Source organism: Pinus tabuliformis, chromosome J (assembly GCF_031772625.1).
Source record: "Pinus tabuliformis cultivar Carrire ecotype Pingquan chromosome J, CPIR1, whole genome shotgun sequence".
Classification (NCBI taxonomy): domain Eukaryota; kingdom Viridiplantae; phylum Streptophyta; class Pinopsida; order Pinales; family Pinaceae; genus Pinus; species Pinus tabuliformis.
The window spans coordinates 399,580,937-399,653,025 of record NC_142295.1 but is presented as its reverse complement, the minus strand read 5'-3'; the positions used below and the strand labels follow the sequence as shown (position 1 = coordinate 399,653,025).

Here is a 72,089-nt window from a genome sequence, read left to right as displayed (position 1 = left end):
TTTTCCTCATCTTAAGCAGTCACGTTTCTACATCTTTTGCTTTCTTCAACTCACCATAAAAAATAGGGGGCTTGGCTTTCTTGAACTCCTATAGCAAATGCCCACTCCTCCTATTGCTATGATATATGATCTTAGACAATTATTAAGGTATTACAGACTCATGTGCTTGGATATGCCTATGTTACTTTATGCAATGGATCGATAAGATTTCAAAATACATAGACAATGAAGCAGTTAAAGAACATAATAGACAATACACATAAACACAGCAAGTTTAATAGTGAGTTCACCCAACACTCTTGGGCTACATCTCTTGGTCCAGCGTTCAGTGGTGACCTCTCTATTATGCCTTCAAAAATAGAGTTTTACAACAGTGAGCTCAATTTGAGCCTCACACAACAGATACATAACAATAAGGCTTTACTTTGATCCCCTAAGTCTCTTTTGAGTACACAGACTCTCTTCACTGACTCTCTGTCTTTATTGCTCTGTCTCAGCACTGCCTGCCTTTGTTTGCTCTCTGCCTGTGGCTTTTAAAGCAATTCTGCACTATCTATCCACTTCACCTTCCCGGGCTCTCTGGCTTCTTGACCTCTGTCCACTCAGATCCTTTTTTGAGCGTTAGCAATCATTACTAAATGCTTCCAGGGTTGGTGGCCACCTGTTCTGTAACGGAATGGGTCATCGGGCCTTTGAAATCCCAAAATTGGTCGTTTTCTGTTTACACAGAGAAACACTACAAAACATGGAAAAAGTCTCCAAACACCGTTCATCAGACTTCAAATATTATGAATCTGCCTTATAACTCCTATCGGGTCCGCTTGTACACCAACATCGCATCTCCACCATTGATCTGGGAGATCTAGATCCAATGACTGTGGTTCATTTCAGGCGGCCCTTTCGTACAGGGTTTAACCACCCGATGAGGGTGGTTTTCTCTCTCCTCAGCCTGGACACGTGGCAGCCATTATATGGGATCGGACGAAGCTTGACCTAAACCATTTACTGCCCACAACTTACCGAAATCCTGCTTGTTTCCTTTGTATTAAAAAATACATTAAACGCTGAAATCCCACTCATATCGGACTTGAAATAGTATTCAACAACGTTAATAAACCATTTCGGTCCATAATATCGCATCAGCGCTCGAGTGCATAATATCGCATCGGCGCATTTTCTTTGGTTTCTCATTTATTTAACGAAAATGCAGTTTACAAAGGAAAACCCTGTTTTCCAGATCTCAAATCATATCAAACATCGTTTATAATCTTTATCGGGTCCGGCTATCAACCCCGCTCCATTATAATATTCTGATGCGATATTGCGATGCGACCGATCGTAATCGCATATTGCACATGCCCCCGGCTGATTGTAATAGCTCCTTTGTATTTGCCAATTGCGATATCGCGCATTAACATGGGCCGTCGATCTGCGCGCTTGATCAACGGTCCTCGTTGATCCGTGCTGATCGCAATCGCAATTGTCATGTGATAGTCCCCAATTGCCTCCGCCTGCCATCGCTGATTGCGATATGTCGATCGGATCTGGACCATTGATCGGCCAGATCCGAAGGCTACGATTCAAAGTTTCTTTAAACCGCTGATAAGCCTGTTTTCACTGATTTCTTCATGTTTTTGCCTCTTGATAGTGTTATCCAACTTTTTAAGAGTTTATCCTCATGCGATAGTTTTGATCTTTTGAAATATTTTGAAGACTTGGAGGATTTTTGGATCCATTTTGGATCATGCTGTTGGAAATAATACTGAGAGGGGGGGTGAATCAGTATTATCAGATCAATCAAACTTTTTCTATTTCATACTCAGAAACATATACGCTACTTCAATTAAGTGAACCCGCGTGTACACGCCACTGTGTCTAATGAAACTCGCGTATATCTAGAGATCTTATAATTCAGTTATCTTAATCTTCAGTAAATGCATCAGATCATTATTAAGCATATTAACAGTAAACAGGTGCAGAATAACAGAACAGAACATCACACAAGAGCCACACACATGAACACCATGATATAAGGTGGAAACCCAATGTGGGTGAAAACCACCTGCTGCAATTCGTCTCTTTCTTCTTTAATAAGAAACTTCTTTTACAATGCACTGGTGCAGTCATTTACCAGCACGCAGGCTGCAACCTGCAGAGGGCTACAACCCTCATAGCTCTTGTACTAGCCGATCCATTTACTAGTACGTAGGTGCCAACCCTACAGAAGGCTACAACCTTCACTCGTTTTCCAGCTGCTCCTGGAAGGGAGCTACAACCCCCCTTGGCTCTTGTACTGGCTGATATGTTTACCAGTACGTAGGTGCCGGCCTACGATCTTCCCGGGACCACGTTTCATACATTTTCATACTGGATCCATGAAACAATCACCATTGTAGAACAACCTGCATCATCAATCACTGAAACACCCAATTCTGAATCACTGTAACCCTGTCAACAACAACCAGACAACATAACAACAACCAGATCCAACTTCATCTTCAAATATCATACTTCACATTGTATACGCTACTTGGATGAACCCAACCTGCGTGTATACGCTCTTTTACCAAAGCCAACCCGCGTACAGATCTGCAAATTCTAACTTATAACTCTGTAGCTATATCAGACATCAAAACATACCCAGATCATAATAATAAACATGCGTCAGTAGATCTGATCTATCCACAGTCAAACCATATGAAGATAATCATTCCAAACCTTGAGATCTCGTTCCATCATTCATCATCCTCCACATGAGTGAAACCTTGGTTCAGATCACCAACCCATAACCAGCACTTGGATCTCACACTTCCTCAGATCTTCATCACTCACACACACTCTTGCACCTTGCCCTCATTCATTTGCCTAATGATCTTCTCCTTATATAGCCTTAGGCCCTTTACAATACCACGGTCCAAAACCATAGTAACACAATACCATCAACTTCAAAACTAGGGATCAACACGTCCGTCGAGACGCCATGGTCCAAAACCGTAGGCACAACTTCCAAGGACTAACCGCCATGGACCAAAGGTACGTTTTCACATACACGCTCTTTTATTGAAGCCAACCTGCGTGTACACGCGACTTGGGCTTAACGAACCTGCGTGTATGAACTGTCTTGGCCTGCTATACTCAGATCTGTCCTCTGATTAAGTTGCCATCACCTGTACCAACCTCTGAGTATCTGTACCAACCTCTGAGTGAGTTGCCATCAAGGACAACACTTGAATCATAATGCCAACAATCTCCCCCTTTGGACTTGATGGCAACCACCACACCAAGTCACTCTCCCCCTTTGACATCAAGGGCAAAGGGCGGACCAAGATATTCTCTTCTTTGGTATACCTTCTGCTGTCCATACTCCCCCTGAGTACCTGCTGCAATCTCCAAATGTGCTCCCCCTTTGTGTATGCCAAAGTGTACCAATCTATCCATCCTACTCTTGCTGAATTGTGCTGTTCATGCTCCCTTTGACTGTAGGCAAGATCTGCAAAAGATGTTCTTCAAGAAGAACAAAGACTTATACACCATAGAAGACCTTCCTATCACCAAAAGACTCAATACATACATTCATCACCCAAACTAGTGGGGATATACCAATATTGACTCATCCACCTAACCATGTGGAGATACATTAAGAGTTTACTCATGATAAGACATGAACATTACATCATTCATCCCAGGCATAGTGGGGAAACCAACATAGGCCGTTACATGACCTTGACACCATAAAAGAGATATCACAACAGAGATACATGCTGAAGTTTCTGAATGGGCTCCAAGTTGTATCAATCCATCCATGCTCCCCCTGAGTAGATGCAAGTTCTAGGACCAGCAATTCATTCAATACCATGACTATCATTCATCATATATGATCTGTACCATCAGCCTGCAATGCCATTCCTTTGATCAAACAACAAGATGTATCATTTAGCTTCATAGACTTTATCAACAACTTCTAACCATAATGCCAACAATGCATTATTTGAAGTATTATGCTCCCCCTGAGCCTGTGCCATCTGTAGTTAGATCTGATCATGCATACATCAGTAATAAGCATCAAGATCTCATCATCATCAAGTTAGGATTAAACACTTCTAACATCTTACAAGTATCAAAACATTTCCAAACATCCTCAGCAGACTGTAACTGTTAACCAATAGAGCATATATTGGACTGGATCATATCAGACCCCTTTTTCTGAGTCTGTCCCCACTGCTTTTTCACAAACTGACATATACGCGACTTTGCAGTGTGAAACTCGCGTATATACGCGGATTTGCTTCATGAAACTTGCGTATGAGAATTAGAACACTGAAGTTCTATGCCTTCAGCTCCCCCTGAGTCTCTTATGTCTGTGCTGTGCTGAGTACCCTGTGCTGTGCCGCATCTTTCTGACTGAACTTCCTTCTTCTTCCATATCTTGAGGTATGTTGATGATTTCTTCTTATCATGAGCTTTGTTCCTGCAATCCTTTGCTCTATGTCCAAACTTTTTACATGCATAGCATCTTACATGTTTCATATTCCTCCTATAGCAATCAGCAGCTTTGTGGCCAAACATATTGCAAGAAAAGCAATATCCATTAAAGTACCTTGAATGTGATGATCTTTCTGCATGATGGTCTTGAAACCTTCTTCTTCTACATATGGCTGCAACATGTCCAAGATTATGACATACATAATATTCAACATTATTCATGGGAGGAGTAAAAGATTTTCTTTGAGGAGTCTCTTTCCTTGATTGTTGATGAGATTGTCCTTTCATCTCCTTGTAGAGCCTTTCAGATTTTGCATTAGAGATTCTTGTCTTACTTTGTGAACCAGATTCACCTTCAATAGACTCATGAAAACCAAGACCAGTTCTGATAGTAGGGGACCTTTGACTACTAAGAATATCATCCAAGATCTTAGTACTATCTTGAAATCGTAATAGTTTATCCTTTTCTTCTAATTTACTTTTCAAGATATTTACCTCAACTTGATGTTGTTCTTCTTTGTCTAGACATTGCTTCTTCAAGGTCTCTTCAGCTTTCCTTACTTCATCCAACTGATGCCTTAGTTTGAGGATCTCGTTTTCTTGCTCTTTATTCAGTGCTAGCAGCATTTGTCGAGTTCTGGAGGCACATTCCAACAGATCTTCTAATTTGATGATTTCTTCTTTGAGGGCATTCTCCTTTTTGCTAGGTAGATCTTGCTGATCTATGGTTTGATCTGATGCTTCATTTGTTTGTCCATCTTCATTCTGAGGTGATTCAGGATCTGAATTCAACGGCAGGTTGTCATTGTTCCTTTGAGCTGCCTTCTTCTTCTGACGTGCTTTCTTCCCCATTGTTCTACGAATCTCCTTCAAGCGATCAAGCTTCTCTGAAGGACCTGCTCTGATACCAATTGTTGGAAATAATACTGAGAGGGGGGGTGAATCAGTATTATCAGATCAATCAAACTTTTTCTATTTCATACTCAGAAACATATACGCTACTTCAATTAAGTGAACCCGCGTGTACACGCCACTGTGTCTAATGAAACTCGCGTATATCCAGAGATCTTATAATTCAGTTATCTTAATCTTCAGTAAATGCATCAGATCATTATTAAGCATATTAACAGTAAACAGGTGCAGAATAACAGAACAGAACATCACACAAGAGCCACACACATGAACACCATGATATAAGGTGGAAACCCAATGTGGGTGAAAACCACCTGCTGCAATTCGTCTCTTTCTTCTTTAATAAGAAACTTCTTTTACAATGCACTGGTGCAGTCATTTACCAGCACGCAGGCTGCAACCTGCAGAGGGCTACAACCCTCATAGCTCTTGTACTAGCCGATCCATTTACTAGTACGTAGGTGCCAACCCTACAGAAGGCTACAACCTTCACTCGTTTTCCAGCTGCTCCTGGAAGGGAGCTACAACCCCCCTTGGCTCTTGTACTGGCTGATATGTTTACCAGTACGTAGGTGCCAGCCTACGATCTTCCCGGGACCACGTTTCATACATTTTCATACTGGATCCATGAAACAATCACCATTGTAGAACAACCTGCATCATCAATCACTGAAACACCCAATTCTGAATCACTGTAACCCTGTCAACAACAACCAGACAACATAACAACAACCAAATCCAACTTCATCTTCAAATATCATACTTCACATTGTATACGCTACTTGGATGAACCCAACCTGCGTGTATACGCTCTTTTACCAAAGCCAACCCGCGTACAGATCTGCAAATTCTAACTTATAACTCTGTAGCTATATCAGACATCAAAACATACCCAGATCATAATAATAAACATGCGTCAGTAGATCTGATCTATCCACAGTCAAACCATATGAAGATAATCATTCCAAGCCTTGAGATCTCGTTCCATCATTCATCATCCTCCACATGAGTGAAACCTTGGTTCAGATCACCAACCCATAACCAGCACTTGGATCTCACACTTCCTCAGATCTTCATCACTCACACACACTCTTGCACCTTGCCCTCATTCATTTGCCTGATGATCTTCTCCTTATATAGCCTTAGGCCCTTTACAATACCACGGTCCAAAACCATAGTAACACAATACCATCAACTTCAAAACTAGGGATCAACACGTCCGTCGAGACGCCATGGTCCAAAACCGTAGGCACAACTTCCAAGGACTAACCGCCATGGACCAAAGGTACGTTTTCACATACACGCTCTTTTATTGAAGCCAACCTGCGTGTACACGCGACTTGGGCTTAACGAACCTGCGTGTATGAACTGTCTTGGCCTGCTATACTCAGATCTGTCCTCTGATTAAGTTGCCATCACCTGTACCAACCTCTGAGTATCTGTACCAACCTCTGAGTGAGTTGCCATCAAGGACAACACTTGAATCATAATGCCAACACATGCGTTCCCACTGAAAAAGCTTTTGGACCACGAAAAGTTGGTTTTTAAGCATCAATCAAGTGAGGATACAACTTCCTCGCTTGTCCAATCTCTATCCATCTTGCACTGCTTGGTTTTGAACCTTTGAGTCCAATTCTGAGGTACTCAACATCCCTTCTATGCGTAGTTCTCACCTTCCTGTCCAGAACTGTATCTTCCTGTAACTCATTGAGATCTTTAGGCAGTAGATCATCAATAGAAGGCAATTGACTTTTCTCTTCGGGATCTTCAATCAATGAAGGTTCAAATAGTCTCAAGTTCTTTGCATTAACCACTAAATAGATGTGTATGTAAGTTGGAAAATCAAGGCGAAAAGCATTCTCACCAATTTTCTCAAGTATCTTGAAAGGCCCATACCTTATTAGCTTCAATTTCTTACCTTCACCTTGCATTCTTTGCTGATGTACAACCAGACTTGATCACCAACTTGGAAGCTATGCTGAATTCGATGCTTATCATGCCTTGCCTTGTACTTGGCTTGGCTCATTTCCAGCTGTTCCTGCATTGCCTGGTGAATTTCTTGGATCTGTTCAATGAACTTGGTTGCTTTGTCCACATCACTATGTCCATCAACTGTTATGTCTTTACTAAAGACAAAATCCAAGGGAGACCTTGGTATAAAACCAAAACAAGTCTCAAAAGGAGATCTTTGTGTAGAAGAATGTTTATCATGGTTGTAAGCATGTTGCACATAACATAAATGTTCATCCCAAAGCTTGGAATGCTTGCTGTAATAGACCCTGAGCAACTGGATCACTGTCCTATTGACCACCTCTGTTTGACCATCTTTTTGTGGATGAAATGTTGTGCTCTTCTTCAATTTGGTGTCCATTAACTCCCATAGACTTGACCAAAACTTCCCAACAAATCAGGAATCTTGATCAGAGACAATAGAAGCGGGTAACCCAAAATGAACCCATACATGCTGAAAGAACAAATTTGTTGTTTGTTCAACTGTAATCTACTTGTTACAAGGTATTAAAATACACATTTTGCTGAACCTATCCACAATAACATATAAAGAGTCATGACCTTTTCTAGATTTTGGCAATCCCCCAACAAAGTCCATGGAAACACTTTCCCAAGGATGTTAAGAAACTGGAAGTGGAGTGTACAAGCCTAGTTTTCTATTGCTGGGCTTGCTTTTAGCACACATGGTACACCCTTTAATATATCTAGAAACGGTTTCATGCATTCTTGACCAATAACAAAATCTTTGCAGCTGTGCAATTGTTTTACTCACACCAAACTGACCTGATATTAGAGAAGTATGTGCTTCTTGTATTATTTTACTCTTTCAATTTGAGGAATGCATAACTTTCCCAAATGATAGAAGAGTTGGTCCTTAACATGATAATCCAATTCTTCTACTTGTTTTCCATGACTTAAAGTTGCATATACATCTTTAAAATCGACATCTTGAGCATATTGTTCAATGTAGTTTTAATGCAATACTAAATTATGCTTAAGTATAGTAGATGCATTTATGATTGGTCTGGATAACATATCTGCAACCTTATTGTGTATGCCTTTCTTATATCTGATGACAAGATGAAACTGTTGTAGAAAACCCATCCACCTATAGTGTCTTGATTGCTGCATTTAGTTTGTGAGTGCAAATATTAAAGTGGTCGATGATCAGTATGTATAATTGTTTCTTTGCCTAATAGGTAATGTTTCCACTTTTTCACACTCTGCACTAATGCATACAATTCTTTATCATATGTGGGATAATTAACTACTACAGAATTAAATGTCTCAGAATGATAACATATGGGTTTACCATGTTGCATCAACACTGCTCCCATGGCATAGTCACTGGCATCTCTTTCAATCTCAAATGGTCTTTGAAGATTTGGCAATGCTAGTACTGGTGTTGTACTAATATTTTCTTTCAAGGTGTCGAAGGCTTTCTATTGTTTGGCTCCCCACTGAAACACCTTGTTCAATCCTGTCAAAGAATGTAAGGGAGCTCCAATCAAGGAAACGTTAGCAATTAACTTTCTCCAATGTTGTGCTGCTCCTAGGAAGCTCCTAACTTCTGTACCAGATTTGGGTTTAAACCAGTTCACAATGACTTCAACCTTAGAGGGATCTATCTTCAATTCACCACCCCCTACAATATGACCCAAATAATTCAAAGATGTTTTTCCAAATTCACATTTTGATAATTTAACATAGAGATTTTATTTTTTCAAAACATCTAGAGTCTGCTTTACATGCTTTAAATGTTCTTCCCATGTTTTACTGAAAATAAGAATGTCATCTAAATATACAATTACAAAATCATCAATAAAAGCCCTGAGTACATCATTCATTACTCTCATGAAAGTGGCAGGATCATTAATTAAGCCAAAAGGCATAATTAGCCACTCATACAGCCCTTGCTTTGTTTTGAAAGCAGTCTTCCATGCATTTTGTTCTGCAACTCTGACCTAATGATAGCCACTAAGCAACTCCAACTTGGAAAAGTAAACAACTTCTTTCAGTTGATCTTATAGATCATCTATGCGAGGAAGAGGATAATGATTCTTGATCGTTATTTTATTCAGTGCTCTGTAATCAATGCACATCCTCCACGAACCATCTTTCTTTCTCACCAATACGATTGGAGATCCGCATGGTGATGTGCTTGGCCTTATGAACACTTTGTTGAGCAGCTCTTGTACCTGCTTTTGATCTCTGCATTCTCTAAAGCGGATAACCTGTACTGCTAATATTAGGCAATGGAGCATCTTGCTACAAATGAATATCATGTACAATTTCCCTTTTGGGTGGCAGACCTTTAGGTTCTTGAAATAGGATATCATATTCTGAAACAACTTTTTCTAAATCAGCTTTTTTGTTTAGCATAACTGCCTTCAAATATATTGGTTTTATCAGGGGTCTTTCCTTTACAACCATTAGTAAAAATTGCTTGCATGAATTTAAAATACTTTTCATCTGCCCTGAATTAATGAGAGTGTAGTTATTTTTGAGTTGATGAGCTCTTACAATATATTCTATTCCATCTTTTGTGAGTTGATACTTATTTTCAGCTCTATAGAAGATGGCTTTTCTATCATACAAGTAAGGACTTCCTAGAGCAATACCACATATATCCAAAGGAACTATATCTAACTCAACCTCATCTACAAAAGTTGACCCAAAAGCAAACATAAGTTTACATTATCTAGTCACTTGTAGCTTTGCTTTATCACATACCCAACCTAATGGATATGGCTTCTTGTGAGGTGTGGTTGGTAGTCCCAACTTCTTTACAATTGCTTCAGAAATCAAGTTTACTTGTGAACCACTATCAAATAAAGTATCAATCTTTTGATACTTGGAAATAACTCTAATATGAAAAATCTCATGCATTTTCCTCTCATTTTCTTCATTATCAATAGATTGTGCAAAATTACTAGTAGATGCTTCAAAAATTTTATCTTTTATGTCTGCGGCTATGACTGTTGTTTCATCACCTGAGTCTGACCCCAAATCTTTTTGAATAGCAGCAACAGTCTTCTTCTTCTTGCCATCAAACTTCTTAGGTTTCAGTGCTGGATGCAAATACCAACAATGTTCATCATCATGTCCAACCTTCTTGCAATGAGTGCATGAAGGTTTGTCTTTCTGTACAGTGTTTGTCTTCCTCTCTTTCCATTTCTGCTTCCTATTTTCCTTGTTCTTTCTTGCAGTGGGTTTTGATGATCCCCCAATCTCTGGGTTCACATTCTTACCTCTATCCACATGATGTGTAGCCTGAACAGATACCTCATCTATGATAGTAGGGTTAAACATGAGAATGGTGTGCCTCAAATAGCTGTGTAAACCACCCATATACTTCAACAAAGTTTCAGGTGAGTTTAAAGAAGTGCTTAGAATTAATGCTCTTTTTCTAAATTCCTAGGTATAGCTTTGTACACTTTGCCCTTTTAGCTAGTGAAGAGTTTGCCAACTCATCATTGCTTGCTGCATATAAGCTAGTGGATAGAATTGTTTTTTAATGGCAAAAACAAATTCACTCCAGGTAGAAAGAATTTTACCATGCTTCTTCAAATCAGCTTGTGTCCTGCCTTCCCACCACACTAGGGCAGTTGCTCCAAGGCGAAGACTGACCAGCTGAATCTTTCTCCTTTCTGAATCGATGTTCTGCACCTTACAATATACATCAATCTGTCTAATCCAGTTATCTATCTTTTCTGCATTTAATTCTCCATCATATATTGGCAAATCAAATTTTACATCTAATTTAATCAAAGGGCTAGAAGGAGGTGTTGATAGAGGAGGCTATTTTCCTTTCCCTTTGCCTTCTGAATGGCCATTTAGAAGAGGTTCCTCTTTTCCTTTGTCTTGTTTGGAGGTGGAAGTATCTTCACCTCGACCTTTCTTAAATTCTCTATACATCTTTTCTACCATGGCTCTCATGGTCATGAAACTGTCCATGAACTAAGAGTCTGATTCCAAGGGAATTTCTTCAGCATTTTCCTCCTAGGATAGACTCTTCCTATTTCTGGGTTAGTCTCAACCAGTTCTCCCTCTCCTAATTTGAGCTTTGACCTAGTTAGCATTCAACAATCCAACACAAGCTTGTCTAACCTTAGCAAACCTAAAACTCTGATACTACTTGATCTGATATATGATCTTAGACAATTATTAAGGTATTACAGACTCATGTGCTTGGATATGCCTATGTTACTTTGTGCAATGGATCGATAAGATTGCGAAATACAGACAATCAAGCAGTTAAAGAACTTAATAGACAGAACACATAAACACAGCAAGTTTAATAAGGAGTTCACCCAACACTCCAGGGCTACATCTCTTGGTCCAGCCTTCAGTGGTGACCTCTCTATTATGTCTTCAAAAATAGAGTTTTACAACAGTGAGCTCAATTTGAGCCTCACACAACAGATACATAACAATAAGGCTTTACTTGGATCCCCCAAGTCTCTTCTGAGTACACAAACTCTCCTCACTGACTCTCTATCTCTGTTGCTCTGTCTCAGCACTGCCTGCCTCCGTTTTCTCTTTATCGGTGGCTTTTAAAGCCAATCTGCAATGTCTGTTCACTTCACCTTCTCGAGCTCTCTAGCTTCTCGACCTCTATCCGCTCAGATCCATTTCTAAGCATTAGCAATCATTGTTAAACGCTTCCAGGGTTGGTGGCCACCTATTCTGTAACAGAATGGGTCATCGGTGTTGGGTTGTGTTATATTCTTTCCATGACTAGCCCATGTAGTTAACCGGGGGGTTAGAGGGGGGGCAGAGCCCCCCTTCGTTGAGACGATTGTGTAGCGGGAGCGGTGGGGGGGGGGGGGGTCAAATGGGGTTTGAGGCATACTAGTAACCTCACTTTATGGGGTCCGGGGCAACGCCCAGGAAAATTTTGGTTTTGGACCCTATGTTAGATTGGGTGGACCCACCTATGGTTTTATGCATGATTTTCACACATGTTTTTTTTGGACACAATGGTTTTCGGTCCATGGTTTTGGACGCGATGGTTTTCGGTCCATGGTATTGGATTCTTCGGCACATATAAATATGTATTGTAACATTGAAAGGAACATAATGAAAAATCAAGCTGGTAGTCCCGGTTTTGGGATCCAAGGGAAATCTCTGTGTATATGTGTTTTATGTGTTATGCTCTCGCATTTTTTATTTTCTGTGTTTTATAATTTGTATGCAGGTAATTTCTATACGGGGTTAAAAGCTACATTTCGTATCAAAGTTGTTTTGGCTTCAAGGGGACGCCTTTGTTGCTGAGGGGTTTCGCTCGGGTCTGTGGTAGACCCTGTTCAGTGGGAGATCTACAAGATCGATTCTGGTGGTGAGAGAAGATGGCGAGCAGTGGAAAGATAGAGATTGAGAAATTTAATGGTCAAAGTTTTGAGTTGTGGAAACTCAAGATGGAGGATCTGTTGGTGGATAAAGATTAGTGGATCGCGGTAGATCCGAGTACTAAACCAACGAGAGTGTCCGATAAAGAATGGACGAAGTTGGGTCGGAAGGAAAAGAGCACAATACGATTGTGTGTCTTAGATTCAGTATTGCTGAATGTATCAGGGAAAGCTACGACGAAGGCTTTGTGGGACAAGTTAGGGACTTTGTACCAATCTAAGTCTCTGGTGAATAAACTGTTCTTATGGAAAAAGCTATATAACTTGAGGATGAAAGATGTAGACTCGGTGATAGAGCATCTGAATGCATTTAATACTGTGGTAAGTCAGTTAGCATCTGTTGATATTAAAATTTCAGATGAAGATAAGTGCATCAGTTTGTTGTGTTCTCTACCAGATTCGTGAGATAGTCTAGTTATTGCAATAGGTAGCAATGCAACTGCCTTGCATTTTGATGAAATAGTCTCATCTTTGCTGACGGAAGAGATGATATGGAAAAATACGGAGAGCTAGAATGGTAATGCCTTATCTGTACGAGGACGGTCACAGAACAGAAACAAAAATAAGTCATAGAGTGGGAGATCTAAATTTAGAGGGAGATCTAAATTTCCAAGAAAACCTGTAAAGGTGGTGAGCTGGAAATGCGGAAAGGAAGGCCACTTCAAAAGGGACTATAAATCTAAAGCTCCTGACAAAGGAAAGGGATCTGATGATGCTCCTTCTGCAGAGGCGAAAACCACCTCAGATGAAGGTGGAGATGTGTACTTGGATTCTTCAAGTACACATGTAGATCATGAGGCATGGTTGATTGACTCAAGTGCATCCTTTCACTCCACTTCCCATAGAGAGTGGTTCTGCGAGTATGAGAAATATGATGGCGGTGATGTCTTCTTGGGGGATGATAGGAAGGCTAGAATCATTGGTCGTGGAAAAGTAAAGTTGAAGCTGCAAGGTGGAAGGGTTAGAACACTTTCGGGTGTTCTGCATATTCCTGCATTAGCCAGAAATCTGATTTCTATTAGCAAGTTGGATGATGCAGGTGTAAAAACAATGTTCAAGAAGGATACCTGCAAGATGGTTCGGGGGGCACTGGTATTGAAGTAGGGAGTTCGGATTGGAACTCTGTACAAGCTGCAAGGTAACACGGTTGTTGATGGGTACAACCGTTTTGTGGTTCCTGAAAGCGGAGTAGAAAGTCTAGTGGTCTCTGGAGAGAAGACCATGCTGTGGCATCAAAGGCTTGGACATATTGGAGAGAAGGGCCTTCGAATACTTCATGGTAAAGGTATGGTAGAAGGTATGAGTAATAGCTCTCTGGATTTTTATTTTTGTGAAAATTGTGTATATGGGAAGCAGAATCGGGTGAGTTTCCCCTCTGGTAGTAAGAGGGCGAAACAGATATTAGAACTTGTGCACAGTGATGTCTTTGGACCTGTGAAGGTTCCATCACTGGGTAAGTCTGTGTACTATGTATCATTTATAGATGACTTCTCAAGGAATACATGGATATATTTCCTTAAGAAGAAATTTTAAGCCTTTGAAAAGTTTAAAGAATTTAAGGATCTCGTGGAAAATCAGACAGAGAAGAAGATAAAGGTGTTGAGGACAGATAATGGTGGAGAGTTTTGCAACAAGGAATTTGAAGAATTCTGTAAGAAGTGTGGTATAGCACGACAGAAGACTACTCCATATACACCTCAGCAAAATGGAGTTGCAGAAAGAATGAATAAGACGTTGATGGAAAGGGCAAGAAGCATGCTTAGTGGTGCCGAGTTAGGACATGATTTCTGGGCAGAGGCAGTGGATACTACATGTTACTTGGTCAACAGGTCACCTTCATTAATGTTGGAGGATAAGACTCCACAAGTATGGATTGGTAAGAAACCCTCTCTTTCACATCTGAGGGTATTTGGATGTGATGCATATGAACATGTTCAAAAGGAGAAACGAACCAAGTTGGATAGTAAATCTGAAAAGTGAATCTTTATTGGCTATAAGGATGGTTTAAAGGGTTATAAGCTTTGGAACCCAGTCACACGGAAGGTTGTGTACAACCAAGATGTGGTGTTCAGAGAGGTAAAAGATGTTATTAAACATGAATTCCAACCAAAGGAACCTAAGAAGATAGGGTTTGAGCTTAAGGAGGAAGAATCAGACTCTACAACAGAGGAGGAATAAGAAGATGAAGAGCCACAAACTTCGAGTGTAAGAAGATCAGTTCGAGAAAGAAGGCAGCCAGAAAGGTATAGTCCTTCTACTTTTTGTTCACATTTTGCTTTATCTATTACTGATAATGATCCCATAACTGTGAAGGAAGCAGTAGATTCAGAGGATGGAAAACTCTGGAAAGAGGCCATGGTTGATGAAATGGCATCTTTGCACAAAAATGAGGTTTGGGATCTGGTGGAGTTGCCGGCTGGAAGGAAACCCATTGGCAACAAATGGGTGTTCAAGAAGAAGACAAATGCAGAAGGAAAGGTGGAGAAATATAAAGCTCGGTTGGTAGCACAAGGTTATTCCCAGGTGCTGGGAATTGATTTTGGTGATATTTTTTCTCCTGTTGCCAAGGTAACTTCTATTAGATTAGTTTTATCTGTTGCTTCTGCTTTTGATTTTGAGGTAGAACAGATGGATGTGAAGACAACATTCTTCACAGGGATCTGGAAGAGGAGATCTACATGAAGCAACCTAAAGGCTTTGCGGTGAAGGCTAAGAAAGAACTGGTATGTAAGTTAAAGAAGTCTCTGTATGGGTTAAAACAGTCACCAAGGATGTGGTATTAGAAATTTTATATATTTATACGGGGACTTCATTTCACCAGAATCAAAGCAGATCACTGTGTGTATTTTAAATTAATTGGTGACCGTGTTATTTATCTGGTCTTGTATGTGGATGATATGTTGCTTGTTGGAAATGAAAAAGAAATTATCCAGGATTTGAAGACCCATTTGTCCTCCAAATTCGACATGAAAGATCTTGGTTTTGCAAACTATATTTTGGGCATGGAAATTAAAAGATATCAGACAAAGAGGAAGCCCTGGTTAAACCAAAGGAAGTATGTTGAGACAATATTGGAGAGGTTTAACATGCAAGATAGTAAACCGGTGAAGGTTCCTATTCCTGTAGGTGTGAGGTTATTTGCTGAACAGTGTCCCAAGACACAAGAAGAGGAAGAGGACATGTCCCGTGTTCCATATGCAAATGCATTCGGTAGCCTGATGTATGCAATGGTCTGTACTAGACCAGACATTGCACATGTAGTGGGAGTATTGAGCAAGTTTATGTCAAAACCAGGGAAGGAGCATTGGACAACAGTGAAGCGGGTTTTTAGGTATTTGCGTGGCACTAGTGATTATAGTTTGTTCTACCAAGGAAGACCAGGATTGGATAGAGTGTTGGATATCCGTGGCTTTGTTGATGCAGACTGGGCTGGAGATACGGATAAGAGAAGATATACAAGTGGGTATGTGTTTAACCTATTTGGAGGTGCAGTCAGTTGGATGAGTAAGAAACAATCTGTAGTGGCACTATCAACTACAGAGGCAGAATACATGGAAGCCACTCATGCAAGCAAAGAAGCAGTTTGGTTGCAGAGATTGCGTTCAAGTATGGGGTTAGTACAGGGAGCTATAAGGATAGACTGTGACAGGCAAAGTGCAATTTTCTTGGCAAAGAACCTCGCATATCATTCAAAGACAAAGCACATTTATGTTCAGTATCACTTTGTGAGGGATATGATAGAATACAAAAAGGTGTTGTTGGTAAAGGTGGACACTTTGAAGAATACTAAAGATGCATTGAAAAATCTGTGAGCTCTGGAAAGTTCTCTTGGTGTAGAGAGACAATGGGCATTTCAGGGCTGAAAAATGACTAATCTCTCTTGTGGCCCCTTGTGGAAAGAAAACAACAAGTGGGAGAATGTTGGGTTGTGTTATATTCTTTCCACGACTAGCCTACGTAGTTAACCAGGGGGATTAGAGGGGGGGCGGAGCCCCCCTTCATTGCATCGATTGTGTAGTGAGGGGGGGGGGGGGGGGGGGCGTCACAGGGGGTTTGAGGCGTACCCGTAACCCCACTAAAATTTTGGTTTTGGACCCTATGTTAGATTGGGCGGACACACCTATGGTTTTGTGCATGATTTTCGCACATGTTTTTTTTGGACACAATGGTTTTGGATGCGATGGTTTTCAATCCATGGTATTGGATGCTTCGGCATGTATAAATATGTATTGTAACATTGAAAGGAACATAATGAAAAATCAAGCTAGTTGTCCCGATTTTGGGATCTAGGGGAAATCTCTATGTACATGTGTTTTATGTGTTATGCTCTCGCATTGTTTATTTTCTGTGTTTTATAATTCGTATGCAGGTAATTTCTGTATAGGGTTAAAACCTACAATCGGACCTTTGAAAACCCAAAATTGGTCGTTTTCTATTTACACAGAGAAACGCTGCAAAACATGAAAAATTCCGCCAAACATCGTTCATCGAACTTCAAATATTATGAATCTGCCTTATAACTCCTCTCGGGTCTACTTGTACACCAACACGCATCTCCACCATTGATCTGGGAGATCCAAATCCAACGGCTGTGGTTCATTTCGGGCGGCCCTTTCGTATGGGGGTTAACCGCCCGATGAGGGTGGTTTTCTCTCTCCTCAGCCTAGATACGTGGCAATCATTGTATGGCCCGACCCAAACCATTTATCGCCCACGACCTACCCGAAATCCTGCCTGTTTCCTTTGTATTAAAAAATACATTAAACATTGAAATCCCGCTCATGTCGGACTTGAAATAGTATTCAACAATGTTAATAAACCCTTTCGGGTCTGTAATATCACATCGGCACATTTTCTTTGGTTTTTTGTTCGTTCAACAAAAATGCGGTTTACAAAGGAAAACCCTATTTTTTGGATCTCAAATCATATCAAACATCATTTATAATCTTTATCGGGTCCGTCTATCGACCCCGCTCCATTGTAATGTTCCGATGCAATATTGCGATGCGATGCGATTGCGATTGCATATCACACATGCCCCGAGCCGATTGTAATCGCTCCTTTATATTTGCCAATTGTGATATCGCGTGTTAACATGGGCCATCAATCTGCGCACTTGATCGACGGTCCTCGTTGATCTGCGCTAATCGTAATCGCAATTGTCATGTGATAGCCCCCGATTGCCTCCGCTTGCCATCACTGATTGCACTTTGCCGATCGGATATGGACCGTTGATTGGCTAGATCCAACGACTCCGATTCAAAGTTGCTTTAAACCACCGATAAGCCCGTTTTCACCAATTTCTTCATGTTTTTGCCTCCCAATAATGTTATCCGCCTTTTTAAGAGTTTATCCTCATGCGATAGTTTTGATCTCTTGAAAGATTTTGAAGACTTAGAAGGTTTTTGGATCCATTTTGGATCACCTATGATGTTGATGACGATGGTGATGATGTCTCCTAGAAGAAGAGCTAGAATAAAACCCATGTGTATCAGTCCTCTTGTTAGGTTTATCCAAGAGTTTTCCACTCCTCACTGTATCATCCTTGTCCAAATTGTACCTTATCTAAGACTTGCTACCATTTGCCCCATTAGTCTTCTCTTCCTGCCTATCTCCACGACTGATCCCAATTTGTCCCTAATTTTGCAACTCTGAAAGGCTTTGAAGAATCACTGCATTGAATTCAATTTGATTTTCTTGAGCCTTGGAAGGCATTTCTTAGGCCTCAATCAACTTGTTATTATCTTCTTTTCAACTTCTAATATATGCCCTCAGATTCCTTAATGTATCTGCAAGATTAGGAGAATATTCCTCTCCTTGTTGCACAACTGACGTTTCCCATTCCATTAATTTCACTTTGGTTTTGTACGGGGATTCACGTGAATTGTAATCCACCATTCTACTCTTTATCTTTGGTCTTCTATTTCCTGCAACATACCATGTTAGATAAATGAAATAGAAGACATAATTAAAATCATACCTTAATGTATCTGAGGGGAGGCCTTTACATCTGCACAAGTGAGACTAGATTATCATATATATATCGTGCTAATCTAGGCTCACTTGTGTAGATGTAAAGGAATCCTCTAAGATACATTGAGGTATGATTTTGATTATGTCTTCTATTTGGTTTATCTAACATGGTATGTTGCAGGAAATAGAAGACTAGATATGAAGAGTATAATGGTGGATTCCAATTCACATGACTCCTCATACAAGCCCGAAGTGAAATCAATGGAATGGGAAAAGTCAGTTGCACAAAAACATATCAACATTTGGATTCATTATCCTGCATGAATCAATAAAAAAAAGTTGTAACAATAACTATATGCATAATAATTGTAACAGACCCGGGTTAAAAGTTCATGTAATAAAAATTAATAAAGGAAAAATAAGACCACAGTTAAGGGACACTTATTGCAAGTTGGATGGTGGGCAAAATATCCTAGAGGGCATCACTTGATGTGTTTATGGCTAAATGGAAATTGGAAAAGGGAATGACTAAGGTTTTGAAAAGGCAAAAAGGTATTTTTGGCATTTTATTTATGAAAATAATGGAAAGTAGGAGAAAAGGAAGGTGAAAGGTCATAGGTTGCACATGAGGAGAAAAATGAAGTAAAATAACGAAAAATTGAAGAAATTAGAGGCATCATTAATAAAAAGATATCAGAGCATCAATTGGTAGCCTTTTGTCAGTTCAATTTTGGAATTAGTCTCAGAGAATAGAAGAGCACCAAGAGGAAAAGGGAAGTAAGCAAACAAAGGAAGGACAAGGAAAGAAAAGGAAAGCAAGGATCAAGAAAGGAAAAGTTGGATCAAGCATCTTCAACAGGAATACTTGCAGGTAATAGGATGCATGTATGATTTCTCAATTAGTTTTAACATGCATGGTATGTGCATGTTGGTATTTGGTTCTTTTGTTGTCATTGGCATGGATTTTTCCATATTTCGACAGTGGATTTTAGCCTAGCCTTGCCATTTCCGGATAGCCATGGTGTAATGGGAATTTTCTCGATTGGAGCTTTGCATTGTCAGAAGATTTTGGATCCAAGTGAGGTGGTCTCAAGAAAATTCCAAAGGCCTAGGAATCCCTTGACCGGTAATGGAAGGATACATGGTAAAGCTTGAGGGTGGAGATGGGAAAATTCCTCAAGGTATTGGAGAAGAAATTTTGAGGCATCCAAGCTCAGTTTGGTTTTGTGATCTCGACACCGGTTTAGGTGAGGTCATGGTATAGTGAGGGTGGAGGTGGTTTAACTTCTGGATTCCCTTGGTTTTTTATGGATTGGTTTATCCCATGAGATCCCACATTCATGCATGGAATATGGCACGAGGGTGATTGGTTGAAAATAAGATTTAGTTAAGCCAATCTATGGTCGAGTGGTATGTGGAAGTCCCAAACCTGATTGGCTTTTGCCTATGTTTAATAAGAACTAAGTTTCCCTTGCTTTTGATGTGTAAATGTATTTGTTATTATGTGGCTTTAAAGGTTGTTCTCTCATTGTTATTTATTTGGTTATATGTTGGTTATAAGCATGGTTATATGACAGTTCTCAATCATGGTTTTTTCATGTTTTTATTTGAAATTGAATGAATAATGAATGCAAGACCTAATTGGTGTTATAACAGCTAATGTGGGAAGGCAATGTTCCTTCTTGTTAAACCTTAGATAAGTTTTCAGTCACTTTGTTTATACTTGCATTTATGACATGTAGGTTGCATATTTACCAAGTGTTTGACATAATGTTAGTCATGATTGGACCAGGGTAGGTCAAGTATTTGATCAAGTTTGTTATCAAAAGGACTGTCTTCATATCTATTATGAGTTCTGAAAGTTTCATAGAGTTTTGGGCAAAGGTTAAGCCCCAACCCTGGAAAATAGCCTTAAATATCGTAGTCGCTAGCATAGTGCGAGTAGAAAAAGGCTATAGTCGCACTCAGGCAGGCCCATGTGAGTGACTAGGGAATCTTAGTCACTTTGAGGGCTTGGAAAGGGAGAAACTGGGGCTCTAGTTCAACAAAAAGGTGAGTTGTCTCAAGGACGAAGGTCCAAGAAGGGTGGGTCAGCCCTTGGGGGCCTTGTGGCATCAGGAAGAGGTCAGTAAGGTCTAGTTGTGTCGACTCCATTTCCTTAAGGTCATCTAGGAGGTTGAGTCTTATCATAGTAGCCCCTCAGCTCATGTTTACCCTGGGCAAGCCAGTGAAAGTGGGTAGATATGAGAGGAGGTGTGTTACAATAACCATGGCCTTCTACATATACCCTAAAGTCCAATACTGTAAACATCTCGCTTTGATACCACTCTATAACATCAGTACTAGAGAAAGTTTTATAGGGAACGAAACTGGTATGATACCACCCTATAACCACCTCATCCCACATTTACCCACATTTACCCACTTTTACAAGTTCTCCAGGTTAAATATGGAGCTATGAGTTACTATGACATGACCCAACCTCCAGGTTTCCACATCTACCATCCCCAAGCCTGGATTTTGTGTAACAACCACTGGTTTATTTCCTATGTAAATAAAAATGAGACCAAGGTCATGGGACACGTATTCCAAGTTGAATGTTGGGAAAAACATAGAGATGGGTATTACTAGTGATCTAGGAGGATCTTGTCAGATCAATTACACAGGTGCAGTGTCGTCGTCAACAATTCAGTCTGGTGTCATTTAGTTTTGAAAATGTTGATTATGGTTCGGGTTGTTTGGGTGATGTTAATGGTTTTCATGGTGATGGTTTTGTATCTGGTTGTCGACATGTGATTGTTGTCTGCCTCGGAGGATTTTGTTGTCGAAATGTTGGTTGTTGTTAGTCCGCCAAGATATGGTTTGTCTTCCATGTTGCCAGGTTTGGTCGTCGTCTTCAAGTTACAATTGTCGCAAATGTCACTTTTTGATAATTTGATGTAAAAGGTTATTTTTAAAAATTAACCTAATACAAACCTAAACCCTAGCCTTAAAAGCTATGGAGGAAAACATCAAAAAAAATAAAGACCTAAAACCCTAATACATTACCTCTATGCATTAAAACATGTATTAAACATACATTAAAATGCATTAAAACAACATAAAAAAAACCTAAATCTAAGTTCTAGGTCGAAGTCCTAACCCTATTGATGTATTGCATTACAAACAATGCAAACCTATGTATTAAACATACCTAAAACCTAAGTTTTTAACCCTTGGCCTTTGTAGTACAAAAAAAACAATATAAACAATCCTAACCACGGTTTAGAGATCACAACAGGACCGCGGCTCATGTGAGCGATGTGCGGCTACGGGTAGCAGACTATTGGAGTTGTAGCGGGAACCGCGAGGGTATAAACCGTGGTCATGTGCGCAGCCACTACAGTGAAAAAACGATAGGAGGTTGCAATAATCGCAGCGTCGGAACTGCAGCATGTGACCGGATGTGGATTAACCGTCAGGGTTATAAACTACACCAAACGTAACCGCAACAGTGTAGACCGCAAGTCGGAACTGCCGACTTGTGAACAGGTCAGGGTATTCGCCAACGGTTAACTGTTTCGGCCAGCATGCAGCGGAACCGTTGGGCTGTAACCACAAGATATTAGCAGTGTTCACATGCACTGTCTCTCCTCCGCCTAGTCAGCAAAACTACCAATGGTTTTTGCTTTAATACAAAGTTTATAAATGGGTTTTCGTTGTAATTTTGGAGGAGAACTAATTCAACCACCATGGTGTTATCCCTAAGGTGTCAAAACCTAATAAGACCGAGACCAACAAACTCTAATTTGAGTCTGATTCATTCCTAAACTCTACCTAATGAGTTTGAATGTACTTGCAGGGATATAAGAGGCTGTTTTGCACATTGAAGTGGACATTGGTGGTTTTGGGTTTTTGTATGCAGATTCTGGAGGTTAGAGGTTGTTTTTGTTTTCAGTGTAACAGGAGCATCTGGAGTCGGAATTGGGAACCGTGATAGGTGTTGGAAAGCTGGTTCAGAGAGCTTCCTTATAACATTGATCAAAAGTTATTGTGTGCACATTCAGTTTGGTCAAATCTCTGTGTAATCGACCTCTTTTGTTTCAATCCTAATAAAGTAGTCACCCATCTTGAAAGTGTACCAGGAGATGTAGTCCATCAAGGTCGAACTCTGTAATCTATTTTGTTGTCTGGTATCACTATGTTTTTGTTGTTTTCAATACTATTTTTCATCTTACTTATGTTTTATCAGCTGTTGTAAAGTCTTTCTTCTGAAGCAGTGCTCTTGTTTTCCGCACTTTCAGTTAACATTCAACTCATTAATGGCATAATCAATTCTACATCAATTTTAACTTATGATCATTGCAGATCAACTAGTGATTAATTAATGGATATGGAATTTGGCAAAGGAAAAGTGGCATTATTTTCCATTTTATTTATGAAATAAAGGAAAATAGGAGAAAAGGGAGATGAAAGGTCAGAAAATTGCATGACGAGGAAATTGAAGGAAAATCAAGAAAATAGAGGCCTCAATGATAAAAAGGCTTCTAAGGATCAATTCACAACTTTTGTCATTTCAGTCTTTGGCTCTCTCATTCAATTCACAATCGGATTGCTTTGTAGGTAATAGGTTGCATGTATGGTCTCCTTGTTGATTTATGGATGCATGGTATATGCATGTGATTATTTGGTTATGAGTTGTCATTGACAAGGAAGATTGCTTGGATTGATAGTGGTTTTAGCCTTCCCTTGCCATTTCCTAGATAGCCATGGTGTTGTGGGTTTTTTTCCACTTGATTATTTTTTGCTGGTTGGTGCTCATAATTCCTTATGGTTGTGGGTTGGAATAAACGCTCTAGAATCCCTGAAACATTTTGGGTTGAGTTACTAGTCCTAGATCCTAAGTTGGGGCAAACGCTCTGGACCCCTTGGTGGGTTGAGTTACAAGATGGGTTGGACAAATGCTCTGGACCCCTTGGTGGGTTGAGTTACTAGTCCTCGAAGACGGGTTGGACAAATGCTTCGGAGCCTAGGAAGGGTGAGGGTTGAGTTACTAGTTCCTAGAGCCCTCGACATCTTGGGTAGAGACTGATCTGGTGGGTATTAATGATGTCCAACCGTGACGTGGAAGCACTAGTTAAGGGTTAAGGTGTTTTAGCCTTTGGAAGTCTTGGTTTTATTTGTCTTGGTTTATTCCATGAGATCCCACATTCATGCTTGGTATATGGCGCAAGGATGATTGGTTGAAAGAGAGATTTGGTTCAACCCAATCTAGGGTGGGGTGGTACGTGAAAGTCTCTGACTTGGTTGGTATTTTCATATGTTAATAAGATCCATTCTTCTATTGTGATTCATGTATATTTGTAGCGATTATGTTGATGATATTATGGTTGAGTTGCCATGGTTTCTATGTTGGTTATTTTATGGTTATAAGTTGGTTATATGTTGTTTATCATCTATGACTATTGCCATGAATGGTTTAGTTATTGATTGGTTGATGAATGTATGGACTAATAATTGTTGTTTCAACTATGTGGAGAGGGCATAAGGCCTTCTCGATGATTCTCAAATGAATCATATACTTTTATGATCATATATGCATGCATGACTTGTAGCTTACGTGTTTGCCATGTGTTTGACGAAATGTTTGTTATGTTCTAGGCAATCTAGGTCAAGTTATGCCTTCAAGTTTGTATGTTTAGCCTTGTTGTCATATCATTTATGATCTTGAGAAGTTTCAAGAAGTTTTGGGTAGTGGTTTGGAGGTTGATATGGAATTTGGGCTCAGATATTGGGACCACACCCTTTGAACTAGACAACTTGGGTTACATCCACACTCAAGCAGGCTTGTGCTTGCCGTTGAAGGCCTATAACTGCATGGAATCCTTGTCATGCATGCAGTTGGGGATTAAAGTGTGTGAAAAAGAGCCCCAGCTCAGGGTTTGGTCACTTGGGGTGGTTCTTTGCTCCTTGAGTGTCCTATAGCCCTGGGGGATGAGGTGAGTTGTTAGTTTGCCGGCTCCGCTTCCTTAACTGAAGCTAGGAGGTCGGGTCATGTCATAGTAACTTTTTGTCTCATGTTTACCCTAGAAAGTTGGTGAAATTGGGTAAATGTAGGATGACATGTTACAAATCAGTATAAGAGCTTCCAGGTTCAACACTTGGACTGGATGGACGAAATGTGTTTGTCATGCATTCATGTTTGTTGTCTATGTGTTCATTATGCATGCATTGTGATAGTCATTGTTGTATTGGCGTTATCATGCATGATGTCAATATATTGATATGATTATGTATATACATGTATCATGCTAGTATGGATTGGTTTTGTAGACGAGATAGACTCCCCTTAACTTCACTGAGGCATGTGAATTATGTTTATATTTGGTATATCTGACATGGTATGCATGCAATAAGTAGAAGATTAAGATGAAAAACAAAATGGTGGACTAAAGTTCACGTGATTCTCCCTACATATTAGATGAAAAACATGGTGATGAGTACTCCCCTGACATAGCAGACATATTGAGAAGTTTAAAAGCATAGATCATAAGTTGTAAGGTGGATAATGACAAGATCATTCAGTCACGGTAAAGACTTGCTAGAGCATAGAAGAAGCAAGCAGTAGTCAATGTAGTGATTCTTCAGAGTTTATTAGATTTGTGGAGATAGAGACCGTTTAGGATCAATCATGGATAGGAGGAAATGACCAATGGGGCATATGGCAACATGTCTCAATCATGATACAAGTTTGATAAGGATGACACAGTCAGAGATGGTAGGTTCTTGGATACACCTGACAGGAGGGGTAATGAACGTGGGTTCTATTCTAGTTTTGATTCAGAGAGACAACACTGTCATCACTGTCACCATCTGTATAGGAGGAGTGAGAAGCAGTTCTTGCCAGAAGATTTCAAGAAAACAAAGCCTCCTACATTTGATGGAGAAATGAAGAAGTCACAAAATGCCTAAGTTTTTTTTGTTTGTTTGTTTAGATTGCATGATTATTCATAAAATATGAAAGCTAGTATAACCACTTTCAGTATTAAAGGAAAAACAAACATTTGGTGGGAAGATGTAAAGAATGTTAGAGGCATTCGAGAAGAGGAGCTAACTTGGAGTGAGTTCGAGAGACTTTTCAAGAAGAAGTATCTATATGAAAGATACTATGATGACAGGGCAAAAGAGTTATATGAGTTGAAGATGGGATCTATGACCAATAAAGAGTATACTAGCATATTCTTGGAGTTGTTGAGATATGTGCCTTATCTTAAGGAGGAGAAAACAAAGATTAAGAGATTCATCAATGGGTTGCTGGTATCATTTAAAGAAAAGATTGAGTTTGACGAGCCTAGATTGCTAGAGGAAGTCATCAAAAAGTTGAAGCACTATTATGAACAATTGAATCACAAGACTTAGTCTAAGTAGGATTGGAAAGGTAATGAGAAGAATAAAGGAAAGTGGACCAAGAAGAGAGGAAAACCTTAGGATATAAACGACAAGGAGAATGTAATGCCACACAAAAAGTTTAAAGCAACTAACAAAGGACATGGATTTCAGTCTCAAGAGGAGAACAAGGGTGATGGTTGGAAGCCTTTACAGTGTTGGACTTGTGGCAAGGACCATCACAAGAGAGATTGTCCACCGTATCAGGGTGGCAGGCTGCAGATTAACAATGCTCAGGAGGCACAAGCAGTTAGGGATGTTGGAAAAAGTATTCCTCGGCTTTATGCAACATTGAATAATAAGTAAGTTGATCACGAGGCATTTATTATCAAGATGGAAAGTAAGCTTTATGATAAAGTTGTTTCTACTTTGATTGACCCTGGATATAACTATAGTCATATTAGTCTTGACCTGGTGGATAAGTGTTGCTTGAATAAAGAAGTGCATGTAGAATCTTGGTTGGTGCAGTTGGCTACAGGTACTAAGAAAAGAGTTCATCATTGGGTGAGATCTAGTGCATTTGAGCTGAACGGTATGACTACATCAACGCATATAAATGTACTTCCATTGGGATCATATAGTATGTTGTTGGGTATGGATTTGTTATATATTCACAAGACTAAGGTATATGGCTATGATAAAGCTATTGAGTGCTTGGATGATGATGGAGAGAAGAGAATATTACATGGTAAGAAGAAGCCTACATCATTGAGGATGGTTACAACTATGCAGGAAAAGTGCAGTAGTAGGAAATGATGTGTATTTTTTGCAAGTCATATTTTCAGGATGTTGAGGATGTTGAAGTCTCGAAGAGGTATCTAGTTTTGCATCAATTTCAATATGTATTTCCAATAGAGATTGCAGAGTTACCACCGCATAGGGAAGTGGCTTTTCTATTGAGTTGATGCCGAGAACAACACCAACATTGAAGGCACCCTACAGGATGAGCACTCTAGAGTTGGTGGAATTGAAGCTGTAGTTGAAGGAAATGTTTGATAATGGATACATTAGGACAAGTGTGTCGCCTTGGGGTGCACCAATATTGTTTATGAGGAAGAACGATGATACTCTTAGGTTGTGCATTCATTATAGACAACTGAACAAGGTGTCAATTAAGAACAAGTACCCTTTTTCGCAGATTTATGACTTGTTTGATCAGTTGAAGGGAGCAACAGTGTCCTCGAATATTGATTTGAGATTAGAATATCATCGGGTACGCATCAAAGAAGAGGACATCTACAACATTACTTTACGGACTAGGTATTATGAGTTTGTTGTGGTTCCTTTTGGTTTGACTAATGCTCCAACTACTTTCAAGTGTTTGATGAGTAATGTGTTGTGTCCTTATCTAGACAAGTTTTTGATAATATGCATTGATGATATATTGATATATTCTAAGAATGAGGAAGAGCATGCAAAACATCTAGCAACAATGTTGAGATTGCTAAGAGAGCATCAATTATATGCCTAACTTAGTAAATGCAATTTTTTTCAGACAAAAGTTCATTACTTGGGGCATGTTGTTTCCAAGGAAGGTATAGCATTGGACCCGAAAAATATCAAAGCTATCATGAAGCGGGCAAGTCCTAGGAATGTGGATGAGGCCAACACATTCATGGGACTAGCAGGTTGTTACAAGAAGTTAATCAGGAACTTGCTCATGAATTTCCTATCTTATTACATCCTTACAACAAAAAAGAAAGAAGTTTGAATGGACAGAGGAATGTGAAGCTTGTTTCGGGTATTTGAAGCAGTTGATTACAAATGCTCCAGTTCTAAAGATTGCAGATCCATAAAAAGAGTCTGTGGTATGTATAGATGCTTGCAAGATAGGACTTGTTGGAGTCCTGATACAGGAAGGACAGTTAATATGCTATGAGTCAAGGAAATTGAATGAGCATGAGCATAACTATGTGACTCATGATCTTGAATTGGCAATGATCATCCATGCATTGTAGATGTGGAGACATTATCTTCTTGGTAGGAGGTTCATCTTGATGAGTGATCAAAGCGGGTTGAGGTACTTATTTGACAAACCTAATCTGAATGTCAGGCAAGCTAGGTGGTTGCCTATGCTAAATGAGTTTGAATTTGAGTTTAGGTACATTAAAGGTAAAGAGAACAGGGTTTCAGATGCTCTTAGTAGGAGAGTGCAAGTAAATCACATTGTAGCTATGAGTTCATATGGTACAAACTTTCATGAGCAGATCTTACAGGCAGAACAATAGGATGACAAGTACCAATAACTTAAGCACATGTTACAACAACAGAGTACAAGTGATCAGGATGTGGATTATCATCTCATGGTAGATGGTTTGGTCAGATTTAGGGACAAGATCTATGTGCCAGACAACAATGAGCTCAAGAAGCTTGTATTGTGGGACTTTCATGTTGAGCCTTATTTAGTTAACCGAAGATATCAGAAGACATTGATAGCAACGAAGAAGTTTTACCATTGGTCGAACTCGAAGAGAGAGGTGGCTGAGTTTGTTGTGAGATGTTTGGATTGTTAACAGGGAAAAGTAGAGTGTAAGCATCTAGGTGGTTTATTGCAATCGATTCCGATTCCATAGTGGAAATGCGAGGTCATTAAATGGACTTCATTACAGGTTTGTCGAGGACATCTAGACAACATGATTCTATTATGGTTACAGTTGATAGGTTGACTAAGGTAGCTCACTTCATTCCAGTGAAGTCTACAAATTCAACTAGTGAGGTAGCTCAGGTATTCATTAGGGAGATAGTGAGGTTACATGGTATTCCTAGGGAAATTGTGTCAGATAGAGATGCCAAGTTCACTTCAAGGTTTTGGAAATAATTGTTTGTAGGTTTGGGGATAAAGTTGGCCTTTAGTACAACTTATCATCCACAGAGAGAGATGGTCAACAAGATGTTGAGGATGTATGTCATGCATCAACATAGGGAGTGGGAAGAGTTTCTACCACTAGTTAAGTTCTCATATAACAATGGGTATCAGGATTCCTTGAAGATGTTTCTGTTTGAGGCACTTTATGAGCAGAGTTGTAACACTCCTATTAGTTGGAGTGATCCCGTGAATAGAGTATTGATTGGACCAGACATGTTGGAAGAGATGGAATAGGAAATGCATATTATCAAGAAGAATCTAAAGGCAATACATGACATGCAGAAGAGTTATGAAGATCAAAACAAGGCATTTAAGGAGTTTTAGGCTAGGGAACATGTGTACTTGCTTATCAAGCCCATGAAGAGCTCCTTAAAGATTGGATCATGTTCCAAGCTGACACCTCGGTATTGTGGGCCTTTTGAGATCCTTTAGAGGATTGGAACAGTGGCCTACCAACTGTATTGCCTCCGACAGTGAAAGTCCATGATGTTTTCGATGTGACATTACTTAAGAAGTATTTGAAAGATGTTGACCATGTGGTTGACTAGCCTGTATTGCAGGTAGAGCCAAAAGGAGAATTATTGCCAGAACCATAGTGCATTTTGCAATCGAAAGATGCTCATGCTCCGGAATCAAGCAATCGAGCAAGTTAAATGCAGTGGAAGGAGTTTGGGCCCGATGAAGCTACATGGGACATGACTATTTAGATGCGGGCTATGTATCCTTCTCTATTCATTGTTTGAGTGGATGTGCTTTGATATATGTTTTGATATTGTGTTTTGGTTATGTCTGTATATGTATATGTATGTAAATACACATCTAGTTGTGTTATAAAGCTCCAATAAGCGGTATGGTGTTCATGGTATGATATGATGTAAATGTTGCATTGAGCTGTGTTATAAAGCTCCATGGGCAACATGTGTATTCGCTGGTTTATAGGTGTCATTGAACACCGATGACAATGTTCCCCCAAGGGGGAGGGGTTTGTAACAACCCCTGGTTGATTTCCTATGTAAATAAAAATAATACCAAGGTCATGGGACACGTATTCCAAGTTGAATGATAGGTATCACTCGCTATTAATTAATGGTTATGGAAATTGGCAAAGGCAAAGTGACATTATTTGACATTTTGTTTATGAAATAAAGGAAAATAGGAGTAAAGGGAGATGAATGGTCATTGAATTGCACGAGGAGGAAATTGAAGGAAAAATAGAGGAAAATGAAGTGGCCTCAATGATAAAAAGGCTTATGAAAACCAGTTCACAACTTTTGTTAGTTCAGTCTTTGGCTCTCTCATTCTATTCTCTCACTCTCTTATACTCTTGCACACTTAGAGTATTCTTGGAGAATTCTTAGAGTATTCTTGGAGACTTCTTAGAGCACTTTGACATGCATTGGATTTGGAGAAAGAAGACAAGGGAAAGCAGGAAAGCACAAGGGGACAACAGGATCAACAACTACAACCAGATTGCTTTGTAGGTAATAGGTTGCATGTATGATCTCCTTGTTGATTTTTGGATGCATGTGATTATTTGGTTATGAGTTGTCATTGACAAGGAAAATTGATTGGATTAACAATGGTTTTAGCCTTGCCTTGCCATTTCCTGGATAGCCATGGTGTTGTGGGTTTTTTCCACTTGATTGTTTTTTCTAATTGGTGCTCATAATTCCTTATGGCTGTAGGTTGGAACAAATGCTTTGGAAGCCCTGAAACAACTTAGGTTGAGTTACTAGTCCTGGAGCCTAGGTTGGGACAAGCACTCTGGAGCCCTTGGTGGGTTGAGTTACTAGTTCCTAGAGCCGGGTTGTACAACGCTCGAGAGACTTGGAAGGCTTTGGGTTGAGTTACTAGTTCCTGGAGCCTTGGACAACTTGGGTAGAGACCGATCTGATTGGTGTTAGTGACGACCGACCGTGAGGTGGAATCACTAGTTGAGGGTTGAGGTGGTTTGGTCTCTAGAAGCCCTATTTTGGTTTGTCTTGGTTTATTCTGTGAGATCCCACATTCATGCTTAGAATATGGCATGAGGGTGATTAGTTGAAAGAGAGATTGGTTCAACCTAATCTATGGTCGGGTTGTAAGTGGAAGTCCCTGACTTGGTTGGTATTTTCATATGCTAATAAGAGTTATTCTTCTATTGTGATTCGTGTATATTTGTAGTGATTATGTTGGCGATATTATGTCTGAGTTGCCATGGTTCCTATCTTGGTTATTTTATGGTTATATGTTGATTATATGATGTGTACCATTTATGGTTCTTATCATGAATGGTTTAATTATTAATTGATTGATATGGTTTAGTTATTGATTGATCGATGAATGCATGGACTAATAACTATTGTTGCAGCTATATGGGGAGGGCATAGGGCCTTCTCGGTGGTTCTCAGATGAATCATAGACTTTTTATGATTAAATATGCATTCATGACTTGTAGTTTACATGTTTTCCATGTGTTTGATGAAATGTATGCTATGTTCTAGGTAGTCTAGGTCAAGTTCTCCCTTCAAGTTTGTATTTTTAGCCTTTTGTCATGTCATTTATGATTGTAAGAAGTTTCAAGAAGTTTTGGGTAGTGGTCTAGAAGCTAATTTGGAATTGAGGTTTAGATCTCGGGACCACACCATCTGAATTGGACATTTTGGGTCACAATTGCACTTAGGCAGGCTTGTGCATGTGGTTGGAGGCCTTGTCATGCATGCGATTGAGGATTAAAGTGTGTGAAAAGGAGCTCAAGGTTTGGTCACCTGGGGTGTTTCCTTAGCCCCTGAGTGTCCTCTAGCCCCGGGGGATGAGGTGAGTTGTCAATTTGTGGTTAGTTTGTCAGTCCCGCTTCCTTAACTGAAGCTAGGAGGCCGAGTCATGTCATAGTAACTCTTCATCTCATGTTTACCTTGTCAAGTCGGTGAATTTGACTAAATGTGGGATGACATGTTAAATTTTGGGTCCCTGATCCTCCAAATGGCGAAAAGAAGTTCAACTTCATGTCGGAATGGAGCCATAGAGGTGGAGATCGACCCTCTCCAAACCTCTAAGTTGTTGCCCTCTTGTTGATGGGTATGTTTTGGGGTACTAACCCAAATTTGCCAGAGACTACCTACTTTTGATTCATAGTCGACCAATTCTTCCTCCACCGTGTAAGTCCCTGAGTTGGAACAAGTCAACCATTATTCCTATTGAAGAGTTGTTGACATGTTACGATAAACTCTCAATAGTAGAGGTATCCAAGAAGTAAGGGTTGACAAAGATAGAGAGGAGATTTGGTTGGTGCTGAAGACAAATATAAGACACAATTAACTTAGAAACATAGTTTGCGCCTACTACTAAAGATTTCAACTATCTATATATTTAGGGAAATAATCCCTACGTTCTCACGAAACCTTATTTGGCTGACCACCATTCTCTTGTGATTAAAATTTGATATGAATTTTAATTATTTGTGAAAAACATTAATTTGATTATTATTTTCATATCAAATAAAGATTCAATTCAAATTGAATTTTTCAAATTTAAAAAATCAAATAAATAAAAAGATGTGCTTGTAACAATATTTTTATAAGTTAGAGAAAGATTTCGGCGTAAATCACATGGAAAGTCATTTGTCGATGCATTTCGAACCAACCAGTGTGGTTCAATATTTTTATAAATTTCAATATTTAGTGATAAACAAAAAAAAATCTCATTAATTAATTTATTTTTTCTAAAATTTTGAATGTCTAAATCAAATTTAAAATTAAATATTATTTTAACCACATTACTTTACTATACACTAATCTGAAGTCACGATAAGTATTTGGTTTAGCTTCAAGAAGAGTATCTAAAATGGGGCGATAAGTATTTGGTTGAGCTTCAAGAAGAGTATATAAAATGGGGATTGAACACTCTTGCACCACACATCAGGGAAATTTTCAACAACATCATTTAGCAAGGATTCCCAAGGGACTAGACAACTAGCCTAGCAATACCCCTTTTTATAATTGGAGACATTAATAATCGTTCCAATTATAGAACCATTAATATTCAACAACATCATTTAGCAAGGATTCCCAAGGGACTTGACAACTAGCCTAGCAATACCCTTTTTATAAGGGGAGACATTAATAATCCTTCCAATTATAGAACCATTATGATCAATCCTTTATTTGCAAAGCTTTTCGGCAGCATGGTAGAAAATAGAATTAGTAAGTGGGCAAAAGTAAAAGAAAAGAGGGCAAAAGGACAAGCAAGTTTTAGGTCGAAGCATTCTACAGTGGATCAGGGTATCACATTGAGACACATTATTGAAAAGGTTTGAGGGGACAAAGAAGAAGTATTATGCTGCTTTGTTGACTTCAAAAAGACATTTTACACAGTCCCTAGAGATAAGTTGTGGAGTAAAATGGAAGAACTTGAAATTCCTTTGCATTATAAAGTTGTTGTCCATAAACTTTATGAATAGGTGAAAGTCAAAATTAGAACCTCAACGGGTATTTTAAAATGCTTTAGAAGTGACATTGGAGTCAAATAAGGTTGCCCTCTATCCCCTACTCTTTTTGGTTTATATATTGATAAACTGGAAGAGTGCCTAAATTTGCAAGGTGGAGATGGTGTTCGGTTGGGGGAATTTGTGATAAAGCTTTTTTTATATGCTGATGATCTTGTATTGATTTCTAAATCGGCCCATGGATTGCAGATGTACCTATATGCCCTTGAGAATTTTTGTAGAGCAGTGGGGATGTAAGTCAATACTGGCAAGACCAAAATAATGATTTTCTCTAATAAAAGGAAGTTGGGCCATCATACATTCTTCTTGAAGGAAACATTCTTGAAGAAGTAAATGAGTACAAGTACCTCAAGATTGTTTTCAACAACAAACTTAATTGGGAGGACTATAGAAAGAAGATAATTTTAGGAGGGTGGAAAGCATTATATGCTCTTCAAAGCATATTTAGAGAGGCAGAGTTATGGGATTGGAAAACAATTAAAGTGCTTTTGGATTCCTAGTTTCTCCAGTGATGCTATATGGGTGTGAATTGTGGGCTAGCAACACCCTCGTCTCAAAATGGAAACAAATTAAAAAAATCCAAAAATGCTTGATCATGAGCAAGTTCAAAATAAAAAGTTCAGGACCTTATGAGATAATGTTGAGTGAAACAAGAGCAACTCCCATCGAAGCAATTGCTATGATGTGACTCATAAGATATCTAAAAAGAATTGAGCAAATGAGAGTAGGTAGATGGCCTAATGTTATCTTCAATGAAGGCATGAGTGAAAGAAAGAAAACATGGATGAGACAACACTACACATGGATGCAAAAGTGGAATACCTACCTCAATGCTTGTCCCACAAATAGCAAGGAGCTAAAGAATTTTGTTATGGAGAGATTTTGTAAACAGGTATGGGGAAAAGAGCTGGGTAGAAAGAAGAAGTACTACAATGAGGAATTCAACCCTACGTGTGATCTCCAACAAAAAGAGTACATTGGAGCTAGCATTCCATGGAGGGAAAAGGTTCTTATTACTCAATTAAGGACCAACTCACATCAACATCGATGTGAAACAAGATGGTGGAAAAGGCCTAAAGAAGCTTGGGAAAAATGTGTGTGTATATTTTGCATGTCTAGGGCAGTGGAATCAAAAAAATATTTCATTTTGGAATGTGATGCGTTCAAAGACATCAGAGAAAGTTGTGGAAATATGTTAACATCAATTTCTTGGCATTGCCTTTTCAGTGAGGGGATTGTTAGAAGGTTGAGCCAGCTCATCATCAATTTAATTAAAAAAAAGTGAATTGCAAAAACCAACAAAAATTAATAGTCTCATAAACTATTTATTTTTATATCATAAACATTAAAATATCATTTCAGTTCATTATTTCAAATTTGTAACCTAGAAAATAAATTAACTTGTTACAAAATTAACTTACCCCATTGAACTAACCCAACCACACTAAAACAACCATAAGGTTTTCAATGATAATCACAACCCTCCTCATAATTTTGAATTTTGACACACTATCACCAAGGGGAAAGATACTCGAAAGAAAGGTCGGTTGATGCGCTGCGAAAGGCTGCTTGCTACTACCTACGAACAAAGAAGAGAGGTTGTCAAAGACGGAAACGATGGTCCAGGTCGAAGCTTTCGTTTAGCGTGGTGGTTTTCGTGGGGAAGAAGGCAACTCAGTTGAAGTTGTTCGTGGATTCTGGAAGCACTGAAGCAGCAGCCAGAAGGTGAGAGCTTATTATTGCTGAAGTGTGTTCTTGAATCCAAGTTCCCTTAGTTAAGGCGTCAGGTCAGTCTGTTCTGGATTGTCGGGTGAGGTGTTCAGGATTGTAGGGTGAGGCAGGAGTGTTGGGTTTCGGGAGGTAAGTAACTAAAAGTATCCTTCTCGGGTTGTACATGGATGTAGCTCAATAAATAAACTATGTTTGGCCAGCACAGTTCCTTCCATCCCGCCCAGAACGCTCAGTAAATACTCAATTGTGCCCCGCTGCCGCCCTCGTCCCCGCCGGAAAGAGTGAATCTCCCAACGCTCACTACAAATAATCCAATTTTCTGGTTCAAACCTTCTGGATATTTTGCTTCAGCCTGCTGTGAGAATAATGTCTTCCTGTGAGAAATTGTGTCTACCACTATAAAATATCTAGTCTTCTCTGTGCCTACTACTATAAATTTCCAATCTTCTCCGTTCCGGCTTTCTTGATATCTTGCTCAAATCCTTAATTGTCAAAGGGTTTTACACAATGTTTAGCAGCATTTCCACAAGAAGAAGAGGAAGAGGAGTTCCAATAAGATGAAGAAACGGTCACGACCCAGCAATGGGCACCCATCGGCTGGGGGGAAAATAAAAGCCGAAAAACTGCCCCTATAACAAAAGACCTGTTCTTTAATGGAAGCAAAAGTAAAGGCAAAGGCAAAAACAGAGGCAAAGGAGAAGAGATTTTCAGCAATGAAGAAGACGATGACGCTATTGGCAGACATGCTCCAGCAGAAGAAGAAGAAGAGGAAATTCCCGAGTAAGAAAGGGAAACCGCAGATGAAAAGCGCCTCAGGGTGGCTAAGGCCTATCTGGATAAGATCAGGGCCATAACTAAAGCCAATGAAGAAGATAACGAGGAGGAGGCAGGCGAAGATGAAGAAACTGAAGCAGAGCGAAAGGGTAAAAGGGATTCTCTTGTGGCTGAGATTCTTCAGCAGGAACAACTCGAAGAGAGTGGGCGAGTGCAGCGCCAGCTAGCCTCCAGGTACACACTTTGTGAAAACTTTTGTATTTCTACCCCTAAAGGTTGTGGCCTTTTACTTTTCATGAATGCAGGATATCCAAAAATATATTTGCGCAAGTGTGTAAGATTTTTGAGATACACAGATCTAGATCTGCAAAACAATAAACAAGCTTGCAAGAGAAGGAAGGAAGCGAGCAAGAATTGAGAAAAGAATGAAAAATTGATTCTACAATATTAGTTTTTGGAATAAATACATAAAAGCAACTAAGTTAAGCTTAGTTGTACATGCAATAACTAAAGCTAACTAAAGCTAAGTGTGCTTTATCTTATGTTAATGTGTACATGTGCCACATGCAAGCAATAAGTTAACTGGAGCTAATCTAGGTGCATGTACACCAACACAGCTAGTCTAAGTGCATGTACACCAACACCCCCCCTTAAGCATAACTTAGGTGAGTGTGATGCAAAATGAATGAGTCTTGGCAACACGACCATTTTAGGTACCCATATACAATGCATAAAAAGGAGGAAAGAGGGAAAACCCAGTGGGAAGAAAATCCCCCCTCAAAATATAATGCAAAAGTAGAGAAAAGACAACTGCTAGGCAGTCGTGTCCTTCACCCCGAGACGATCTCGCAGGAATCGAAATCTTCTCAGTGAAATTCTTGGTGAAGATGTCAGCAATCTGCTCAGAACTAGGACAGTACTGAAGATCGATGATCCCATCATGAATGAGTTCTCTAATGAAGTGCATGTGGATCTCGATGTGTTTGGTACGCTGCCGCTGCATTGGATCTCTGCAAAACTTTAGCGTACTTTGATTATCGCACCAGATGACAGTTGGATGATGGACACTAATCCCAAGCTCAGATAGGAAATGTTGTAGCCAAATTGCCTGAATAGTGGCATTGACTACTCCTCTATACTCGGCCTCTGCTGATGATAAAGCAATGGCAGCCTGCTTCTTACTTGACCAACAAATTGGGCCGGATCCTAAACTAAGTACATAACCGAAAGTAGACTTGCGATCAATGGTGTCACCAGCCCAGTCTGAATCTGTGAACCCGATGAGATTCAAAGAACAATTGGCTACATAATGAATCCCATAGGTGATTGTCCGCTGGACATATCGAAGGATGTGCTTTGCAGCATTCCAGTGTAACTCATGTGGCTCCTGCATGTATCTGGAAACTGCTCCGACAGCATAGGAGAGATCAGGACGGGAGTGAGTGAGATAAAGAAGACTTCCCACAAGCTGGCGATACAATGTGCAATCAACCAATGGTGTGTCTTTGCCATTCTCAAGCTTTATCCCTGATAAGAAAGGTGTGGCTGCTGGCTTGCAGTCACTCATGTGAAATCGTGCCAAAAGATCTCTGGCATATTTTGGTTGAGAAATGGTAATGCCAGAATCACGCTGATGGATCTCTAGTCCAAGGAAGAAATTTAGCAAGCCCATGTCTGTCATAGAAAACTGCTTATGCAATGCAGTTTTTATGTTAGTAATGACAGAAGCTGAACTACCCGTTATCAAAAGATCATCTACGTAGAGTACTATGATCAACAAGGAGTCAATTTTCTTCAGAAAATAAACATTGGAATCAGAATTGCAGCGTACAAAATTTTGAGATAACAAATAAGAATCCATCTTTGCATACCATGATCTAGGTGCCTGCTTGAGGCCATAGAGAGACTTCTTTAGTTTGCATACCAGAGATGAATTCTGCATGTATCCCGGTGGCTGCTCCATGTAGATTTCCTCCTCGAGATCACCATGAAGAAAGGCATTCTTCACATCCATATGATGCACCTCCCATCCTCTCGCTGCTGCAATGGAGAGAGCTAGCCGAATGGAATCCATTTTTGCCACTGGAGCAAAAGTCTCATCATAGTCAACACCATGTACTTGCTGAAAACCTTTTGCTACCAATCGTGCCTTATATCGACTAACTTGGCCATTTGATGCTTTCTTGGTCCGGTAAACCCACTTCCATCTCACAAGTTTGCGATTTGAAGGTAGCGGAACCAAATCCCAAGTCTAGTTCTCAATGAGAGAGTTATATTCCTCATCCATGGCGGCTTCCCATTCAGGATGCCCATTTTCTTTTGCATAAGTTTTTGGATCAGATCCATGCATCATATAAGCATGCATGGGCATGGATGGCTCCATAGCTAAGAGTGCTTGTGGATCTTCCTCAAACAGAGGGATAGAGGCAGGATCATCAAGGATATCACTCATGCTGCGCCATTTTTGTGTTGAAGGTGGTCGAGAATCTTCCGAACTACATGCAGAAGTATGATCTCGATGTTCAACAACTGGTGGTCTAACAGGGGTCACAGGAAAAGGCTCATCTTCATCAGAATGCTGGTCTGAAGTTTCATCTGCATACTCATCAATGAGTGGTGATGAAAATTTGGTAACAAGTTCATCTACTGGTGCATGCGAAATATCTTCGTCAAACTTTACACTCCTTTCAATAAAGAGCTCTTCAGTGTGGATATCAAGCAATCGGTACCCTTTGACTTCATCAGAATATCCAACAAACATGCATGCTTTGCTTTGAGGCTCCAAAGCCTTTCTCTTCTCTGGAGGAATGCGGGCCCATGCTCGAGATCCAAAAATGCGGAAATGAATAACTTCAGGTTGCATGCTAGTCCAAGCCTCAAAAGGTGTTTTTCTAGTAACAAATTTATGAGGAGATCTGTTCTGGATGTATGAGGCACAATTAATAGCTTCGGCCCACAATTTCGATGGAAGAGATCTTGCATGCAACATGCAATTAGCCATCTCTTTCAAAGATCGATTTTTCCTTTCAGCCACGCCATTTTGCTGTGGAGTGTAAGGAACTGTATGCTGCAACTGTATGCCTGCTTCATCACAAAGATTCTTGATATCTTTGTTGACATATTCCTTCCCATTATCTGTGCGGAGTATTTTGATGTGTTTTCCAGACTGATTTTCCGCATGTGCTTTGAAAATATTTAGATGTTGAAAAACTTCAGACTTGAGTTTCAAGAAGTAAACCCATGTGAATCTCGTGTAATCATCTATAAATGACAACACATATCTTGCTTTGCTCATTGAAAGCACCGGAAATGGACCCATGAGATCACTGTGTACAAGTTCCAAAGGTGAAGAGGCTCTCCATGCATGCCCCTTCTCGAATTTTTCTTATGGATGCTTTCCAAGAGCACATCCATTACAAACACCATCTGAAAATTCAATGGTTGGCAATCCTTTGACCATCCCTTGCTTACTAAGCTGTTGCATATATCTGAAATTCAAGTGCCCAAATCTCTCGTGCCAAATCCTACTTTCTTCATTTGCATGCGTAAGTAGCAAAATAGAATCTGATTGAGGAACAAAATCAGAAAATGTATACAGATGAGATTGATCATTTACCTTGCCAGATGCAATCTTCAAATTGGTTTGCATGTCATAAATGCTCACGGAATCTGGGGTAAATTCCACTTTCCTTCCGCTGCCTGTGTGTGTCATCTGATACACTGAAAGAAGATTCACAGAAAGCCTTGGAATATGCAAGACATTTTCAAAACTTCCATCTTCGAATTGCACTCTTCCTTGTCCAGTTGCCGCAGCTGTAGAATTATCCCCCATGAGAATGGGAGGATTTGAGTATGCATGTAGAGGAGAAAAGGATTCCTTTGAAGAAGCCATATGATGTGAAGCTCCTGAATCGATGATCCATTCTTGTGGTGCAGAATGAAGAGCAATCAAAGCATGCCCGTTACCTCTTGGATCTGGTGCTTTTTCTCCAGACTTCTTCTTAGCATTCTCAGGAATGTGGTCTCCAAGATTGTGTTGCTGGAGTGTCTGCGCCATAAGATCTATAGTCTTCTTCATGCATGCAGATTCAGGATGAAAACCACGGTGGCAATAATTTCACATTGATTTCCCTTTCGTTCCTTTCCTTTCCTTTGAGCCAGATGATCCATCAGGGGGTTTGGGATGTCCTCCCTTTCTTGGATCAGGATCCTTCTTCCCTTTTCCTTTCTGATGGTCTTTGGAATTTGCCTTTCCTTTTGCATGCACAGTAAGTGCATGCGCTTTGGAATATTTAAGTGTGCCCATTTTGATGAGCTTATCTTGCTCATGCATCAAAGACTGAATAAAAGAATCCAGTGAGGGCATCTTCCAAGCTCCACCAATTGCAGATCTGACTGTGTGGAATGTAGAGACGAATACTGCATACTCTGGACCAAGTTTTGATAAAATGGAAAGAATCAACTGATTTTCTTGCTTGGATTTGTCGATCCCGCATCCTTTTAGCTGAACCAACAAGGCTTTATACCTTGTGAAAAAATCTTGAATGTTCTCAAAGTTTCTCGGATCTAATGAATTTAACTCATTTTCGAGAATGTGACCTTGCATTTCATCCTGTTTTCCAAACAATCCTTCCAAAATTTTCCATACTTCATTGGGAGTTGAACATGATTCAACATGAAATAACAGTTCCAGAGAAATAGATAAACATAGGATGCCGAAGGCCTCATCCATGCGATTGAAATATCTTGTTTTCTCCATTGCCGATGTTGGTTCAACTTCCGTTTCCATGGTTATTCGAAATAAGCCTCTACTTCTGAGATGAAGTTGAATCTTTGGCTTCCATTCGAAATAATTATATGGAGTGAGAATTGCCGAGTGTGGAAACTCTAATTTAGACTCCATTCTTTGTTGTTGCTTCAATCTTCTGAACCTGCAAATAAAATTGCTTGTGCACTGATTACAAATCCCTGTGCTCTGATACCATGTAAGATTTTTGAGATACACAGATCTAGATCTGCAAAACAATAAACAAGCTTGCAAGAGAAGGAAGGAAGCGAGCAAGAATTGAGAAAAGAATGAAAAATTGATTCTACAATATTAGTTTTTGGAATAAATACATAAAAGAAACTAAGTTAAGCTTAGTTGTACATGCAATAACTAAAGCTAAGTGTGCTTTATCTTATGTTAATGTGTACATGTGCCACATGCAAGCAATAAGTTAATTGGAGCTAATCTAGGTGCATGTACACCAACACAGCTAGTCTAAGTGCATGTACACCAACAAAGTGACCCACAAGGGCAGAAATCATGGTGTTAAATAACTGCAGGCAGGCTCTTTGTTCATGTGCTCGAGTTTGTTGTTATGTCGGGGGCCTGTTTGAAGGGAAGGAAGTAAAATTGCAGCGTTTAGGGTTTTAGATGATATCAAAGGGTTCGGTGTTATTATCAGGAAGGGAGAATTGATATGCGATACCAGCTAAAACCCTAAACCCCAGACTTTCATTTCATTGAAGATTTTGGGAATGACGCTTTTATGTGTTCTAGGTTATTTATTTATAATAAAATTATAATTACGTTGTAAAGCATCTGCCTATTGTGAATCATATGTACAATTCAAACCTGTAAATTGCACGCTACAGTCTTCCGAATCCTTTGGACAACTATGGATTCAATCATGTTCGGCCATCCTCACTTCAAGTTAGTGGGCATCTTGCAGGATAAGTAGTTGGAATTGTTTTGCAGTAAACCTGGGTACGACGTTTCGAATTTTCTGTGGAGAAAGAGAAGAGCAGGACTTGTTCTAATTTGTGTCCTTCTTGAAGCCAAGCTGTGATCGGAGCATCCCCTGTTTCACAGGCGGGTGGAGTGAAGTCCTTTCCAATTTAGCGAAGGACAATCAGAGAAGTTCATCACAAAGGAAGTGAGTAGTCAAAGGTGTGAACATAGAGTTGGTTGAGTTTTACGAGTGTTGAATAAAAGCTAGGTTTTTGGAATGAAACACCATAGTTCATTCCGATGGGGCTCTACTGCAGAAGAAGCTCCAGGTTTTCTGCATTTTAAAAGTTTTACAATTAGAGGAAGGATAGTTTTAAGCACCACTGCTTGACATGGTGGGGATGGTTTTGACGATTTGGTTTTTGTTGTAGTTGAAGATGGAATCCTTACTGGCAAAGATGAAGAGATTTCCTTCTGGAAGAAAGATGCAGAAACATTTACAAAGTGTTCTCTTCTCTAGTGGTGTTGATCTTCACCATGTTAGGAATAATTGAATGGGCACTCGTTTCAGATGATGGATTATAGGATTGACATTCAATCTGTTACTCACCTTGCACATCCACAATATGTTACTCACCTTGCCTATCCACAATATTCTTAGGCATTATCACGATTCATTATTTGGGATCAAAATATGTTTTATGCATTTAACTAGGTCATCTCAACTCAATTTCTATATTTTGCTCTTAAATTCATAAAATAAGATAATTTTATTAAACTTGGTCATCTCAACTCAAATTTACTTTTTTTTGTTCTTAAATCCATAAGATGAGATGATTTTATTAATGTCCAACAAGATGACCATAAATACTTCAAAGGGACTGCTATGTGCAACATTGTGGAATACAAAATGGGAATGAAAAGATCTCTCCTATAAAAGTATAATCAACATGGCAAATGTATATTTATGTGGTGGGTAGTTACAAATTGAAGCAACACTATAGTTCATTGCTTGCATATTGAAAGGTTGGGCCTCTAGATTCAAGGTGGAAAATTTTTGAGCCCAAGAGGCATCGACAACATCTTTCTAAGTTCATGAAAATGAGTTCGATGGTCTTGTTGTCAGTACAGATACTAGAAATATGAACACCATTGTTGTTTACAATAGATTTTCTGGCGTAAATCACATGATATTTCATTTGTCGATGTGTTTCGAACCAACCAGTGTGGTTCATCGTCAGGACAAGTTGAGGAGCAGATCAAGCTATGCATGTTAAATAGACAGAGCAGACCTCCAACGGCTATAATTCATGACCAAGCAACGGCTATAACGACTAAATTTGCCTGGTCATGAATTATAGCCGTTGGAGGTCTACTCTGTCTATTTAACATGCATAGCTTGATCTGCTCCTCAACTTGTCCTGACGATGAACCACACTGGTTGGTTCGAAACGCGTCGACAAATGAAATATCATGTGATTTACACCAAAAAATCTATCGTAAACTTGATATGGATCACAAAAGCCTCAATTCAACCATTGTTGTTTTTTGTAAACTATTAGGAATATGGTTTGCTTGATTACCTAATTATAGGTTTTAACCACAACAATTTTAATGTTCTTTAGGTGTGTAGATTTGTAAGCAAAAAGCCACTGGAAGCAATGTTGGTTGAAATGTAACTTGTCATCATCCTTGCATCTTATGTGTAGGTGTAGCCAATGCAACTGTGAATAACATTTTAGCCAACTTTATTGTGCCAATTGTAGCATAGTTTTTTAAAAGAGCCCTTGTTTATAGCCCTACATGTTGGATGGGAGTTTTCTGCTTTACGGAGTCTCTTCACTTCTTGGAGTGTCATGACTGCTAGATGCTTCTTGCTCCTGAACCTGTACCTGTTCCTGTTCAACACTTGCTTCTATTTTGACATTATCATTAGTATCATGCCATACACCTGATATTGGTGCTTGCTTCAAAGTCATCGCATGTTGTTAGAGAAATTTTTTCATGGTATGTATGCTCATTGTTCCTGTTCATACCCATATTCCATTGCAATTCGAACCAACTAAGTAAAGTTTCAGTCTCAATTAAGCTTCTTTTAGGTGTCTAGAGATATATTAGATTAGGGTTTTACCGTTTTGGTGTGGCTCATCTTAGCAATTGGTTCTCATTACAATTTTGCTTCGGGAGTTCCACAATTTGGATATTGGATTAACCTTGTTAGTAAATTCATACGAGACATTAGAATGTCTGATATTTGTGATTTCATAGTAAATTTTGGAAAGGGAAACAATCTACCAAATTCATAAGTGCTTGGATTTAATAGAATATGTTGGAATTGTGGGCATTGATATGAAGGAGATTGATGTTTTAGTGGTTTGTGCGTCTTTGGAATGATTTTTTTAATGACTGAGTTGCGATTGCCTACGATGATGATTGAATCATTCAACAATATTTGTTGGGAAACATACTATTGGTTGGCAACAAACCTCCATATTTTTGTTATTCACCTCTTCTATGATTGGATTTTGTGAGAAATATTAGGTTGGAATTGTGGGCATTGATATGAAGGAGATTGATGTTTTAGTGGTTTGTGGGTCTTTGGAATGATTTTTTTAATGAATGAGTTGCGATTGCCTACGATGATTACTGAATCGTTCAATAATATTTGGTTGGAAACATACTATTGGTTGGCAACAAGCCTCCATATTTTGGTATTCACCTCCAAATCAGAAAATTCAAAGAGTTCTCGAAACTAGATAGGCAGGGCTTTCCAACAAGCTATCGTGGGCTTGATTTGGATGAGTGGAAGGCCTCCAAAATTAGCCTTAAAGTGGCACTGCGCATCAGGCTCAAGGCAATGTGCATCAGGCAAATTCTTGCCAATTTTGGCTAAAACTCAGAATTTCACCCAGTTTCTTTAGTGATTGACTTTTCTTCCTTTCTTGGTAAATGTATGCATGCTAAATGATGTGTTTAATGTAAATATGGTTGAAAATCACTTCATATGGTAGATACACCATGTTCTAAGTGGTTTTGAGCTATAATGAATTGGTTTCCTAAGTTTTAGAGGCAAGCTATTCCACTGCCTACTTTTGTGTTCCTAGTTTAGATATGGTTGAAACCACCCCTTTTATCATGTATTCGACCTTGATAGCTAGAATGAGTGGTTTCCTTGCCTATATTATGTAATTTCTTAGTCATTTGTAAAGGTTGGACTCTTGTGGATGCATTGAGCACTATTGTAACTCACTTCTGTAGTTTGGCAAGGAAATGAACCAGGGTTTTGCAACATTTTGTGGGATTCTTGTGTTAATGTGTCTTAGCATTGTTTCTCCCTTTGTTATTTAGTGTTTTTCTTATGTGTATATGTGCCAACGTCTATTTCTTTCTTCATAACTAAATGAATCAAGAGAATTAGGTGGAATCCATTGATGTTTCAATGCTCTGCCTTGAAGGTACATTTAGTTTTTTTAATGTTTTCTACTGTTTGAAGAGGACTCATGAATTTTTCATGCCCTCTCCAACTCGTTACTAGTCTTTAGATGCACCATCACATCCAATTCAAAGTGCTAAAATACTTGCCTACATCGCCCCACAAAAACCTCTGTAAATTTGAGTCGATTTCCTGGACCCAAAGCTGCCTTCCTTATTTGATCCAACAACCAACCATTAAAATCAATCAAAATATTCTGAGCAAACATACCTAGCCTAAAATTATCATTCAATTCAGTCATCTCAAGCCCTGTTTGCTATATTCTAGTTGAGATTGACAAGAAGAGAGCCCTCTTCTGACCTGGTAGGGCTAGCTACCAGGTTAAGCGTGGTTTGATGTTACCCTAGACCTGCCTTTCTTCAGCCTGAGGTAGATTTAGGTGCCAACAGCAGGTTTCTTGGCATAACTGTATGAAGATTTTAAGCCTAATATCTCTTAATCCTATATAAACTTATATTGTTAAACCATCGTTTTGCTATTATGAAAACAAAACGATAAGGTTACAGCTGATCTCAGGTTCTATTCTACATTAATCCGATGGTTGACTTGGAGTTTGACCGCGATCTACTGTGCTTATTTTTGCAAATAGTTTCAAGTGGATAGGAAGGTATCCATGAGGGAGTCATCTTCTATCCATTCGCATCTTTCGATGCTGACCTGGAGCTCTAGAACCGCACGAACAATGAAGACCACTATGGAATCCTGGACTAGATGCAGAAATAGACTGATTTGGTAGCCAATTGTAACTTTAATTAAAACAATAGGGTATAACGTTGAATATGAACAGGAAAACATACTAATGCATACCTTCATCAAAACCTAGTAGATATGGCTTTATTTAAGTGGTAAATATATATGAAAAAGAGAGGATATTTAGGAAAAAAGGATGTCATGGTAGGACAATCTTCAAACTCTATAGATCTCTTCAATACTCACAAGACTGTATGGAAGAGGTTCACCATCGGTCCACAATATATCGATGGAGGTTTTGTTGAAGACAAAGGAAGAGAAGGGGAAGGTACTAAAGTAACGAGTGAAGATGGATGAGGCACCTCAGGTTCAATAACCTCGAGTAATAAAATTCCTAACTCAAATGTTTTTATTTTATTTTGATTATGATTTTGACCAAGTCAAAATGTTAAATATTACAACATCTCTACCATACTAGAATCGAGAGCATGTCGTACACAACAATTAATTGATAACATAATATATTTCCTTTTTTTTTTCAAATTAGTTTATAAATATAATTATTTAAAATATTTTTTGGTAAAATGGAAATATTTGGTTATTTTAATTATATTTAAAAAAATTATTAAAGAAATTAACATATTTACATCATAAAGCATTCCCCTTTGAAATCAACTCCCCCAACTGCCACTGTGTAATGATCTGCACCATTCGACTAGACAATTGGAAATTTTAAGTCCCTTAGATTAATAGTTAAGAGAAAAAAAAAAAAACTTAATAGTTAAGTTAAAATGGGCGTTCTCCAACATTTTTACAACATTCTCTTCATGGTTTTTTGGTCTTGGTGACCAAGAAAAACCACAAGGAGTGTTATGATTTCGACGGTGCTTTCAACTTCAGTTTGAGGATGCAGGGTTCAAATTCAGTTTAAGGTTACAGGGTAAGGAAAGTCGAATCCTTCATTCATGCAATATTGTTTCCTTATGCACAATGCTTTGCAACTTCTGCAATGCTTAATAGGCACTCGGGGGGGGGGATTTGGGTTTTTGTATTGCATTCATTTGCTTCGGTAGGCTGCAAAACTCTTCAAAGAAGGTTCAACAATCCTCTCATTAGATTTGAGTTAATCTGCAATCTTGGTATCTGATGATGCCTGTCATGGATTTTAACTGGTTTTTTTAATGGCAAATATTGTTGTAATTTTGACACCCATTGAAGTAATTTTTCCCTTTATTTTTTGTTGGGAATGGCAGGATTTGAGAGAGAATTTTATATGTGTACTATTCATCAGATTCTCTGATGTTTAAATCTCTTTGGCTATGAGGTTGGTCTTATATCTCTTCTAATTATTTTTTCTGGTTTCAGGATGGAGGATACAGAAGTGGTTGCATCTTCTGTATTTGATGAACAAAGTTGCTTTGGTATTTATGCATATAACTAATTTTCTTGGAAGGTTTTCAATGATGGTCATTTGCACCCGCTGAGGGTTGGAGGAAATTTCTCTGCAACATGGTTCTGAGCATCGAACTTCAAGATAATGGACAACCTTACCTATAACAAAACCATGTTCCTTTCTGGGTTTATGCTTGCTGAATGATTCTGAAATAGCTCTTTTCCCAGATTTAAGCCCTCATTGTCTTCAGTTTAGTACCTACAATGAGGAGTCCACTAGATTCAATTATATAATTTTTAGGGTAGTTTGGGATTCCTTCTATGATCCAGAATGAATGACGTGGTTCAAGTCTGCTCAGGTTTCTTATGTTCAACACCACAGGTAAGGGTTTTCTTTATTTGTTTCAATTTATCCCAGTTGGTTTATGAACGAAAGGAATCTAACCAATGTAATTTCTACTTTCAGTCTGAGTGACTGCATAGCGGCAGACCTTACCAGTGAAGGAGGAGAACTTGTCAAATTTCAAACCCCTGTTGCTCCGGGTTGGTTTCTGAACCTATTTTGAAAAAAAACTTGCTATTAGAGTTTGCTAAGCTCGAAGAAGATTTTCTTCTGCATTAATCATTATGGGTTCTTTTTCTTTGCATGTTGAGTTTCTAGTACTGCAGCCTTGAGGGCTTTGAAGGAAATGGCCACGACCTTCCTCCATCTCAGTCTTTTTTTCTTTGTTCTTCTTGTCATTACAGTCACACAGTGCATTAAAACTTCACGTCGTCCTGCTACAGATGGGAAGAATAACTACGGGAAAGGGCTTCCTTAATTTCTCAAACTTCTACTATTTATGCAGCTCGCTCTTCCCGAGGTTTTATAATTTACGAAGTTTCGCAGTTATTGCTTGTTTTGTTTTTTACCTGGCTGTACATAAACTTGGCTATAGTCTTTTTCCCTGTTTTCAAATGGGTTCCAGCCATGAAGCTTCTATGGCTCAGGGTTATATTGTCTACTTTTAATTCGCATGTAATAATCCATGGGGAAGAATGAACCCCTTTTTTTTGTTGTTACCTAAATTATAATGGAAGGACTAACCCCTCTCGAGGGTTTTTGATCAATTATTCGACTTAATGTTTTCATCTAGATGGAATTTAGCTAACTATAATTTCTGACTACTCGTAGTTTAATGATGAAATTATGTAAAAGAGAAAATGACTTTTGCTTGTTTTATTTATAGTACATTCATAAGTCTGCAATGAACTAGAACTACTTTCTTTCTTTTTAATGAAACATAACATGATTTAGCTATCAACTTCTATTCTTGTTTCAGAGTTTTAACTTGTAAATTAATTTGGAGTTTATTACAGTGAGTAAAATGTTTCCTCTTTCCATAAGTTTTGTTTCCTAAAATCCGTACAAAAATAACTTGAAGAGTAATTATTATTCTTTTTCTTCATTCTCTGCTCTTCCTATGAATCAATTAAAATTGGTTGAGGTCCTGAAGGCTTGCAGCCCCCATGCACAAACCTAAATTACTTTTTCATCATATACACCAGGAAAAATTTGTAATGCCTTGTACTGGCCATCATTGAAATTAACACAAGGTCCATCTTAACTCATGATTTGAGATGTGTCCTGCTGAGCTTGCAAGCTAGGAGGGTTGGTCTAGTAAGGTCTTAACTAAGCTAGTTATACAATGTCTTGAAAAATCTTAATTGAGCTTAGTTAAAATGCTTGTAATGAGGTCAAGCTCAACTTGAGAAGGTATGGTCCACCTGTTTTCCCAGCCAGCAGTAACTCCCATCCAGCTGGATTCAACCATCGTGTATTCATTTCTTGTTCCAACACTAGGCCAACAAGCAAAACCTTGAGATAGATATTCATGCTTAAGCTTGAAAATGACTAGTAAGGCATACAGGTAATTGGAAGTCTTCAAGAGCACAATGAAAAGAAGAGCTAAGTCTTCTGACACATGGAGGAGGTTCATGTGGATCAGATCATCTAATGATGTTATGAACCAAATTTAGAGTATATTCCATCCTAACTAAGTGTGTGCAGGGCTAAAGGTCTAGATCTAGTAAGTCATGAGGAAATATATAGACCTACCCTCAATTCCAGATAGTGATGAGTGTTCGAGATGGAGAATGCATGCAGGCAACAGTGTTTATGAATACGGTGTAGAGAACGAGTTGAGAATGAAATATAGGAGTGCTCAGGACACTCACCCAAGAAAAGAAGGCCCAAGACGTATTCACTCTGACCCATTCAAGATACTCTATATCTATCTAGACCGATATATACTGATCTCTATCTCAATACTCTACCGATCGATACTATAATCTCTACACCTATAGATAGATCTATCTAAATATCTAGAATCAATCTCTACATAGCTAAAATGGCTACATAATCCATGTTCATTGTACTGCCCCTCTCATCTCTACTAATGTGGGACTACCAATATGTGAAAGCCATAATTCATCCTTCGTCCAATCCAATGTCGTAAATGCGGTATAACTCACTCATAAAGTAAAGGTAAGAGTAAGGTTGTTGATTGGTCCTGATTACTTGGTTATGCTTGAGCCCAAGAAACATCCTATTAAGGTACTAGTATCAAATTTCTCTTTAGATGAGTGAAAAAGCATTCAGATTGACAATTAAAAAAATTTAAATATGGTTTTGTGCATCTATGTATTCTTTTGCATGGTACATGTAAATATGGTTTTGGTCATCTCTATAGTCTTGTGCACAATATATGTGCATTTTGCAGCCTAGTAATCATAAGGTCCTAACTAACTAACTGGTTATACTTCAGCTCAGGGAAGGTCCCAGTAGAGTTACCGTATCAAATTCTTCATGAACAGGGCACAAAACTATAAGGATTGTCATTTTAAGAAATGTGATTTCTCATGCCTATCTAAATATGGTTTTTGGGCATCTCTGCATTCTTTTGCTTAGTATGTGTGCATTCTATAGTGCAGTAGTCGAACATTTTTGGTTTTTATATATACAGAAATTAACACAGAGATCCATATTTGGTTTTAACTTTTTTATGTATACACAAATTAACACAGAGATCCATCTTAACTTAAGATTTGATGTGTCTTGCTAATCTTGCAGGCTAGGAGGGTTGGTCTAGAAAGGCCTTACCTAAGCTAGCTCTATAGTGTCTTGAAAAATCTTAATTATGCTCAGTTAAGATGCTTGTCATGAGCTCAAGCTCAATTGAAGAAGGCATGGTCCTAATTAATTGGTTATACTAGAGCTCAAGAAAGATGTCAGTAGTGTCTTAGTATCAAATTCCACCTTCACTGAGATCAAATGCATTGAGATTCACATTTGAAAAGATTTTAAATATGGTTTTGGGCATCTTTGTAATCTCGTGCACAATATATATACATTATGCAACCCAGTAATCAAACCCTTGTGTGGTTTTCTATATATGAACAAATTAACACAAAGATCCATAATAGGAGGGTTGGTCTCAATGTTCTTACCCGATTTAGATTTTCTAAGGGACGTATTGACATGAAAGATCTTACTTGACTCCGTTAAGGTCCATGTCATTAGTTGGAGCTTAATTCATTAAGTGTCCTTGTCCCTCTCAGCTAAGGTCCTCCCTCACCTGGTCTTAGTGTCAAATTCCTAATCAATCATGAGAAAATTATTTGGGCAGATATATGATCAAGGCACAGCCCTACAACAACCATCGGGAAAGCCAAAGCAGTTTACACAGATATGTTCAAGCACACAAACTACAAATCCCCATAGGGCTTTTTGAAGGTCTCCATATGTTTCCCCTGTTGTTTCCGGCCTCTCATCTAGTAAGGATATGTTCAACTTTTATAGTCTTAACTATTGTTGTGTGTTTTTCTATGGTCAGATTTGTTTGAAACATTCTCCTTTGTAGCATTCCCAGGCAAAGCTTGTAATAGCCCCGATGAGAGAAAGAAGACTGCTACTTACAAAAGGTCACCCGTGTCAAATAATCCCACAGTTGCAAATCCATAGAGGCATATGTAGAGCTCATTTGACAGCACTCGATCACATGGGTTTTGGATCCCCTCTTCTTGGAACTAGATATTCATGTGCATTTCCTTCATATTAGGTTGAACTACTGTTGCAGATTCACACTTATTTCACAACAACTGTATTACCAATGAGTATGCCCTTCATATTACCTTCAATTGTTGTTAAAGATTCACACTTATTTCACAATTACTGTACTACTACTTCTTCATTAGTTCACTTGTTAGCTTGTCATGGAGTTGATTCATTCAGCTCGGGAAGAATCCATATTGAGGCTAAGCCTTCAAGTTGTATTTCACAAATCCCTAGTCATACTATACAATCTTGAGTAGGTTGTCAAGAATCATCATACATGACTACAAGCTACCACTGATTACAAATTTTCTTTTTCTATCTATCTATGCTCTTTATTTCTTAATGATTGGTGGTTATGTTGGATTTAATTTTACTAGTCTTTGTTCATTTCTTAAAACACTGTAATGTTAATTCATACGAAGTTTTAGCTACCAGTGCCAGTGTCGAAATTACAATATGTGTGTTCATATCACGTCATTTGCATACCTGTATAACATTAAATATAATGAAGCTAAACAAAGTACATTTAATGGTGTATTTAGTCGTAAGGATTTATTGGTTTCGATTTTTTTTAGTTTTACAATAAAATTTCAGCATTTCAAATGCAGATTTCCAAAATATTCCAAAATTTAAAAATCTAAGATATTCCAAAATTTAAAAATGCAGGATGAAGTAAACGGTTTCGCATAACTTCTATCTATTAGAACCATAAACTATTGATTAATATAATTAGTATAATTACTAATAAAATTATAAAAATAGAAACATTTAATGGTGTATTTAGTCGTAAGGATTTATTGGTTTTGATTGTTTTTAGTTTTACTATCAAATTTCAGCATTGAAAATGTAAATTTCCAAAATATTCCAAAATTTAACACAGAGATCCATCTTAACTTAAGATTTGGTGTGTCCTACTAAGCTTGCAGGCTAGGAGGGTTGGTTTGGAAAGGCCTTACCTAAGCTAGCTCTACAATGTCTTGAAAATTCTTAACTTTTCTCTAGATTCTTGTCATGAGCTCAAGCTCAATTGAGGAAGGTATGGTCCTGATTAATTGGTTACACTTGAGCCCAATAAAGATGCTAGTAGCATCTTAGTATCAAATTCCACCTTCACTGAGATCAAATGCATTGAGATTTACATTTGAAAAGAATTTAAATATGGTTTTGGTCATATTTGTAATATTGTGCATAATATATGTACATTCTGTAGCCCAGTAATCAAACCCTTGTGTGGTTTTTTATATATGAACAAATTAACACAAATATCCATAATAGGAGGGTTTGTCTCAATGTTCTTACCTGATTTAGATTTTCTAAGGAAGGTAATGACATGAAAGATATTATTTGACTCCGTTAAGGTCCATGTCATGAGCTGGAGCTCAATTCATTAAGTGTCCTAGTCCCTCTCAGCTAAGGTCCTCACCTGGTCTTAGTATCAAATTCCTAATCAACTATGAGAAAATTATTTGTGTAGAGATCTGAACAAGGTGCAACCCTACAACAACCATTGACAAAGCTAGAGAAGTTTACAAAGATATGTTCAAGCACACAAACTACAAATCCCCATATGGATTTTTGTAGGTCCCCATTTGTTTCCCCTAGTGTTTCCGGCCTCTCATCTGGTAAGGATATGTTCAAATTTTATAGTCTTCACTATTGTTGTGTGTTTTTCTGTGGTCAAAGTTGTTTGAAACATTCTCCTCTGTAGTTTTCCCATGCAAATCTTGTAATAGCCCGGTTGAGAGAAAGAATACTACTACTTACAAAATGTAACACCTGTCAAATAATCCCATAGTTCGATATCCACAAAGATGTAGAGCTCATTTGGCAGCACTCAATCACATGGGTTTTGGATCCCCTCTTCCTGGAACTAGATATTCATGTGCATCACCTTCATATTAACTTGAACTAATGTTACAAATTCACATTTATTTCGCAATTGTATTACCAATGATTTTTCCTTTCATATTACCTTCAACTATTGTTACAGATTCACACTTAGTTCGCAATTACTACAATACTACTTCTTCATTAGTTCACTTGTCATCTTGTCATGGAGTTGATTCATTCATCTCGGGAAAAGTCCAAATTGAGTCTTAAGCTTTCAGGTTATATTTCTAAAATCCCTTTCGTCATACTATCCAATCTTGAGGAAGTTGTCAGGAATCATCATACATGACTATAAGTTGCCAGAGATTACAAATTTTCTTTGTCTATCTATCTACGCTCTTTATTTTTTAATGGTTGGTGGTTATGTTGGATTTATTTTTACTGGTCTTTACTGGTTTCTTAAAAGCCTGTAATGTTAATTCATACAAAGTTTATTGTTACAAGTTATAATAACAGAGATTCTGTTCTACAAATTTCTTTTCACATTACATTCTTTTTGTGGATATGGGTAAGCAATATGATCTTCCAGTAAAGAATAAATTCTTGTGTGTAGAGTCATTGGGTTTACTATGGTAATGATCGTAACATTTTGCAGTCTTTTGTTTATTGGCCTGTGGTTTAGTGGTTGAGTGGTTGCGATAGGGAATCACCATGTTAATGACCCAAAGTCAAACTTATATATCAAAGCCCTAAATTATAAGTTGGTTGAATTTTATGAGATTTATATGCAATATTAATTCAATAATTAATAAAAAAAATAGTGTGAAGCACCCTAAATCAACTTCTGTTTATACAACGTTAGAATTTCATTTCTGCTACATCTCTACATCTCATTTAGATTTTCCCATTCCCATGTCATGATTGTTCCTCAATTTATGCCTTGGAGCGTTTCCTTTACAACATTTGGTGCAAATGCAAGTATAAATTTGCAATTGAAATTGACACTCAAACATTTAAAAGTTTATTTTTTCAAATTTAAGGATTGTGATAAGTTGTACTCTATTTATTACTAGCCTAGATCCATCTTAACCTCGGATCTATCAAGCGCAAGAGGGATCAAATTTCTCCAAGTGCAAACCTCATTTTTAGTGCAAAAATTCAAGAAAGGTTTGCACCTCAAGAGATTTGATCTCTCTTGATACTTGATAGATCTAGGTTTAAGATGGATCTAGGCTGGATTCAGTTGTGTACGATCATAAAAAATTTGTTGAACATCTAATTATTTAGATCATTTTAAATATGCTAAATATGTCTAAGATTAATTTGGTCAATTTAATTTTAAATTTTCTTAGCTACCTCAGTTTTTTGACATGTGAGAAACTATTAGTAACTTGAATGATAAAAAATGATGAAATAAAAATTTTGAGTGCAATGTGACAATGTAACAATGTCGAATGATAGAAAATGTGAATAATAAGAATGTAGTCAATTACAAACAATATTCTATCCAAATAAATTTGAAACTATTTTCTTCTACAGTTCTTATTGCCACACCTATTAATTTTTCCATTTTCTCATATTGATCATATGAAAGAGTAGTTGAAACCATAGACTATTCAAATATTTAACTCAATCTACTATAGTAAACATCATACCTTGTCTTTGTTTCTTTCCAATATTAATAGTGGTTTTCTCCAAAGTCAATCATTGTGACTTATGGAGTGTTGAACCCCAAATAATTTTCAATGGTAGTTATTTTCTATTACCGTGTTTGAATGCAAAGTGATTAACAATGTTGAATGATGGAAAATGAGAATAATAAGAATGTATCCAATTACAAATAGTTTACAATTTCAGGAAGAAAACATTTTAAGTGAACATTTTATTTAGGATGAAAATTCAACTATTGTATTTATGGTTGAGTTATTGTAACACATAATTCATTGCACGTTGTGAATAGGTTTTATGTGCTTATATTGAGAGAGAGTGTGTATGTTTTGGGGGTGAGAAGGAGAGACAAGGGGAGATAAAGATATGGATGGAAGGGGGAAGTGAGGGAAGAAGAGAGAGGAAAACATAAGGAGGGAGGAAGAGATATAGATATGGAGAGAGAAGTGTTAGAGAGAGGGAGGGGAAAAGGGAGGGAGAGATAAATAGATAGATATATAGATATGGAGAGAGTGTGTGTATGTTTGGGGGATGAGATAGAGAGATAAAGAAGGAGAGACAATGGGAGATAGAGATATAAATGGAGGGGGTAGAGATTTTCTTACACTAAAATCAATGCACATTATTAATCTAATTACTTTGAAATTAATGTACATCATACATATAGTTGCATCAAATCAGAAATCAACATCTACACTAAAATCAATGCATCTAGTGCAAACAATCAAATAGGATTAGAAATCAACATTTACAATGAAATCAATGCATCTAGTGCAAGCAATCAAATAGGATTAGAAATAAATATCTACACAGAAACGAATGCATCCAATGCAAGCAATCAAATAGGAGTATAAATCAACATCTACACTGAAATCAATGCATCTAATGTAAGGTATTAAATAGGATTCAGAATTGACATCTAAACTTAAATCAATGCATCTACTGCAAGTGGTCAAATAGGATTAGAAATCAACAACTACACTGAAATAATTAAATCTATTTTAGTGAAAAACCAAAATATTCATGACTTTCTAAATCTAACTTCTATGTTTGTATTTGTCTATGGTGTGTCTCTTTCTTCTTCCCTCTCTCTCCACCTTCCATTCTGTGTTTATCTCCCTCCCTCACTCCTCTCTCTCCCTCCCCTCTCTCCCTCGTCTCTCTCTCTCCCTCTCCCTCCCTTTCTTTATCTTTCTCTTCTTCCCTCTCTCCCCGTACCATCTATATATATACCTCCCTTCATATCACCTTATTTGTCTCTCTATCTCAACCCCCTAAACACATCTCTCTCTCTCTCTCTCTCCATATCTAACTCTATTCCTCCCTCCCTCTCTTTGTCTCTCTCTTCTTCCCTCTCACCCCCTCCATCTATATATCTATCTCCCTCTGTCTCTCCTTATTTATCTCTCTATATCATCCCACAAACATACACACTCTCTCTCCATATCTATCTATATTTATATCTCTCCCTCTTCCTCTCCCTCTCTATCTCTTCCCCTTCTCTCCTTCCTCTCTCTTCTACCCTCCCTACCCCATCCATATACATCTATATCTCCCATTGTCTCTCTATCTCAGCCCCCAAAAATACATGCTCTCTCTCTCTCTCTCTCTCTCTCTCTCTCTCTCTGCCTCTCTTTGCTACCCTCTCTCCCCCCTCCATCTATATCTCTATCTCCCCTTTTCTCTCTTTCTCACTCCCAAAACATACACACTCTCTCTCCATATCTTCCTATCTCACTCTCCCTCCCTCTTCCTCTCTTCCTCTCCCTCTCTCCCCCCCATGTCTCCCTCTCCCTCTCTCTCTTCCCTCTTGCTCTCCTCTCTCCCTCACCATCTCTCCCTTGTCACTCCCTCTCCCTATCTATCTTTCTCTCTCTATGTCTTTCTTCCCCTTCCAACTCCATCTCTCTCTCCCCCTCTCTCTCCCTTCTCTCTCATGTCCTCTCTCTCTTCATTCCTCTTCCCCCTCTTCTCTCTCTTGTCTCTCAAGTCCTCTCTCTCCCTTTCTCTCCCACCTCCCGCCCATCACACACACTCTCTCTCCACCCTCCAACTCTATCACTATCTCCCTCCCTCTCTCCTCTCTCTCCCCCCCTCTCTCCTTCCATATCTATGTCTCCCTGTCCCTCTCTTCCCCTTATTTCCTTATCACTATCCTCTCCTTTTCTCTGTCTTCCCTTGTCTCCTCTCTCCCCCATCCATCTTCATCTCTCCCTTGTCACTCCCTCTCTCTCTCCACCTCTATCTCTCAATCTCTTTTTTCTTCCCTCCCTCTGTTCCCCCCTCCAAATCCATATCTCTATCCCTCCCTCTCCTCCTCTCACTCCCCTCCTCTCTATCTTCTTTCCTTTCTCTCCATGTCTCTCTCACCTCTATGTCTCTCTCCCCCACTCTATTCCCCATTCATCTCACTCTCTCTCTTAAATATGATCACATTGTATTGCATTTAAGAAAGTATCTAAATTAAAAAACATAATTGGTTGTAAAATATTAAACCTATATTTTGGATCAATCATGTCAAAAAAAATACAATAATAAAAAAATTAAAAGAATCATGCACTATCTTTCCTATATCCTTGTTAGTCACTTTGATTTCTCTCTTTGCTTGGATCCTTGGTTAAGATGCATCTATCCTGGTTTTTTATAATATTTTCACATATGTATATACAAAAGTATTCTCAAAGGGTCGAATCCCGAAAAGCTCTTGGGGTTAGGTCAGTAAATAGGCCGAGGGGTGTTGATGCCCTTCGGGTGGCGTCCACTCAGTGTTTAAAACCCTGGACGTAGCGGCTACCCACTGACCCGGGTATCCGTGAACCAGTAAGTGAAAAAAAAAAGTATTCTCAATTTTAATTTATTAAAATCTCTATGGGAATATTTCTAGTAGTCTTGAGGATGGAGGGTTTAGAGATACCTCAAAATTAATTATAACCTATTTTCTTTTAGATTTAATTATGCAGTAAGGCGTTCCTCTTTGAAAACAATCCCCCCAACTTCCACCCTATACTATTTTGCGCCATAAGATCAAATGTTAGACAATATTCATTCCTCTTTGAAAACAATCCCTCTAACTGCCACCTTGTACATTTTTGCACCATCAAATCAAATGTCAGACAATTGAAAATTTGTACACTGTCTGATAAATACTTAGTAGTTGCGAAAATGGAGGGACACTACATAAAATAGATGTTATAGACATATTTGGGCACATCAACCCCAACTTATATTTCTATGTATTGGGGTTCATCAACCACTAAAATAGTTGTTTTATGCCCTAAAGGAACTAAGTCATCTGAATGCCTCATTCCCCAAAAGTTCCATCTCAAAATCATCCAGAAAGTGCCTAAAATGAATCATTGTTGAAATCCCTGTGTTAGGGTGCTATGCATAGCAGGTGCTACATTGTCAAAGTGCCATGCATCATAGTTTGGCCCTCTAGTAGGTGCGACGGGTGAGGTAGGACAAAATTTCAGGAGAGTTTGAGATTTGGTTGCTCATGGAAACTTCTAGAAACGTTTCCTGTGCCATTTGCCCCTCTGAATTTGCCCAAGGATGACTAAGGGAATTAGGAAACCACCTACAATTCCCCTCTTTCATGGAACCAATTCCTAAAAATAGAAAGGCATTCATCATCCCCATTGATGACTCAACCTCCTGCAATCATCTATAAAAGGATCTCTCATCCAAGAGATCAGAAGGCTGAAGTATTCTGAGTTGTAAGGAAGTATTGCTAGTTTCAGTATTGAGGAGAGAGCATTGTGTTATTGTTGGTATGTTCTTGCTGATTCATGAGGTGAAGAAGGCTGGAAGTTGGGAGGATGGCACTGGATCACACTTCTTATGGGTTGTAATTCTCCTTGCTATCAATAAAGTTCTTCAAGATTTTTCCCAATTGATTATGTTAAGTGTAAATGCATTCATTTGTTTATTCTGATTCTATGATGTTTATGCTGTGATGAATCATTATTCTTTGACAGGTCTTTGTTTCTATAGCTATGCAAGTACTCTCCAAGCATGTTAAGTACAGGGAGGAGTTATGAGATCTGTCAAAGGAGAGGGAGATCAAGTGAGGATTCAAGTGAAAGTTACAGGTTGGTCCCTCATAATCTCTTTCTTATCTATCACTCATAGGAAAGATAGTGAATTACTTTGATTGTTGTTTCTAGGTTAGCTACAACCTGGAGGGCTAGCATTTCTTAGAAATACTAGTTTTCCTAGAAACAATAGCCTAAACAGTTACGGAAAAAATGTATACATCCCTTCCTCCCTCAGACGTAAATAGATAATGCCTTTTAGCTTTGATTTTCTAGAGAATTAAAATCTCTACAGAAATGAAGGAGGGTTATTGTTGGAGGTATTATTCTATGCCATTGTCTAAGTTTTCATAGTCAAAATCCTATGGCGAAATGAGCATTGAACACGAAACCTGTGAAATTTGTGAAGCCTTCCTCCCTTAGACACAAATAGATAATTAATTTAAGCTTTGAGTTGCCAGAGAATTCAAATCTCTACAAAAACAAATGGGGGAACTTGCGTCAATATTTTCCACTGGTGAAGGTCTATAATATTTGTAATTTTATTTATTTGTTTTAATCTTTTGTAATTATTTTGAAGGAGAATCAATTATTCGTCATACCAGAAGGTTCTTAGGCCCAGTGTAGGCACAACGATGACTTTCCCAGAGTTAATGATAGTGACCCATGAAGTGATGAGGTTTATCTGTGAATGGACATTGTGGATCACACATGTTTGCAGGAGAAGTAATTTGTTCTAGGCAATCTGCATAATAATCTTATGACAACACTGAAGCATACATCATACCATTGACGTTACTCAAATATGCAGGTGGGAACATAAAAGTTTTTCATAATGCACAAATCATTCCCTCTATATCTGCTCCCGCAGAAAAAGAATTATTACTTTCATCAAAATCCATGATCTCTATTTTTTTCTTATGCACACAGATTGCGAATGTGATGACTTAAAATAAATCAAAGAAAAATTCAAAATGCAATGTCGTTCTTCGAGCTTGATTCCTACCATGTAGCGAAAGCCCAGAGCTTTGTATATGGAATGAAACTTTAATTCTGTAATTTCAACCATTTTTCCACTATATTAGTAATATTGTCTGAGATTATTTCCATGTTTGTTATTATTAACTAGCCAACTATAACTATAACAACATGAACAATTAGTTATGAATCTAAATATGGGGCCTTTTTCATCAAATATAAGCCTAACTCTATGAACACAGGAACCATCATAACATATTTTCAATTTGCAAGATGTGTTTTGTTTGACAATATCAATACATTTTTAATTTAATATGTATGTGCATGTTGTATGTTCTTTATTTTTTCATATAGTTTACTTAGGTTTACAACGATTAGTTTTATTTAACAACTTTAATACATTTTTAACCATTAATATGTATGTGCATATAGTACTATTTCTTAGTCTTTTTTAAGTATGATTTATGTTTATAGTTAAGGTATATTTAATTTATAATGTAATTAAAGTATTAAAATATTAATTTTGTCCTGATGCAATGTGATTTTTTCAAGAAGTTTTTTCTTAAATCATGAATCACAAAAACCTCTCATCTGAGTATTAAAATATGATTAATATTTTTCTTTATTATTAGTTTATGGGGGATTGAAGTTTGGCTTGCGGTTATTAACCAACATTCATTGAAATTTTATAATAATAATAAAAAATTAATATAGTTGTTGAAGGATGGATTTCATCAATGTGCAACTATAAAAAATAAATCATATTTATGCATTAATTTACAATAAACATCAAAACATGGTATATGTCAAATTGTTGAAATTAAAAAAAAATCATTTACTTTATATCAATATTATTACTAAAGTAATGGTAAAAGGAAAGATTCAAAACAAAGTATGCATAGTTAGGAGAAAGGTTTACTCTTTATACCTAGGGCAATGCTTAGAAAAAATGGAGGGGGTTGATGTGAGGTTGTAACTCTCTAGGTATTTCCTTCCTGAGTCACCAAAAATATTATCTCTAGTTTAAAGTCTAACATCAAGGAGGAAGTCAATGTGATGATTTTAGCTTTATGCATTTTTCTTTTAAGAAACAAATTAATGGGCACTACTTTTTTGTCATTGCTGCCATCTAAATTTGTTTGAAATGTGCAATATTAATTCTTATTAATTAGATTTTACGATAGCAGTTGTAGATGGAAAAAGCTCTATTTTTCAGAGCTTAAAGTATGTATCTTCTCAAGGTCCAAGTCCAACAAGGTCAATGCCTTGTCAACGCGGTAAATTCAGTACAAAAAGGAACCCTATCTACATAGGAAATTGCATAGTGAGGAAGACTAGTGAAGTTGATTAGGATCACCCTTGCCTACTATCTGACCAACACTCATGCAATCATTTTGACTATATTGTGACCTATTTATATCACTTGTATATCTCTGAGAACTATCACAGACATAGGGAAACAAATTTAAGGCTAGTGAACTATTTCCCTACTGATAGACTGAAGTATTTCCAACTTGTCTGTTTTAGGATTGAGAGTCCAAAATCACATTGTTTGAATGAAACTAGTAGTTTCTTTCTGGTGTTTGCTCATAAATTTCTGCATTGTTCTCCAAATTATCTGCATTAGGAATCCTAGCAAATCTATTGATGTGAAAATCTTCTTGCTGCATAAGCTTCCCTTTCTGGCATGAATCGACATTTGGATCTTTCTTGCTCCATAAGCTTCTCTTTTTGGCATGAATTGACATTTGGATCTTTATGTTGGAATGACACAGTTGTGTCTTTGTTTACCTCATCTGGGTGATATAATGCATCCTCCCCTTTTTGAGCATGACTACCCAGTTGCTCCCTTTCTAAATGCATTATATGCTCATTTTTGTTCTTGTCATGCCCTTTGTTGGAATTTACTCAAAACTTCTTCTGTTGAGTTCCTTGTGCTTCACTTTTTCTCCAACAACTCTGCTCCTTGGATGTGAGTTGGAAGATTCGGTCAAATTCAGTTTTAGAGTTACCTTGGTGTTTTTTTTCTCCTAGATTTTTATGTTTAAACATAAAATGCATAAGAATATTGATTCTCAAAACAGTTGTATCCTATGTTCCTCAACAAATTCCTTTTATAAGATTTAACATAGCTCTTTCTTTTTGGGGTATTCCTATGTAATCCTCCAACAAATTATTTCTTCTTCTCAGTCATGATAAGGAATATTTGTGTGTGTGCAGAGTAAAGTTGAATTAGTAGTCATTTCACACGATGTTGATCCAATTGAGTTGGTAGTATGGCTTCTTGCACTTTGTAGAAAAATAAACATCCCATATGCAATTGTTAAGGGAAAATATGTCTTGGAGGGGTATGTATATTTATAATCTTTGTTAACTATTTTTGTTAAATTGTAAGTAATATGTGATTACTTTTCATGGGAAACTGATATGTAGAGCTTTTGCACTAAGAATTTTTTTGTTGCAGATTGTGCACAAAAAACAACAACAACCTTGTGCCTGAATTTTGTGAAGAACGAGGACAAGAAGGAATTTAGCAATATTGCCGAGGAAATAAAGGTGTGCATAAGCTATTATAAGTCATTATTCTTTATCTTTCCAAGCTAGAAAGGAAAATCTAAATCACATGCATTCGCACCAACCTACTATATAATAGTATAGGGAGCATAGTGGATGGGCTTGATTTTATGATGTCATTTCCCCTAGAAAAAATCAAACTCGATCACCTCTGTAAAACTATAAAAACACTTGACTAACAACAACTATTGTACAAGAAACTAATGTGTAAACATCCTTTAAAACTGAATTATAGAATTAAAAGAAAACCAAAAATTATTAACAACAACTAATTTGATTTTTGTAGTTGTTTGGCCATAATTAGAAAGCTTCAATGATGAGGGAATGTGAGCCTAACTTGTTGTTGGTGAATTTGACTATTTGTGAGCTTGATTCATATTCATAAAATATGACTTAGGAATATGTTAACGTGGCCCATCAACAAAGCCGAACAGAGTTTGACTCAAGGGTAAGCTTTCAAGATATTTTCATACTCATAATAACAAAGAAAAAAGTTAAAACACCTGGAAATAGATCCTTTCAGTTCATATTTATTATGTATATTATCTCAATCAATTCTATATTTTGTTGAATTAATTGGGTAACATATGAATATGGTTTTATTGATGATTACCATATAATTTTCTTTTGACCAATGTTTGACAAATATGAGAAATAATTGTTGTGCATGTTTTTTATCGTTGTGCTCAAATATAGATCATTGTGTAGCAACATTATTTTTTTCCAAGACCACCTTGAAGTAGAATTTTTCTACTTTTAAGTATTTTTGGTATTTTAGTTATGAATGAATTATGCTTTTTTTCCTTCTTATTTTGAAATGATCTTTAAAGGACCGATGTATATTGTTAGAGTAGATAGAGTAGTTGTATCTTTTATTTTCTACTGTCTGTGGTTGTTTTTTTACATTGTGTATTGGTTGATCCCTTTGGCTTATACTTTTTGTTTTAATGTAGTTGTCAACCTTTTCAAGATGATTCAAAAATATAGGCCAGAAGATAAAGTTGCAGAGAAGGAAAGGCTTCTGAAAAAATCCTAGGGTCATGCAGAAGGGAAAATTGTTGTGTTTAAAATAGCAACAAGAAATGCTAAATATAGAAATGGTAAAAATAGCATTGCTATAAATAGCATTTCGAGATACATTCCAATTTTAATTAGTCCCTGAACTAAAATTGAGAATTAAAATTCGAATTTGATCTTAGCAGTTGTTTGAAAAATAATTAATTAATTCATCTTGAGTTAATTGGTTGGAGAAAATCAAACATGAAGTCTATGTTAAGACATGCAGTAGTTATCCCATTGATTGAGGAAGTTATCCCTTAATTAAGGAGATCAGGATGAGTTGTACTTTGAGCTGTAAATAGTTAGCTCAGTTAACTGAATTAAGTCCAGTTAGATTAGTTCCAACAGTTTGTGGAACTGATTGTGAGTTCAGTTAGTTAATGCATGCATGCATGTAACTTGTGTACTTCAGATAACTGAATATTCTCTCATAAATAACTCATGCATGTCAGTTTAGTCAGAGACCCAGTTGAGATCAAAGGATGGGATAGTGTACTATCAGTTGCAGGAATATTCCCTTGAGGATATCTCTTGCATGCAGAAGGAATTCATTCCTTCAAGATTGCGCAGTGATTTTTGAGTTTGGTGAGTTGTGTGAGAGGTGAATTCACACAGATGGCAGCCAGAGGACCCAGGAGAAACTGCAGAAGGAAATAGGAGGCTTGGAGGACTGAAGGAAGGCATATCTTGTGTCTATTATGTCTATGATCAGCACTGAGGGCTTGTACTGAGAGTTGGATAGCTTGTGAGATAAATCTTTGTGTAATCCAGAGATATTTCCACTTGTATGATATTACAGATAGCGGGGTTTTTAGCTGAGGCTTTCCCTAGAGTATTCTTCTGTGTTCATGTGTGATTGATTTCTCATTCTCTGTTATATGTGTTCTATTTGATCTTGCTCAAAATCGATTAAGCTTCCGCAAGTTTGTTTGTAGAAGTAGATCAAGTATTTTGCTTTAGTATATTGCATTATCAGGTGAACTACAATGACAAATTCTACATGGTTTCAGAGCAAAGGCATTCAAAACAGAGAACAATATACAAAGAAGGGAGAAGTTCAAACTTTGAAGTTCCTAATTATAGAAATTGAATTCTTATCACGACTCAAATTTCACCAATGGCATTCAACAGTTTGAGACTCGAGTATGCCCTGGATGGCAGCTCGAATTATATAGCCTGGAAGGATCGCATGGAAGTGGTATTAGAGGACAATTGTTTGAAGGACTTCATTAATCAAGAAGTCCCCAAGCTAGCAGCAACTAATGCCCAAGAATTGGCACAATGGAAGGAATGTGTGGCTAGAGCAAGGAGGATTCTTCTAGAGAGAGATCGAGACCACATTGTCTCGAGTCTCCATGGGAAGGAAACACCGTTTTCAATGTGGAAAACATTGAAGGATCTATATCAGAATAGCAGTGATCAGAGGAAGCTAGTGCTAAAAGATAAGCTTCGGAAAATCAAGTGTGAAAAGGGCGACACGGTCTCTACATATCTAAACAAGCTCACCACCTGTAGGGATGAGCTTGGAAGTGTAGGAATCACGACAGCCACTGATGACATGGTGAGTCTTGCTGTCCTCGGTCTTCCTAAGAGCTGGCATAGCTACCAAGACTCAGTAAATGGAAGAGAGAAACTGCCAGATTGGGAACAAATGTGGTTGGATCTGATGCAAGAGGAGATAAGGAGAAGCACTAGAGATGGTTATTCATCAAAACATGATGATGAAGAAAATCTAGCCTTAGCGAGTAAGGCGAGGAAAGGGAAAGGGAAGGCTTCCCATTCCAAATCGATTTCTTCCCATTGTGGGAAGAATATTGACAAATCGAAAGTGCGATGCTTTCATTATCATGAGGTGCGCCATTATGCTTCGAATTGTCCACAAAAGAAATCCAATAAGGGATCCTTGAAAGGATTATATGGTGAGGCATTAACCTCACAGTTCAAATTGGATTTCACCCTCCTCAAATGCATGGTTTCATCGATGGTGGGATGTGTTTGGTACCTGGATAGTGGAGCCTCATTCCACATGACCAACGACAAGAGTTTGTTCAGTACCTTGGAGGAGAAGGGCCTCTAGATGCACATAGAGATGGGCGATGATGGAAAGTACTGTGTTTCAGGTGAAGGCACAATTGTGTTTCAGAGGTAGCATGGAGCTCCTCTCACCATGACTGATGTAAAGTATGTGCCTGGTCTAAAGAAGAACCTAGTATCCATCGCTATGTTGGAAGACAAAGGCTATGATGTAGTCTTTAGTAAAGGAAAGGCATTCCTGAGGCACATCGGCACTGGACAGACCAAGAGGATTGGGATTCAAGTAAAGAATCTCTACAAGCTGGAGGTAGATGATTGTGCTGCATTGAGTTCCAAAGCAGAGTTGGTGCAAAGCAAAGATATTGGCAAGCTATGGCATAGAAGATTGGGCCACTTGCACCATGGGGCCTTGAAGATCATGCAACAGATTTCTACCGGACTTCCCAAGGGTAAACTAGAGCAAGTGGATACATGCAAAGGTTGTACCTTGGGTAAGTATGAAAAATCTATCCTTTCAAGATCGAGATAGTCGAGCTGGAGCAATACTGGAGTGAGTTCATACAGATGTGTGTGGACCATTCTCGAAAGCCTCCACTGCTAAACGAAGGTACTATGTTATTTTTATTGATGATTTTTCTCGTAGATGTTGGATCTACTTCAAGCAGAATAAGGATCAAACCTTCTCAAGGTTTTGTGAGTTCAAATCCTTGGTTGAGAAAGAATCTGGAAAGAAAATAAGGGCCTTGTGAAGTGACAATGGTGGAGAGTATGTCTCTCAATAGTTTAAGGACTTATGTGTAGAAGAAGGAATTAAACGGGAGTTGACGACATGCCATAACCCATAGCAGAATGGGGTGGCTGAAAGGAAGAACAGAACGATTGTGGGAGCAGCTCGGGCGATGATGCATGACCAAGGCCTACCACTTCATTTGTGGGTTGAGACATGCAATACAGTAGTATACTTGCAGAATAGAAGCCCGCATCGTATACTGGGAATGAAGACACCATAGGAGGCTTTTTCTGACAAGAGACTAGATGTGAGTCACTTCAGGATCTTTGGCTCATCGATATTTTTCCATGTTACCTAAGATGCCCGGAAGAAGCTAGAGTCAACAGCTGAGTTCGGGATACTTGTGGGGTACACTGATACACCCCACAATTATCAAGTGTTCTTGCCTACCAGTCTGAGGACAGTGGTACGCAGAGATCTGAAGTTAGATGAGCAGAAGGCCATGTGAGTATCCCTTGAGAGGGAGCTCAAGTTGCATGCAGAGGAGGAACTTTCGGTTCCTAAGGAGGAGGAGCCTCGGACTGATATGGAGTAGCTACATGTAGAGGATCTAGGAGTGGAGACATCCACTCATGCAGAGTCTTCCAGAGATGGGTGGAAACACTCAAGGGAAGTTGAAAGATTGATGATGGCTGTGAGAGAGAATGTGGGACAACCATCTTCTCAACGTAGACAGAGGAGGTCACCCGAGTGGTACACTGGTTACATGGCCCTGGTTGGGGAATGTATAGAGACTGAATCATCTTCCTTCGAGGAACCAGTGCAGCAACCAATCTGGGTTGATGCTATGGTGGAGGAGTATGTCACCATAGTTTGGAATAGTTTTTGGGATGTTGTTCCAAGACTGGAGGACAAGTGAATGGTGAGTTCCCGATGGCTTTACAAGGTAAAGCAAGCAGCTGATGGTAGTGTTGAGAAACATAAGGCAAGGTTTGTTGCCCATGGTTTCTCATAGGTCGAGGGGATCGACTATGATGAGACTTTTGCTCTTGTAGCAAGGTACTCATCTATCAGATCGATGTTGGCACTATCAGCACAGATGGGTTGGAAGATCCATCAGATGGATGTGAAGACAACGCTCCTCAATGGTAAGATTGAGGAAGAGGTGTACATAGAGCAGCCGAAAGGTTTTGAGACCTTCGATTGTGAGTCGCATGTGTGTCGACTCAAGAGAGCTTTGTACAGGCTGAAGCAAGCACCTCGTGCTTGGTACACCAGAGTCGACAACTATTTCACCGGGTTGGGCTTCATAAAGAGTGAAGCAGATGTGAACCTATACCACATCATGGTAGAAGGTAAGCCATTGATCATTGTTCTTTATGTTGATGATCTGATATTGATAGGTGATGATCAATTGATCAAGTCTTGTAAGGAGGACCTTGCAAGAGAGTTCAAGATGAAAGACATGGGTCTTATGCACTACTTTCTAGGCATGGAAGTGTGGCAGAAGGATGGGGAAGTGTTTGTGTCTCAAGGAAAGTATGCCAATGAGATACTCAGGAGATTCCACATGGAGAAGTGCAAGCCCATGCAGACTCCTCTAGCAAGTAACTGGTGGAAGGAGGATGCCACTTCAGGTGAGGTAGTAACTGCTACTATTTATCAGCAACTTGTGGGTTCATTGATGTATTTAGTAAACACATGACCAGATTTGTGCTTTGCGGTGAACTAACTGAGTCAAGATATGGTTCAACCTACTAAGTTATTTTGGAAGGCAACGAAGCATGTGCTGAGATACCTCAGAGGCACATCTCAGTATGGATTATGGTACAAATGGACAAAGGGAGTGAAGCTTCAGGGCTTCACAAATGTAGATTGGGTGAGGAGTCCATCAGATCGGAAGAGCACTTCAGGAGGAATTTTCAACCTTGGTTCAACTTCAGTTTCTTGGTATAGCAGGAAACAAAGGTCAGTTGCACTTAGCTCAGTAGAGGCTGAATACATGGCTACCAGTCAGGCAGCATGTGAGGCCATTTGGATGTGGAAAATTCTAGTTGGATTGTTTGATCAGAGGATGGATCCAATTGTGATCTATTGCGATAATCATAGTTGTATCAAACTCTCTGAGAATCCAGTATTTCATGATAGGTCCAAGCACATCGATATCCGGTATCATCATCTTCGAGACTGTGTGGTGAAGAGGATCATGTTGTTGCTATATGTTTCGATCGAGGAGCAGGATGCAGATATTTTGACTAAGGCATTATCAAAATTCAAATTCGAGTTCCATAGATATAGGATCGGGGTGACAGATAATCCCTTTCTTGTTGAGAGGCAGTGTTGGAAATAGAAACAAGAAATGTTAAATATATAAATTCTATAAATAGCATTTTAGGATACATTCCAATTTTAGTTAGTCCTTGAACTAAAACTGAGAATTAAAATTCGAATTGGATCTTAGCAGCTATTTGATAATTAATTAATTCATCTTGAGTTAATTAGTTGGAGAAAATCAAACATGAAATCTATGTGAAGACATGCAACAATTATCCCTTTGATTGAGGAAGTTATCCCTTAATGAAGGAGATCTGGATGAGTTGTATTTTGAGTTGTAATTAGTTAGCTTAGTTAACTGAGTTAAGTCCAGTTAGATTAGTTCCAACAGTTTTTGGAACTAATTGTGAGTTCAGTTAGTTAATGCATGCATGCATGTAATTAGTGTACTTCAGATAACTAAATATTCTCTCATAAATAACTCATGCATGTCAGTTCAGTCAGAGACCCAGTTGAGATAAGAGGATGGGACATTATACTATCAGTTGTAGGAATATTCCCTTGAGGATATCTCTTGCATGCAGAAGGAATTCATTCCTTGAGGATTACTGAGTTATTTCTGAGTTTGGTGAGTTGTGTGAGAGGTGAATTCACACAGGTGGCAGCCAAAGGACCTAGGAGAAACTATGCAAGGAAATAGGAGGCTTGGAGGACTAAAGGAAGGCATATGTTGTGTCTATTCTATCTATGAGCAGCATTAACGGATTGTACTGAGAGCTGGATAGCATGTGAAATAAAGCTTTGTGTAATACAGAGATATTTCCACTTGTATGATATTACACATAGCGGGGTTTTTAGCTGAGGCTTTCCCCATAGTATTCTTCTGTGTTCTTGTGTCATTGATTTCTCATTCTCTGTTATATGTGTTCTATTTGATCTTGCTCAAAATCGATTAAGCTTTCGCAAGTTTGTTTGTAGAAGTAGATCAAGTACTTTGCTTTAGTATATTGCATTATAATGTGATCAAAAGTGAGAAATTATACATGTTGAAGTGAAGAAACCTATTGTTATGAAATATGTAATTAATCAAGTAACCTACCTAATTGAGCAAGTATTACAATTGTAATTGTAATTGTTTCTCCAATATGCATTTTAACAGAGCTCTTTGTTTTTGGGGTATTGTTATGTATTCCTCCAACAAATTATTTCTTCTTCTCAGTCATGATAAGGAATATTTGTATGCGTGCAGAGTAAAGCTAAATTGGTAGTCATTGCACATGATATTGATCCATTTGAGTTGGTAGTATGGCTTCCTTCACTTTGTAGAAAAATAAACATATCATATGAAATTATCAAGGGCAAACATCTCCTTGAGGGGTATGCATATTTATAACCTTTATTAACTGTTTTTTAGCATGACAGAGTTCACATAATCTTGAATTGTAACTAATATGTGATTAATTTTCATGGGAAACTAATATGCCTTCTGCACTATGCAATTTTTTATTGTAAGTAATATGTGATTACTTTTCATGGAAAATTGATATGTAGAACTTCTACATTAAGCAATTTTTTTTTTTGCAGATTGTGCACAAAAGAAACAACAACCTTGTGCTTGACTTATGTGAAGAATGAGGATAAGAAGGAATTTAGCAATATTGTTGATGAAATAAAGGTGCGCATAATTTATTATAAGTCACTATGTTTTACTCATCAAATAATGCCACATAAAATCAAAATTATAAATTAACTCTTCTTGCAGGCTAACTACAGTGACAAGTTTGATGAGTATCGGTCACAATGGGGTGGTGGCATTATGGGAACCAAATCTCAGGCAAAAACAAAGGCCAAGGAAAAACTTTTGGCCAAGGAAGTAGTAAAGAGGCTCGCTTAAGAATAAATCCTCGGAATATTTGTTCAATGTTGAAATTTTTAATGGATTGCCTTATGTAGTTTGTTGCAATTTGATTTATAGGTATATTAACATAATACCTATTGAGTAAACAATATGTCATACACATTCATTGGCCTTATGCATTCTCTACAACTTTTTGTATGTTGTGATGATGATATCTTCATTTTGTCTTTTGTTATGTTATTTTTGTTGATATATATTGCTATATAATTTTAAGTGTGTACAGTGTTTAAATATGCATGTAGCTATCTACTTTTGGTTTTGTGTGCCTTCTTTTCACGTGCTAAGAACTATATACTCAATCTTGTAGCATGGGTTTATATGAACTTTCATATATTTTAATTTTTGCACTATGGTAAAAGTATCTAAATTGAATGAAATTTTCCTTTCTAACAAAAGTATCTCCATTGAATGAAATTTTCCTTTCTAACAAAAGTATCTCCATTGGATGACATTTTCCTTTTTAATGTTTTAGAATTTCTTGGTCCTTGATTAGAAGATGGTTTACCCTAGCATGAAATTACTTGAAGGCTCTATGTTTGATTCCAAGACATTTTCTCTTTCTTGAGATGGTCTTATTTTTATTAAATTATATCTTTTTTATTGTTGAAGGTGTTTTGTCTGCATTTGGAATAATAATTAATCTAATAATGCTTGCAAGTCTTCTACACCTACTTCCAATATATTGAATGAGAATCTAGCGTGACATTGAGCTATACTTTGTTAATTTAGCCATATTTCCACTCATTTCTCCATTGTTAGATGTCGTTACTACAACATCCTTCTTCCAATACTCTGGCCCTTCCTTCAACTTTTCAAAATCTCCTTCTAGGGCTAGTTTGGCTATTGGGACAACCTCTAGCTACTCAAAAGATTGATCTGTAATTTTCCTACTCTTCTCGAGATCTGAATTCACCACATTTAACTTTTGCAGGGCTTCCCTTTCCTTGATATTAGCATGATCCACCTGGGCAAGGACCTTTACTATTCTTTTACTTGCATGTTCTTCAACCTCTTGTGCTTTCTTGTATAGAAAATCATACTCTTCTTTTGTAATTGACACATAATTGTCATTTGATTTCATAAATGAAGCTCATTTTCTTTGTCCAGAAGAGCATCTTTGATAATAGAAATTTCCATATTAGCACTTTGTGCATCTTCTTTTGCTGCAACAATCTCAGCTTCAGCTTCTTCAATGGAATCTAATAATTTAGTTGCACTTTCTTTGGTTATGTTAACCTCAACTTTGGTGCATCACACAACTTCAACTCAATATCCTTAACATTGGTCAACTATTTATTCAACAATTGAACCTCTTCATTAGCCTTACTTGCCATTGCAGATGCTTATTTGGCTTCAAATTCCCATTTTTGCAACAATAGCATCATTTTCATCCTTAACCATTAAACATGATGCATATGCCAAATTGAGAGCCTCTTTTAGAATCCCTATTTGGCTACAGTGTCCTTAGAATCCATCTCAATGGAGAGGTTTTTCTGGACTCATTGAAGCTCTTGACTTGCATACTGCAAGAAAACC

At 38.2% G+C, this 72,089-nt stretch overlaps 1 long non-coding RNA gene and 1 pseudogene across 6 annotated transcripts; both read left to right on the top strand.

The window, feature by feature from the left end:
* The first annotated feature begins 35,077 nt into the window (after positions 1 to 35,077).
* Positions 35,078 to 48,433, top strand: LOC149227469 (uncharacterized). 6 transcript variants are annotated; one of them, XR_016247135.1, is made up of 3 exons: positions 35,078 to 35,287; positions 47,825 to 47,901; positions 48,106 to 48,433. It is a non-coding gene; the product is annotated as an uncharacterized LOC149227469 (long non-coding RNA). The 6 variants fall into 6 exon arrangements; XR_016247134.1 differs by having other exon boundaries at positions 48,020 to 48,433; XR_016247133.1 differs by having other exon boundaries at positions 35,078 to 36,301.
* Positions 48,434 to 49,434: 1,001 nt separating this feature from the next.
* On the top strand, positions 49,435 to 70,529 carry LOC149227468 (large ribosomal subunit protein eL8y-like; annotated as a pseudogene).
* The last annotated feature ends 1,560 nt before the right edge of the window (positions 70,530 to 72,089 follow it).